The following is a 71061-nucleotide window of genomic DNA, read 5'->3' on the forward strand; positions in this document are numbered from 1 at the left end:
GGCGAATCAGTCTCAACAGTAAAGGAAGCGGGTCTTGGAGCCATTTTAGCAACAAAATCCACCTTATTGCTTTTGATAATAGCAAGTCTCTCCAAAGGTGAATCAAACTTAGCTCTTAACGAACGTCTTGGTACAGACTTCGACACTGGGGGCATAACAAGACCTCTACAATGAGCAATCCCATCAGCAATCGTACTAGTCATTCTCGACATGGCAGGCACCACATGCTCAGATCTAGCAGCCTCATTTTTCTTCCTATTGGAATAAGTCATGTCAATCACAAGCCTCTCGGCAATAGGCTGACCCTCACGAGCAGCAGAGGAAATCTTCAATTTTTCTCAACCGGCATTTCTTAAGTAGGCAAGGAAGATCTCTTCTTTCTACCTTTATACACAATAGGCTCCACGATAGCGATCAAACCTTGATCCTCTTTACCTTCTCTCTCGGGAGTAGCCCACCTTTCTCCTGAAGGAAATTTTGTGAAAACATGTCCATTTAAGCAACATTTATAGCATGCAATTAACAATTAAAAGGCGAAATCATGCTTGTATGCACTTAAAAACAAAACATTAACCATGAAATTCAAAGCCTAGTAGATTGGTGAACCTTGACTCAACTTAAAACAACATTTGTTAGTTGAGAAATTATACCTTTATAGATTCCTCTTTGCATAAGCAAAGACTAATCACCCAAAGAGAGGGCCTTCATTCCTTGTGTGGATGCAAATTTCTTCCTCCTTGATCTTGGACAATTTTGCACCTACAAAACAATTAACACCTTAGGTTAAGGCCAAGAGCCTCACGCGCCCACGATGAATGGGGGGGGGGGGCTTTGGCCGAAGAAACTCCGATGCCAAAGTTAGAATTTAGAGAGAAAGAGTGTTTAGAGAATTTTGGGATTTTTGCCAAAGTGTTGGAATTGGCTTTTTTGGTGAGAATGAGAGTATATTTATAGGGATAGGAGGTGGCTAGGGTTTTTTGGGTTTAATTTAGGTTTAATTAGGAGTTACAAAATTGATTATTTGTATAAATGGGGTAATAAAGTGGAAAACATAAAAAAAGGTGAAGAGCAAAGGGTGTGGCCGGCCATTGACTAGTTTTAGGGTTGAATTGGATGTATTTTGTGGTTATTTGGATATAATGGATGGTTTAATTGACAATTAATGGGTTAATTAGGCAATAAACCCATTAATTAGCCAATTAACATAATTTAAAAGGAATGTGTTTGGGAATTACCTTGTAGAAAGGATTTGATGTGGTTGGAAGATGATTGCCCACTGCTCGCGCGTAGGAATCCCGGTATGCCTCAAGGGTATTTTTGTCCTCTTTTGTCCAAAAGTCCACGTGTCGCCTAGTGAATATTTTTGGCTCCACAAATGCCCCCACACCTGTTGGGCTGCTCGTAGGAAAGGGCAGCAGGTGTAGAGATCTTCTTGTTTCAAGAAACGTAGGATTGCTTCTTATTTTGATGTTGATTCTCTCTTTAATTGGAAATTAGGTCCTTCTAGGAAAGGGAAATAAATTTCTCTCAAAGCCTATTTAAGTCCACCTTAAGTGGGTTATTAAATCAACTTTGGAGAGCGATTTATTCTACCCTACAAGAGAGAGATAGCTTAGAGGATATTTGTTCCCCCTCCTCTAGCAATCTTCTACATCTTGCCCATGCAAATGACCGTCTTTCGTTGCTTTCTTCGTCTTCTTCGTGCCGCACCAATGTAAGAAAAATTTAATTTTTCTTGCCTTATTCTTGGATAGTGCTATTGCGGGGTAGCCGTCGGGGTGGTGCGGCACGTCGGCTGGCAGGGGCCAGGAGCTGGCTCGGCATGAGCTGAGGAGATGTCGAGGCAGGGACCACTGCTTGGGCAGCTTGGCTTGGCTTGAGCCAAGGGCAGCTTGTGCAGCTGGGGTCGAGGATTGTGGTGCTAGGGCACAGTGTTAGGCGAGCCGCATGGCTCATGTCATTTGGGCTCTTAGACCTGACTCGGGGCAGGCTGGCGATTGAGAGACATAAGGAGATTGCGGGTCTCATGGGCTGCTGGAATGTTGGGCATGCAGGCATTCTGCCTGCTGGAATGCTGGGTTGAGCTCCCCTGCTGAGTACCATGAATGTCGTTGGCTGCTTAGTCTTCTTTGCTGAAAGAAATGTGGGCTGCTCCAGAAAGATAAGGTAAAGAGGATCAAGGCGGATGCATTGGCTCGTCTGATCGCTGTCGTGGAGCTTACTATGAATGAAGATGGAAAGAAGAGATCTTCCTCGCCTGCTCATGAGATGCCTAGTTAAGAAAAAACTGAAGACTTATTCTGTTGCTCATGAGGGTCCGCTTGCTACCGAGAGGTATGTGATTGACATGACTTCTTCTAATGGGAAGAAAAATAAGGCTGCTAGATCTGAGCATGTGGCGTCTTCCATGTTGAGAATGGCTAGTACAATTATGGATAAGATTGCTCAGCATAAAGGTTTTATCATGCCTCCAGTGCCGAAGTCTGTACCAGGACGTTCTTTGGGAGCCAAGTCCGGTTCACCTTTGTAGAGACTTGCTATTATGAAGAGTGGTAAGGTGGACTCTGCTGCTAAAGTGGCGCCAAAGCTTGCTCCCTTTGCTGCTGAGATTGATTCACCTCAGATTCAAGATCTTAAGCTTGCAATTTCTGAGCTTCATTTCGCTACTTATGCTAAGAAGAGAGTGGATGAGCTGCAACGCGTCCGTGTTAGTCTGCTTAAGAAGAATGAGCAACTGAAGGGTGAGAATGATGGGCTTGAGGTTTTAAGACCTTCTCTATTTCTCCGGAAGACTTGCTTGCTTTTACTTTTAAGGCTTCCATTGGTGAAGTAGTTGGAGAAGTTAGTGCCCAGACTGGGGCAGCCAGGGGTGAAGCGTCGGATGATGCCGCTGCTAAGAGTGTTACGGCTGTTGAAGGTGTGGCGACCGAGTAGTCGTGGCATGTCCAAGCTGCTGTAGTGTAGTATTTTAGGTAGCCTTTAGGATTTTCTTTGTTTTTCCTTGTAGCTTTTGTTTTGCTTGAACTCCTTCGGCCTTTGCTAGTTGTTTATAAACATGTTTTCCTTCGTTTTTCTTCATCTTCACTTCTTTTGTTCATGCCCTAACCTTTAGACTTGATAGACCAGTGGCAGGCATGCTACTTTTTTATAAGCAGACAAACTCGCGTAGCCTATGCAGCCGTAGGTGTTGGTGTAGAACTTTGCAAAGTTGTTAGCTATAGGGTTGGCAGCCGGATGCCTTACTTACAGAAGCAGACAAGTCCGCGTAACCACTAGGCTGTTAACCTTGACTTTCTTCAATTCCGTAGGTTGCGTAGCAAGTATCACAACACTTTAGGACTTGGGTGAAGCTTATCGACTACGTAGCATGTCGGCAGTGGATAAAACTTCGTATATGCGCGCTAGTTTGTTTAACCTTTCACAAGAATGTGCGGTTGTATAAGTCTAGTGCGGCTTCACTGCTCGAAGGGCAAGCCGTAGGCAGTCTTCCGGAATCCGTAGGCTACCTTAGTGCCTCGGTAGCAGCTTTAGGATTCCAGGGCAGCCGTCCATCGGATGTACTGCGTAATGTGCCATCTCCGTCTCTAGGGCCCGGTTCCCTACGGATTAGGCCAAGAGACCCAAAATCCTTCAGTTAGCTAAGCCTTGAAAAAGACCATTGCGGCTACTTCTAGGAATCCCGGCGCAAGCCATCGTGCATCTAGTTATACTAGGGCAGCCAGGCTCATCCACGTCTGGATATTCGGAGTGTAAAGTTTATCCTCCCGTCTTGGAGAGCTGACCCATATGGGTGTCGGAGAATTGGTTTACCCTCTCGCACTGGAGAGCATGGTTGGTCCCTCGGGGGGCGCAATTCCTGCGATGAGTCCCTAAGAAGGGCGTAGTCTTCTTTTGAAGTGCAGGAGTGATTAGTTGTTGTAAGCATGCAGCCAAGCCAAGTTGTGATTACTTCTAAATTCCTCATTGAAAAACGAGTGAAACGAATGAGAACTTTAGCTGTAAGGTAGGAACTGCATAACAACTGGATAGTCCTCAGCTTGTGAGGTGGTGCCCGTCGAGCTTATTGAGTCTTCGGGTTTTGATGTAGCGGGAGGTCACACATGGTACTTCTTCAGATTGTAGGTCATCCATTTCTTTTCAATCTTTTTACCGCTTCATGGTGGTGAGGGTGTAATTACTCTTGCCCCCTACTCTGTTGATCTTGTACGGACCTTCCCAGATGGGATCCATCTTTTTGGAGCCTTCTCTGCCGGCAGTGATGAAGGTTTTTCTGCGTCGTCGACATGCAAATGCCAGAAGTCTCCATCGGGTGGAGTAGGCGCAGCTAGAGTGTGCTCGGCTACTTCTGAGGCATCGTTGGGCCGCTCTGTTACGTCACCTAGGCTCGGCGTGAAGATGCAGTAGGGAGCTATGGAGATGGGGCCATGTCATTCGCAACAGGAGATGCTCAACTGCCGGTATTGGGCCACTCTAGAGTTGAATCATTGAGCAAGGGTCGGCTAGGGCCGTGTGATGCGCAGCAAGAAATGGTACTCAACTGCCGGTACATGTTGCTCCTATGTAGAATCTTTTAGGGTGACGAGGACAAAACTTGCTTTCGAGTGTGTCCTTCCAGTGTTGCGTTCGTCAGAAAACTTTACATCCGCCAGGGTCTACGCCTTTATCGTCGCGCGTCTGGATTGGGCAGAATAGTACGTCATTAGGATAATTGCATGCGTTTGAAAGTAAAACTTGTGCTTCTGGGTTGCAACAACTATCGCCAAAGTTAGCTTTTGAATTTTTAATAACATCGAGGAGAGCTTTTGAACTGTAGAATACAGGTAACTGTGGAATACAGGTAGTCGGGCCCCCATCTCTTCTCGCATGATGGTAGAGCTTATTGCTACTTTAGATACCGTCAAACATGTGAATAAGTCCTCCGCTGCTTCTAGGGAGGTGATGTCGGGTACTTCTTCAAGTCCTTGAATGTGCATTGGCGAGCCTCATCCCAAAGTGCATACTTCTCTGCCAAAGCAAAAGAGTCTGCCAGAGTTAGATCTTCTTTCATGATCAATTTTCCGAATAGCGGGTGGTCTGCTGGAAGTCCTTTTTGGAAGGCTGCTCTAGCTATCGAGTCGTTGCATCCGACTATTTTTGCCTTCTCTACTTTGAACCTCCTCACATAGTCGCGAAGTGACTCCTTTGGGTTCTTCTTGACGTTGAACAAATGATCAGATTTCTTTTTTATCGAGCGATAGGATGAATATTCTTTGGTGAAAACCAAAGAAAGTTCGTAGAAATTCCGGATGGATTGTGGCGGCAGGGTGTAGAACCAATCTTGCGCCTCGCCTTGTAGAGTGGTGGCGAATATCTTGCACATAAGCTCATCGTTGTTTCGATAAAGGATCATTGCGCTTCGGTAGCGCTTTAAGTGTCTCTCCGAGTCTTCATCCCCTTTGAAAGATGTGAAATGTGGCATGCTGAACTCTCGTGGAGGCTCTGCCTGCTCGATCTCGTCCGTAAAGGGTGACCTGCTTATGTTGGTCATGTTCCATCGTAGTGCCTCGTCGGTGACCTCGTTGCATTGGAAATCATGCAATCGCTTGGTCAAGAGTCTCTCTACTTCTTCCTGAATTTGCCTTTGTTGGGGTAGCGGAGCTTTCGGCTGCCCCCAGCCATGACTTGGTGGTCTATACTGCTCTTCCATGTGTTTAGCTCGTCTACGCCACAGATGCAATGCATGTGGTGCGTTCCTAGCAGGCGAGCGAGTTCTTCGCAGGCTGCTGGTTGAACTTGAGCTGGATTGAGTGACTGCCTCTTTCCGTCCGTCGTGCTGCCTACTCTGATGTGAGGTGGATGATGCTCCTTGTGGGCTTAGCCGCGAATGAACACTTTGTCCGGAAGGTTGCTCATGTTGACTATCGGAGTGTGACCCCAACCGTGAATGTATGCTCATCCGTGGGCCTAGTCGAGAGTACACGCTCCTCCGGGCGCTAAGACGGGAGTATACGCTATCTCGGGGGCCCAATCGGGAATGTAGACTGCCTGAACGTTCGGCTCGTGGCTGGTCGAATGGCTGCTTGCCGGGACGCTGCTGGAAAGGTTCGTCTGCCCTTGTCCTACTTCGGGATACCTCGTCCAGGGCACGTTGGATCCCGATGCGTTGCAAAAGTTGATTCACCAAAGTTGTCTGTTGTGCAAGGGTGCTCGTCAACTCTATGACTTGTCGAGACAAGTGTTGTTCGCCATTTGGATTGGAAGAGCTTGGAAGGAATGCGCCTCCTTGGGCAGTGGAAATGTGGTAGACTCCGGGTGCGAGATTTGAATTGGGAAATGTCAAATCCGCGAAAAAATATGGTGAGAATGCCCCCGGCTCGATGGTAGGTCCGGATGGTTGAGATAGTCTTGGGTCGACTTGGGCTGCTTGGAAAGCCACTGGAGCATGATGGGCTGTGAGAGTGGGCTGCTCGTCGGGAGCAGGCTGGGTCACGAGAGCAGGCTGCTTGGCAGGAGCAGGTTGGGCCGTGAGAGTGGGCTGCTCGACGGAAGCAGGCTGAACCACGAGAGTGAGCTGCTCGTCGGGAGCAGGCTAGGTCACGAGAGCAGGCTGCTTGGCAGGAGCAGGCTGGGCCACAGGAGTGGGCTGCTCGACGGAAGCAGGCTGGACCACAGGAGTGGGTTGCTCGTCGGGAACAGGCTGGGTCACGAGAGCAGGCTGCTTGGCAGGAGCAGGCTGGGCCACGGGAGTGGGCTGCTTGGCAGGAGCAAGCTGGGCCACCGGAGTGGGCTGCTCGACGAAAGCAGGCTGGGCCACGGGAGTGGGCTGCTCGTCGGGAGCAGGCTGGGTCACGAGAGCAAGCTGCTCGGCTGGAGCAAGTTGGGCCGTGAGAGTGGGTTGCTTGACGGGAACAGGCTGGATCACGGGAGCAGGCTGCTCAATGCGCGGTGTATATGAATGCGAGGCTTGGGCTTGGGTCCACGTAAACTTAGATGGCACGGCTTGGATCGTGGTCTTGGTACCGTGAGCCTTGGATGGCACGGCTCGGGTCGTGGTGAAGGCTCCATGGACCTCGCCACGAGTGGCTACCGAAGTAGCCACCGCGGTGGTTCCCATAATGGCCATGGTGAAGGCACCATGGACCTCGCCGCGGGTAGCTACCGAGGTAGCCACCACGGTGGTTCCCATGGTAGAAGCTTGTGGTGATGATGCCGCTCCCCTTATTGTCGCATTTTGCCTCACGGATCTCCGGGCCGTGGTGAAGGCTCCATGGACCTCGCCACGAGTGGCTACCGAAGTAGCCACCGCGGTGGTTCCCATGGCGGCCGTGGTGAAGGCACCATGGACCTCGCCGCAGGTGGCTACCGAGGTAGCCACCACGGTGGTTCCCATGGTGGAAGCTCGTGATGATGATGCCACTCCCCTTATTATCGCATTTAGCCTCACGGATCTCCGCAATCCCATTTCTTGAACATTAGAATTTTCACTTGTGGAATTTTCTAAATTTCTAGCCATTATATTTTGCTTATACGTTTTATCAAAGAACCTTTGCAAGTAAAAAATTCTAATAATAAGAACGTATGAAAAATATTCAAATGGACTAGAAAATAAAGAAAAAACTTTTTTGTGCGAGAGTCTTCTACAAGTATGGATTTCAACTCTCAATGAAAGCACCAATTTGTGGATGCAAATTTCTTCCTCCTTGATCTTGGACAATTTTGCACCTACAAAACAATTAACACCTTAGGTTAAGGCCAAGAGCCTCACGCGCCCACGATGAATGGGGGGGGGTTTGGCCGAAGAACCTCCGATGCCAAAGTTAGAATTTAGAGAGAAAGAGTGTTTAGAGAATTTTGGGATTTTTGCCAAAGTGTTGGAATTGGCTTTTTTGGTGAGAATGAGAGTATATTTATAGGGATAGGAAGTGGCTAGGGTTTTTTGGGTTTAATTTAGGTTTAATTAGGAGTTACAAAATTGATTATTTGTATAAATGGGGTAATAAAGTGGAAAACATAAAAAAAGGTGAAGAGCAAAGGGTGTGGCCGGCCATTGACTAGTTTTAGGGTTGAATTGGATGTATTTTGTGGTTATTTGGATATAATGGATGGTTTAATTGACAATTAATGGGTTAATTAGGCAATAAACCCATTAATTAGCCAATTAACATAATTTAAAAGGAATGTGTTTGGGAATTACCTTGTAGAAAGGATTTGATGTGGTTGGAAGATGATTGCCCACTGCTCGCGCGTAGGAATCCCGGTATGCCTCAAGGGTATTTTTGTCCTCTTTTGTCCAAAAGTCCACGTGTCGCCTAGTGAATATTTTTGGCTCCACACCTTGCATCTTAGATCTATGGATTTGGATGGATGAAATGGTTCTCCAAGTTCCCAAAATTGAGAACCTCTAAGTCTCTTCACCAAGGTTAGATTGGAGAAGAAATGAGTGACCTTGGAGTAGTATGATTACTAGCTAAACTCTCCAAGGAGGCCGGCCACTTTAGAGAGAAAGGAGAGCTTATGTTCTCATCCTTTCCCCAAAAGAAAACCCTAAATGAATTTTGGCTATAAAGTCATATTTATACTTTTATTCATTGGAGTGGCAAACTTGTAATTAAGTCCAAAACCCACTCCTTTAACAAAATGGCCGGCCATAGGGTTTCATTGGGGTTTTAAGGCCTTTGTGAATTATTTGTCATTAAGTAATCATACAACTTAAGTCAATGGGCTTGACGTTCGAAGCTCATTGGGCCTTGAGGCCCAAAACTATCCCGAGGTCTTTAACGAACTTATTCGTTTGATTAATTAACATATTAATTAATCCTTGCCATAAATAATTAAACCATTTAATTATTCTTACTCATCTCCATTGTTTCTTCAATCTCCACCTTACACGGTGTACGATCCATTAGGTTCCTTTTAGCGAGGCAGTGGGCGATTAAAACCATTTCAAATCGATTGTGAATTGAAACTTACTTTCAATTCTCCCTTTAGTGATTATACACGTTTAGGGCTTCCACAAACCATGAGTGACACCTAGCAGCATATCATGGTTACCCAAGCTAATCAGAAGAGGTGAAGAACCTATTCAGTTTGGGATTACAAATGCAATACGGTCTTTCTCTAATACAATACTCTTGACCACATTGTTTGGTTTGATAGTTTATTCATGTCTACTATCCAATGTGATTCGTGTGCTTATATGATTACCTTGAATGTGATTTGGAACGACTTCCTAAATCTCATTCATACTCTGGCCAGAGATTCTTAATCATATCATAGAGTATTCTCCCCTAAATGGTTTGAAGGTTAGAGATCCCTTGTTGCGCATTCACTTGCCTCCATGGCTAAGTGGCTTAACCCCGACGATGCCGTGGACACCCGCGGATGGGGTGACTTTGACATAATCAAAGATCAATGACCTAACCACAAGACAACTATGATGCCTCAGGTCAAAGGACTACTTTGCATTATCCCAACCATGAGTTCTCATGTGACATGAGTATGAGAATTCTTCGTTGATCGTGTTCAGTGAACTCATTCCTTATTGAGCACCTACGTACTTGTCTTGGTGTCAGTCACACCAATGACTCGAGACTAGTCACTCTCCCTGAGAGAAGACATAGCACATACTGATTTTAACGGACTGTCAATGCCCAATTGGCAATCCTATGATCAGGAACGTTTAGGATATGTATACGAAAGAGAATGGTCTCATAAATCTAACTTGTTTAAATTACATTCTCCTAATTACATATTCCTTGGACTTATCATTTAAGCATATAACATTTATATGAGACGGCTTAAAACAATAATCTATGCCCTTGATATTAAACTAGATTAGTTTAACATGTGAAATGTCCGTAAAGTATCATCATATGATTGGTTTTAGGGCACATTTCCAACATCTCCCAACGAAGAGAACTAAGCAACCAACACCATTCACAATACTCAATAGGGGAACTCAACCCATACTGGTTTTTCCCTCATTTTTTCTCTTGGACCAGTAGGCATGAGGCATGCGACCTCTTCATTTCTCTCAATCGCTGACCTGGCCCACGTTAGGTCCAAGAGTTCAAAGGACATGAGCCATGCGGCTCGTCTAACACTGCACCCTAACGCCACTATCCATGGCCCCAGCCGCATAAGCTACCCTTGTCTCTAGCCAAGCCGAACAACCCAATCAGTGGTCCTTGCCACAACACCTCCTCAGCCCATGTGGAGCCAACTTCTGGTCCTTGTCAGCCAACGTGCCGCACCACCCCGATGGCTGCCTCGCAACAGTATTATCCAAGAAGAAGACAAGGAAATTTAAATTCTTCTTACCTCGATGCGGTGCGGAGAAGACGAGGCAAGCAACGAAAGATGATCCTTTGCATGGGCAAGATGTAGAAGATTGCTAGAAGAGGGGGAACAAATATCCTCTAAGCTTTCTCTCTCTCTTTTAGGGTAGCATAAATCGCTCTCCAAAGTTGATTTAATAATCCAGTTAAGGTGGACTTAAATAGGCTTTGAGAGAAATTTATTTCCCTTTCCTAGAAGGATCTAATTTCCAATTAAAGAGGGAATCTACATCAAAACAGGAAACAATCCTAAGTTTCCCAAAGCAATAAGATCTCTACACCTACTGCCCTTTTCTGCGAGCAGCCCAACAGTTGTGGGGGCTGATAGGATTTTTACCACCTACAGAGAAGGGTTAAAAACACCTAAAATACTTGCAAGAGAAACAAGGTTATTGTAGTATAATTGGCTCAAGTAAGGTCGTTCTCCACAAGGATTAATTTAAAAAGATCAAAGAGAAATCAATTCTCAACTAATTAATTAAAACAAAGTTTTTGAAAGAGGTGATTTAATGACCTAAATTAAGAAAAAAATGAATTTAATTAAAAAGATTACTTAAAAACTGCAACTTTAAAGAAGGAGAATGAAACAATTTTTAGAATTCAAAGTGAGAAATTACTAAGGTTCCGTCGTCACCCTAACAATCCTATGTAGCTCTTTTAATTACTTATGAACCATACATGCATATTTTGAAGGTTAGGTTTTCCTAAAGTATATCCTACTTGGAACTTCCAACATATAACGTATATCTAACATACAACCCGTCCGTGGTGTCTAGATCGAATGTGAACATGCAAGACTCATTAAGTTTTATGAAAACCTTTTGAAAAACCATATAACCCTTAAAACATGTCGTCCATCCTAAGAGGTTACACATATTAACCACAAGAAGCCTTAGTCAATTTTAGGGACAGCCCTCTGCCAAAATTGCATCAAATTACTTTTCTAAATATCCTAATGGTCGCGAATCACTAAGACAAATAAATAGTTTAAACCGGTGATTAACAATTCAAAACTTACATGCATGAATTCATAAGCAAATTAAAAAAGGGACTACATATTCTTACTAAGGATCATGGCCTCACCCTAACAAAGAAGATTAGTTACGCATATTCATACTAAAAATCATAAAGTCTTTATTGAAATAGAAAAAGAATGAAAACACCTTGAAAGTATAAGTCCTGAAATCTCTAAGCTTTGCCCCCAAAATATTCTTCCCAAAAATTGCATGCCTTCTAGAGAAACCCTAGGTCTGCCAGAAGGCTTATTTATACTACTCTAATTAAAATCCTCCTAGTCAAGGTCTTAGAATAAGACTATGAAACTAAATCAATTGAAACAAAATAGGAAACATAATTCTGAATTGACTGGGTAAATTCGCCCAAAATTCTGCACAGCCACGGTTTGGACCCATATTATCTGCAAAACTAGCCCAAAATTGCTAGATTTAAAGCTTGGATTATTCTGAACACTTCTCCAGAAGGCCACGAACCCATCTGACATCATCTTGGGCTTCAAAAACTGCTTTTAAGCCCAAAAAACTTTCCAACAACGCGCACTGCTCCTTTATTTAATTGCCAAAAAGTAACCGCTTGATAGAAATTGCTGAAATTTTGATAAGAATATGCCAAGAGACACCCGAACGTCCTCCAATTTTGTTTGTTTGAGTACGTTTTCTCCGAAAGAAGTCGAATGTCCTATGTTAAAAATATGAAACAAAGTATCAAAATTTTACCAAAGTAATTACCAAATTATACTAAGAATAGGATGAAATATATAATATAATATTGACTCATCAGGGTCATTTGTGGAGCCAAAAATAAGCAAGAGGCAATATGTGGATTTTTGTGTTAAAAGGACAAAATTACCATTGAGGCACATCGGAATTCCTACGCACGAGCAGTTGACAATCATCCCTCAATCAAGTCAAAAGTACCCAAATAGGTATTTATTTATAACCTATTTCATCCATCCCTCATCATATATTCTCCACAAGGTAACCCCTAAATCATTCCTTTTTTATTATATTAATTAGCTAATTAATTGATCAATTATTCAATTAATTTGCTAATTAAACACAAATCACGAACTTGACCCATAAATCCATCCAAGTGGCTGGTCCATCTCCTCCCAAGGTGGCTAGCCACACCCCTATATAAACACCCTCATTCTTTCCAAAACTCAATTCCAATTCTCTTGCTAAATTCTCCAAACATTTTTCCCTCAAAATTCTAACTTTGGCATCAGAGGTTCTTCAGCCAAAACGCCCCCCCCCCCCAATTCATCTTGGGCACGTGAGGCGCTTGGCCTTAACCTAAGGTGTTATTTATTTTGTAGTTGCAATTTTGTCCAAGAACAAGGAGGAAGAAATTTGCATCCACAATTGTGTTTTTAGTTTTTAGCAAAGATTAAGATTTGTGTGGGTGGAGATATTTCTTTTTTTTCTTCACATAATTCAAAATTAAAATGGAAGAGGAAGATAGGGTTTGTGTGGGTGTACACATACCCCTCTTTAGTTCTTACCAAAATTACGGTTTGTGCAGGTGTAGATAATTTTAATTAGGATTTTTTTTTGAAATGTCATATGAACTTGTACGCATTTTTTAATTTGTCATATAAGCTAAAATTTTAAGCAATTTGTCATGCCAACATTTTGAAATCATTAATTTGTCATCTCTCTTTAACTCCATTAAGTTTTCCATCTAATATAGGTCATGTGCCTAGCACATGACTTGTGTTTAGGGTTATTTCGATCCTTTTAATACTTTACTTCCTTTTTATTAAGTTATTTCTGAATATTCCAAATATATAGTGATACACAAGTGAGAGTTTGCATTTTAGCATGTCATGAAGACATAATTTCATACGGGCTCTATAAATGAGAAATAAGTTGTGCCATAAATTGAGTTGTAGATGCATATGCGCTAAAGAAAATTAAAAAATTTAAATGTTTGTAGTAAAGAAAAGTAAAAGCCTTGTGAAAAGATGTTAAAATGACCTAAATAACCCCGAACACAAGTCATATGAAAGGATCATGACTTTTATTGGATGGAAAACTTAACGCAGTTAGGGTGAGATGACAAATTAATAATTTTGTAAAGTTGGTGTGACAAATTGCTTAAAATTTTAGTTTATACGACAAATTGAAAAATATGAACAAGTTCATAGGACATTTAAAAAAAAAATCCCTTTTAATTAGTATCGAACTCGTCGTCCACGAGATTCGAATTTAAGACTTTTCACTTATAAAGAAACAATCATTAAACTGTAGTATTAAATGACAAAATTCTTTTTCTTTAGTGCGTTATATATAAACAAACTCAATTCGTGGATTTACTAGGGTAATATTGCTCTTTGCCCCATGAGCTTTCGACAAATAGTCATCAAGTCATTTCATCATATGGATAACTAAAATGAAAAAAACAAAGGAACAACTACCAACATAAAGACCAAACTCACACAACATACGCACAACACTGCATTTGTACACAAAGCCCTCATATTTTCATTACACTCATATTTTAATTAATACTTATTAGGCCATCTCCAACCGAAGGGTCCAGAGGGCCAGAGGGCCGAAAATAGCCCTAAAACCGTCTCCAACCGAGGGCTAGGTCAGAGGGCTCTGGAATCTGGGAGGGTCCCACGGGATCGGAGAGGGCTGGAGGGCTGGAGGGCTGGCTGCTTTCGGCCAGCCAGCCAGCCCCGGGCTGGCTATTTTTTTTTTTAATGTTTCTCATTTCTGTCGGTTATAACCGACAGAAATAACAATTTGAATTTAAACTTCCAACGGCTAGCGCCACTAGCCGTTGTAAACCTTTTTTTTTTTTTTATGAATTTAAACCTTTTTTTTCTTTTTTTTTCTATAACTTCCTATAACTTCTATTTTACAAAATTTGTTTCAATTTTTTTATTTCTATTTTTTTCCTATAACTTCTATTTTACAAAATTTGTTTCATATTTTTTTTTTAAATTCCATTTTTTTCCTATAACTTCTATTCACAAAATTTGTTTCATATTTTTTTTAAATTCTATTTTTTTCCTATAACTTCCTAAGCCATTATACAACATTAAATTAAATTAAGTAACATGAAACAACATTAAACAATATGAAACAACATTAAATAACATTAACCAACATAAAAATTATACAACACTAACCAACATGATTTTTAAATAAAATTAAGTTGTAGTTTTTAAATAATAAATTATGTTTGGCTCTATGGCCCTTTGGCCCTCGGTTTAGACGGTTTTTTGTGACAGGGCTAAAACGAGCCCTCTGGCCCTCGGTTGGAGACGGAGGCAAATATGGTCATGTACTGTTCATTAAAATATTAATATCTTTGAGAATCTTGGAGGGCCAGAGGGCTAAAACGAGCTCTCTGGCCAGCCATCGGTTGGAGATGGCCTTAGGCAATATGCATCGTGGCTTGGTTATCGCTGATGAGAGACAATGGTGAGCTGTTGGAGATTCCCAAATCACATAGAAGTCCTTTGGGCCATATGAGTTCACATGTTGTTGATGTCATGTGGGAGCTAAGCAACACCATTTAATATAATGGTTTTTGGTGTGTTTGTGAATTTTTAATCCTGAGGAGATTCATGTGGTTATATTTTGTTGTACATTGAACTTACACATGGTCACCAAATGACATCATCTCTAAGCCTGTTAATTTCCATCTATGGCAATAGGAGGACCGATATTCCTTCATTCCACTATTTTCCACAAGATAAAGTGAGACATACTTTTCGACTAAATGGTAAAACTTTGAGGGTTGAATTAGAAGAACTTTAATAAAAAACTTCTGGTACTGTTCATTTTAACGAAAAATTACATTTTTACACTAAAAAATTAATCCAAGTATTATTCACTTTACTCTTTATTTTGTCCTTATCTTTAAAACTCAAAGTTTTCAAATCCCTTTATTAGTTTTCCTTTGAATTAAATTGCCCGCACTGATTTGGAAAACCTAAACGTTGACTGACTGAGAGGGCAGAAGACAAGTTCTAAGCACCCGACTTGTACCATCTGTCATTGGTTTTTTGTGCACTTTATATTAGTGATGATAATTAAGGTGCTTATTCCACCACCACAACCAAACAAGGATAGATAATTTCTTTATTCTGTTTTTATTCATTGAAGTAGTTTTTTGTTTCGATTTAATTAATAGGAACAAGGCATAACTAAAATTTTGTCAAATGACATGACCAAGTGAGTTTTCTTAACCAACCGTGTGGAGTCAACAAATTTATGTCAAATTGCGTGTTTTCAAAGTTATCAGTTCAATACAAAAGTTAAGTTATTAGACTGCATGATAGGGTATGCAGATTTTTTTTTTTTTTTTAACAAATAGGGTATACAAATTTAATCTAAACTACAAAAAAAATGATGCAAATAAAAGAAAAACTATGCTCTAACGTACCTGCAGGTAGTCACTTAGAATCGAATGAATGTGTTGAATACGTTGAAACCTAAACTAGATCACTTATGGTTCATTATGAAACCCTAGACTTTCATCGTTTTTCAAACCTCTTTCCAATTGTTACCGAAAAGAAAAGAAAAAACCTCATTCCAACCTTTTCATCTCCTACTTCTTGTTTAAGTTTATGTTTTGCTTTTTTCGCTTAAAAGATTTTTGATACGGCCGGATCCCGATATTTCCCAAATACCAGGATAGGTACGTGCTGGCAGACACTCAAGGATGACGAAAGTCATTTATTGAGTGCAAAAGCTGAAAACAAGGGATAAATAAGACTTATAAATATAAAAGAATAAAGAATATGCATTTAAGGAATGTGTCCAGAGCATACAACTAATTAGAACACTAATAGAATTAATATAAAATTGAATGAATAAAAGAATGGGTCCTACACCGATAGGACTTGAAGACGCCAATGCAGAAGTGCCTTGACGCCGAGATTGTATGTCTTGCTTCTAAGTCCTGAAGGGGGCGCAAAACAAACATGAGTGAACCAAGTTGATATATATATACTAAAACAGTTATCAACGTACTAACCCCAGGTTTTATGAAAACACATATATATCATGATAAACATAGGTTTTCCAAAACCTAGCTTGTCGTGCAATGTCTCAAACTATAACTCGTATATATAATAATCACTAATAAATGTCCAATATCTCTCCAAGCCCCATGCCGGCTCCCCGTCACTGAGCAGACAATCAGAGGAAAATTACCCCCAAGTCCCATGCCGGCTCCCCGTCTCTGTGCTAAATAGCTAGAGGAAACACACTCTAGGCCCTATGCCAACACCAAACCGTCTCCTGGGACGGACCGGGATCTATCCCTATGTCTCGTAGCGGAATAAGGACCATTAGGTAAGTACAAAACCATTGAACATATATATATTGAAAAGCAACTTCATAGTATAAAGTCATCCATCATCTATATTATAAAGAGGTGTTCGAAACATATTCTAAATATCATATTGTCATCTATCGGATATTCTATAAGAACACGGGTTATAGGAAAAATAATAGTAATTCAATCTAGCCTCAGTAAGCATGTTATCTCAAAGCGTTTCATAGAACATAATCATTAAATCATGTTTTTCATGTATGCATTTCTATTATCAAAACATGCATTTTTAGAAGGGGTCCACTCACAGATACTTAGCCGCCGAAGAGCCACGCAAACTAGCGGAGACAGAACGCCACCATAATTGCCCCTAAACACATACAGTGTACATTTGGTCAAAATCTACTCAAACGACTTAATTTGGGAAAACGGACAACCTCGAAATTAGCCTAGGAAGGGTCCTGGACGAAAACCTAAAAAAGTCAACGGTCAAATTCAAAGTCAACGCTGACTGTTGACCCGGTCAACGCAGGTCAAAAGGTCTGGGCTTGGGTTGGATACAGATTGGGCCAAGGGTTAGTGGACCGGATCCATGGCCCAAAGGCCTAAGGTCCAAATAGGGTTAAAGGGTTAAGGGCTTAAAGGGGTTTTCTGGGTTGGGTCCAATTGGGTGTTGGGCTTGAGGCCCGTGTCTTAGATGGCCCAAGGGCCTAGTCAAAAGGGTTTTTGGGTTTAAAACAACGGACCTAAAGCCCTAGGTTTGGCACGGCCCAAAGGGCCTTTAGTTTACTAGACTAAATTAAATAAAACAATTTATATTAAAGGGTTGGGCTGGGTTTTCCAACGGGCCCAAGGCCCGAGTTTTAAAAACGGCCCGAAGGGCCTGGGTTCACTTGCTCTCGCCAGGGAAGGAGGCCGGAGCCTTCTGTGCTCCGGTCGACGACACAACGTCACCTTAGGTTCCGATCTAAGTGCCAAATTGAAGTACAAGATTAGAGGAATGTTTTGTACCTTTAGTTCACCGTGAAAGGACTAGAGGTGGCCGGACTTGGGCTCGTAAACCCACGGCTCGCCGGAAACTGGGTTAAGCACACCCGTGGCGTCTCCGTATGATTTCGTCGTCCTAAAGACATAATCAAGGTTAGAATTTGGCAAAAAGGACAAAGATGAACAGATTTCAAGGGAACCGAGGCTTACCAGTCATCAGAAAGGCGAGGAACTTGGCAGAGTTCTTCTGTGCTCCACAGAGGCGAAGAGAGAGAGAGAGAGAGAGAGAGAGCAAACGTGATGGCGATGGTGGTGATGCCGTCGTGTGTATATGTGTGTGTGTTGTTTCTCGGGGAGGGAATGGTGCAGCGATGAGAAAGGAAAGAGTGAGGTCCGAAAGGGAGAGGGATAGAAATGAGACAGAGGGAGCTGGGGGCGAAAGAGAGAATAGAGAAAGGGAAAGGAAAGGGAACCGGGGGCACAAATAAAGGGGTGGGCCCCTTGGGCTCACCAATTAAGACCAAAAATATTTTTAAAAACAGGGGTGGGGTGTAACAATTTTCTTAACTAACTCTCCACAAATTTCATTGATTCAATAGTTAGGATGATTTTAAAGCTTGTTTGCTTAAGTAATTTTAATTTAGGTTGTCAAAATTCATCTTAAATAAGAATATTAATTTGTCGGAATGACGAATTTGCAAACCACTATACATACTACGAATTGAACTTGCCGATTCTAGCAACAACTAATCAAGTATACACACACTTGCAATTAATAAAAAAGATAGTATACCTAGCTAATAACTGATTCGCTATGCAGATTTGTTCTAGAACGCATGCAGTTTACTCAAAATATAAGATGAATGATGATTGTATACTTGAATTAACATATATAAAAACGAGCTTGAAGATGAACTTAAACGATATTGATTGGAAGGTCATATCCATCATGAATGAAAAACGATGTGATGTTTTAAGTGTTTACTGCGATGACGATCTGGAAGATAAAGATCGTTTATATAAATACATCTGTATTTGTTTTTTTCCAAGATGAATAGTAGGTCAAATCATGACTTGAGATATATATCCTCCTTTGGAGTTTCTCAGTTAGAAAAATTATGTACCTATAGTCGCTTAGATGATTAGCCATTAAACGTCAATTTTTCCACATAACCATATAAAAGGAAAGTATGTAGAAATATAATTAAGAACAATTTTTTATGAAGCTATTGTTGCTTGGATGATTAGTTATTAACCTGTTACGAGTGCTTTTTTGTTACATAATGCGCACCATTACATGTACTGACAAGGCCGTAATTTTTTTAAGCAAAACGATAGCTTTTTTTTTTTTTTTTTTGAAAGAGCAAAACGATAGCTTTTTATTGATGATTAAGCAATACAATATAAAACAGCCCGGATGATATCCGATAGCTAGCCAACCGATGTGCCACGACATTATTGCATCACAAACTTATTGTTCGTATACTTTATTGTAAAAACTAGTAGCGAAGGAAACATAGATATACTTCAATCACGGGCAGAAGACAACCTTGTAGTTAGTTCCAGTAGGGCATGTAAATGTACTGGTTGCGTCATCTTTAGGGTAACTATAAGCATCCGGGCACAGATTCTTAAAAAACCTAGAGAAGTCTGTAGGGTCACAAGTTCCAGAATTGCTACAATATTGATCAGTCTTGAACACGGTGCAAGGGTTGTTGCACCCTCCTGGAGCCTTCAGTTGGTCAGGGCACTGCCCGTTAATATCAGCCGTGCACCTAATCCCCTTAGTGCACCCACCAGACGTGGGACTAAAGTCCATAGGTACATTAAACCCATCAACAAGAGAAATGTCAAAGAAATCCAAGTTGTTATATTGATTAAGGGCATATTCAGCTAGGGTGTTTGGTGGTTGACCATAGCCTTGGCATTCGAGGACACCCCCACAGTCACCTGTTTGGCATTGGCCACGTCCTGCTCCATCGAAGCTGCATCCCGTTCGAGCCCAAATGCGAGCTCATGTGGTACCGGCACTTACATCTATGGCCCAGGATTGGCCTCCGTCGAGTTGGCGACCACCGCCTGGCACAGCAGCTGCCCATACAGTGTAGGCACAGTTGTTTTGGATGTCGAATCGAGCTGCATTAGTTGATGCAAAGAAGAGAATGGCACATAGGATGGAGAAAAGTAAGAGGCTTTTAAGGAGGCTCATTGTGGGAGCTAAGCGATACCAAAATTTGTAGATTGGGTTTTGTGTTGTTGTGTTTTAAATTCTAAGGTGTGTCATGAAGTTATATAGAGCATTGGTAGTACAGTATAACTACGTCACCGAAGTCAACATTTCCGCCTGAATTATAGGCGGCCCAATGCTTCTAGTTTCCACAAGAAAAAAAGGAAGAGAGACTTTCCAAAGAAATGATAAAATATCTCAACTTTTCTCTTCTACGCAACATCTCTTTGAATGAGGATGATCTTCGGATCCATTTTGATTTTGTGAATTCTCAACTTGTATTATTGTGCTGTCATAAATTAATTTAAATATTTTTATTTAAAATTAAATATAAATAGTAATCAACGAAAATTAATCATACGATGTATGATAAACGATTACGATTTGAAGATCTGAAGAGGATTCTCATTCTAACTTTTTTTTATTACTTACTTTTTTATTAAATAAATCAAGGAAGAAGTTCTGTATAAAAATTAGGGTAAATCTCATGTTTACTACACTCAAGTTTCGTTGTCTTCAACATTTGCTACATAAAGTTTTTTTTTGTCTCAGAGTCATACTTAAAGTGTTAATTTTGGAACAATCTCATACATTCTTTAGTCTGACTATTAAATCTTCTATTAATTGATGACGTGACGTCCAAATAGACAATTATTATGCGCCACGTGGCATCTATATAGATAATGACCAGGCATCACGTGGATACACGTAGAAATTAAAAACTAAAAAAAAAAAGAAAAAACAAAAACAGAACCCCTCTTCTTCCACCCGACCCTCCATCTCCAATCTCCATAACCACCAGTGCACCACCCCTCTTCCCCGACACCTTCTCCCTCTCCTCCACTTCCTCTCTCTTAAACCCCAAAATCCCTCTTTCTTCCAATCCCTTCCCAAACCAAAACAAACCCTAATTCCAAAATCCCCAAATCTTGGCGATGACGGTGAAGATGAAGACCCAATTGATTCAATCCCCACCTCGAAACCCTCCTCGGTTTTCTCATCGCTTCCTCCGCCGAAATCCCGAAATCCATTTCAACACATCTCCAATCTCTCGACATCAACGCGGACGACAACGGAGCTGAGAACTCCTCCGGGAAGGAATGAGGGATTTTGGGGTTTGGGTTTGTTTTGGGAAGGGATTCAAGAAAGAGGGATTTTGGGGTTTGGATTTGGGTAGAGAAGAAAAGAGAGAGGAAGTGGAGGAGACTGCGTTTTTTTTATGGGTCTCTGTAGTGTAGCGTTGTGAGAGAGAGAGGGAGAGAAAGAGAAAGCTTTGATTTTTGAGCTTTTTGGGTCTTTGTTTTGCTGGGTTTACCAAATGGAGTTTGTTGGGTGCAGCATAGGGAGCTCTGGGGGAGCTCCGGCGCTGGCCCTTTGCCTATTGGCCTTGATCTCTCTATCTTGTGCTGCCAGATTGAGTGCTTCTTCAAGGCAGAAGCTTGATGTCCACAAGCACCCAAACCGCTTGAACAAACCCACCGTGAAAAGCATCAAGGTTTCCTCTTTTTCTTTAACTTTACATTCTTTCTTCATTAAACTATCTTGGGTTGTGTTTAAATTTTGAAAAAAAATGAAAAAAAAAGGAAGTGGAGGAAAGTTGGGAGCTAGGTTTTGGGGGTACAGCTGTGCATTTTTCTGATGGGAGGGTAGGTGAAGAGAGTGGAGGAGAGGGAGAAGGTGTCGGGGAAGAGGGGTGGTTATGGAGATTGGAGGAGATGGAGGGTCGGGTGGAAGAAGAGGGGTTCTGTTTTATTTTTTTATTTTATTTATTTTTTGGTTTTTTATTAATTTCCACGTGGATCCTTAATAACATGTGGTGTCCAATCATTGTCTACATGGGTGTCACGTCATCAATTAACGGGAGACTTAATAATCAAACTAACGGATGGATGAGACCGTTCCAATATTAACACTTTAGATATGACTCTGGACGAAAAAAATTTAATGTATCAAATGTTGAAAATTACGAAACTTGAGGGTAGTAAACTGATATTTATCCTAAAAATTAAGAAGAATGTGTAGAAAAAGAGTGCATTTTTGCCCACCACTTCTTAAGTAGTGGTAATGGTCTCCATCTTATTTATTAATATTTGATGAGTTTAAATTTTTAAATTTATGTTATTACTATAGATCTTCAAGTTTAAATTCATCTAATAGTAATAAATAGGTTGGTAAATATCACTGTCACTTGATTGTTCTGAGCAAAAATATTTCTTTTGTTTTGGTAAAATAAATCAATGACATACGAGCACTTAGGCCTCGTTTGGCACGTTGTATAAAGCATCGGATAGGATAAATAATACGGGAGCAGTTATTTGGTGCACTCTCGTACTAAATAAGCACCCGCTTAATTATCCGGCCCATCAAATTTTATATGGTTGACACCGTACTATTAAAACAGCTCAAAAGCTCGGGATAATTAGTCAGGGCGCTGTCCTCTCCAACTTCACGAAGCCGCCGTTAACGACTTGTCAAAGTGGGCCTTCAAGCAGTTCCTCGACGAGTTCTCCACCCTGGACGCCACTCCTCTGCAGTCATTCACTGACTAATTTCCCGTCTCGTCCGACGGATAGCACACAGAGGAACAAAGAAGAGAGTGAGAGAGAGACAAAAGGAGACCAGTAGCGAAACAACATATTCCATAGGGATATACAGAAAGGGACGGATGGAAGCTGAGGAATTCGCCAACTGGAGGCGCCACTCAGCTCTTCCCCATCTCCAAATCGAATTTTGTCAATGCTTTTCCCCAACCTAATGCCCAAAATCATAGTCAGCCCCATTTTTCTCTCCGATGAGTGTTCTTGGTTTGTTGAAAAAAAGGTGTCCTCCGTGAATTTCCTTCCAATTGTTTTTTAGGACTAATAGAAAACAAAGTCCTCTGTGTGAATTTTCTTGGTTTATGGTGTGTCTTTTTTGCTGGGTTGATTTGTAGCTAAAAAAAAGAGAAGGATTGGGAAAAAAACAATGAGAATTTGAAAGGTGGGTTTTGCTGGGTTTCTTGTTGCTGCCTTTGTGGTGGGGTTTAGTTCAGGGGAGCAGACGGGGAAGAAGAAGAAGGGATAGAAAGGGAGGGAGTTTGGGGGGGTTGCGGCGGAGAGATCTGGAACAAGAGAGATGATTTCAGTTTTTTTTTTAATTTTATTTTAAGTTTGATTCCTTCTATCCGGTATAATATCAAACACAATATAAATAATACGATCATTAGTCTGATATTGCACCAAACGCTCGACTAATTTAGTCAGTACTATTTGATGGTTATTTATCATATCCGACAGAAATAGTTAGTACAGTCCGAGCTGCCAACCGAGGCATTAATTGTGCAATAGTTTCTTCAATGAAAATGCTATACATTAATGAGTAATGATGAGAAGCAGATATTTTCAAAATTAACGCATAAAATGTAGCCAAACCTATTCAGTTCAGAACAGTTGGAATAGAGTAATACTAAGTAGATAAAAAAATTTAACTAAATTTGCAAACTAAATGATGTGTCATCAATATAATATAAACACGTTAACCAATATTTGATTAATAATTTAATTATTAACAACCACAACATTCAGTTTACTAAGTTTGGTTTAAAAATTTGGTACACCTAGCATTACCTGTTGGAATATATAGGCCTATTATTTACAGATTAAAGAGAATTAGTTAAATTTTAATTATAGGGTTCTAAGTTCACATTATTCTTATTTGATGGTGTTTGGGATCAACTATTGCTAGTTGTGGGAAACTTTTGACGCTCTCACCAAAAGATTGAAATCTTATTAATTTGAATATTTTGATTAAAGGATAAATGTTAAATTTCAGTATTAATTAATAATTTAAAATAATTTCATAGATTGTCACAAAATAACTAATTATTTCATAAATAAATACACAAACAAATTTGTTTTAGAGGGACAAAATTTGTCCACATATTCACATAGGAGACACATCAGCTAAATAAATTCACAAAATTTTGTGGAAACGCACGCGCAGCCCATAACCTCTAGAAGGGAAAAGGATCCTCGCTGGATCCGATCCTTTTCTTGGGAATCTTAGAAATCCCGTAATTTCACTCATTCATCGTATATTGTACGGTTAGAAATTATTTCAAAATTTAAAATTTAAAATTAAATATGAATAGTATCTAATGAAAATTGATCGCACGATATACGATGAACGGATGAGATCACGGGATCCTTAGGATTCCCAAGAAAATGATCTGGCGAGGATCCTTTTCCCTCTAGAAGGACCACATGCAAGCCCATAAATATTTTAAAAATAAAATAAAATGCAGTGTACAATAAGAAGAAATTTCAGAAGTGAGAGATCTAATGTAACAACCCAAAATTATAGAAAAATTATTTGGAAGCAAAATTCAGTGGTAGACCAAAAACAATGCCATGGTTAATTAGTACTCTATAAATCAAAATAAATTTATTTTGGTCATTTTATGGCTGCATCTAACATTCTTGTTAGACTACCTACGTACCCACAAACGGTATCAAGTCATTCGTAGTTCACTATCTATTAAACATTTTTCTAAAATATTCAAATTGCGATCATTTACGATATTAAACTCAAACAATTGAATCACATCAAATGAATATCAAATATAATTTTAGAATGTTGAAATTAACTTTAAAAGGCAACGTTGGCCCACTGGCCACGTGCCGTCATAGGCTGCGAATTCCGACCAACTTCAAAAATTACCAAATTTTACAGACATGTAGAGCTCAATGAGGGAAACATTTTTCATACCTTGGCCGAAGTCCAAATTGGCCTAAAAACACCTCAAATGGCCCTCGATCTGTCAGAACCCTCAAATTGGGTGAGCTTCGATTCATCTAACCCGTCGCTCCATCACCCCTAAACTGGTTTGGGGTTTGTTCTTGGGCCCAAGAAGAGCCTTTTGGTGGTGGTGGTTGAAGGGAACACTTTAGAAATGGTGGATCGCCAGCGAGGGACCATAGCACCCATAGGTGCGGTTCTTCATGAAACCATTTCACACTTGATGTCAGAGTATAAGTAAAGTACAGTAAAATTAGAATAAGAATTATCCCATCGGGATTGGTCTTCTATACCAACATTTTGCCAAAGATCCTCGTCGACATAAAAGCTCTACCATTAAAACCTAGAGGGGCGAAAAACAAGGGTGAGTAGACATAAAAATAAAGTTTTGAAAAACCTTTTTGAAAATGTAATAATCTCTAGCCGTAAAACAAATATAGTTTCTAAATATATATCTACATATAGCATGAAAACACTTACCATAAACAGTAATACCTCAAAAATACGGTAAGTCATAACATTTCACATATGAAACATATAACATCCAATAATCACACTATCTCGCGTAAACGAATATATAATATCGGGTGCTTATCGACATATATGTTGAGACACGAGTTCGTGCAGAGATATTCTGACATGAACATGACTGGGTGTATTAGTGATTTACACTCTAGTACTACAAACACGTGAAGATCGGCACTATGCGCATTACTTACGAGTCCTAATTGCCTATAGCAATCTAGGACATGAATGGCACCTATAATTGATCCAAAGTGAGTGTATGGTCTGATGTGAACATACAAGTGAAGCCTGGCCTTGGTCCAGGTGTGTACAAACACCAGTGTAACATACGATGAGCAGATAACGTAAACATGATCATATAATCGTAAATCAATAATTCTAACCGACATAATACTATTCAATAAAATATTAATCATGGTTGTAAATAAAATCCCATAGTAATATGCATACATGTGCATCCCGTAGGATTTAGCATAATTTCGTAAATTTCGTCATTCCACTGATTCTTATAAACGTTAGTCTAATTTAGGCATACGTAGAAAATTCTTTATAAAAAATATATGTGGAAACTAAATAAATATATAATATTTAAAAGTAAAGACCTACTCATAAATCATGTCGTCAGGTGGAACCCGCCTCGCATGCTTTGAAGATCTTTGCAATGTGTTTCACCTAGAAACAAACCATTCTCGTAAATATATAACGTACTAACATAAATACGCAATTTCGAAAAGTATGGCTAATAAAGAATCTATTTTAAAACAATGGAATTTCGAAAAACGAAATGCGGGTTTGGATTCGGCAGATTGAGACACCTAAGGCAAGACCTCGGGTTCCCTCATGTGCCGCCACAAGGTGGTTGCATAGGCAACCACGCACTGCACACACCGAGGATAGGGGAGCCCATACGCTTCCTTACGTGTGCACAAGTACCAGTGTACTCACCTGCCTCGTAAAAGCCCTTTTTGGTCTGACTTTCAGGGCACATTTCAAGCTCGATACTCAACAAAAATCAATGATTCAAAGACCTAAATGAAGTAGGAAATGCAGGGAATAGATGTATACCAAAGGGGGACTGAGTTATGGTTGGCGTTAGCTGGAAAAAATGATCTAAAAATGGCTTGACAACCACAATTTCCTTCCTAAAAAAATCTGGAGATATTTTCCCCGAGGTGTTTTTCTACATCAAACTCTACCAAATCACATTTTACAAGCTAAAGGCATTATCAGGAGTTCAAAAATAATAAAGATTTGAGGTTAAGGGGGGTCTCGAGGCTCACCCTTGGTCGAAAAACTAAGAACTCGCCATAGTTCTCTTCCTTGACAGAGCTTCACGATGTGAGAGTTTTTCCCTTCATGCTTCTGGTTCTGAGTTACGAGGGTGGTTCAAATGGGGCTCGCCGAAGAAGGTGAGTGGTGGCAGCAACGTTGTTGTCATTGTTTGTTTGTTTATGCCTTCCCAGATAGGGAAGGTTATAGAGAGAAAGGTGAGAAAGAAGAGAGAATAGAGAGTTAAAGAGAAGAGAAAGGTGAGAGAGTTAGAGAGTGATCCCGAGAGATTGGGAAACACGGCGGAGAAGGAAGAGAATGGGGGTGTGGGCGCCACTAGCGCACAAAACAAGGTTACAAAAAGTCAAAATAGAGAATGCATCCCGTAATGTGAATTTACTAAAATGCCCTCGGTCTTCGGTGTTTCGTAAAATCTTTGTCGTAACTTCAAATTCAGTTTCGCTTACGCCCACACGTTTGTGACGTCGAGTATTATAAGGATATGCTAAAAGAATGTTCCGTACGTCCCACTATATGCTGGTCAATGAAAGTCAATAACCTCGCCACTAGGGGCATTTTGGTTAATTCACTCATTTAAAATTAATAAAATCGTAAAATTAGGTACTGGTTGCTACACTTGGAGTAAAAGGCTAGATGATAGACAACAAAGTTTAAGTGGTTCACCTTAAAAATTAGGCTACGTCATCTACAGTGATCTGATGTGGGTTACAAAAGTGCTCTACAATAGTGTAATGTTCCTTTTTTTGTGTGTCTGACCACCTATAAGAGGTACTTGTCCTTCTTATATAGACTCTTCATGATCCCTAAAAGTCCCGTGCTTTCAAGTACTTCACCGCCCTAGCATTAAATGAACTAAATGTGTAGACATGACTTACTGGCTACTCGTCCATTATTCAATTAACACCTAAAGATGAAATAACATTCGTTTAGGGCTAATTGCAAGGTTTCCTAGGCCAACACTTACTGAGCACTTTGCTCGACCCTAAATGGCCGAGAAAACACTTTCCCAATTGCTAGTTCTAACAAGCTTTACGTCCTTTCATAGATCTTTTTTTTTTTTTTTAATAGTCAATACATGGTTTGGAGTTGATGTATAGGTAAGCCTGTCTCGGTGGCTTCGTGTCATAAAGTTGTTAGTTTTGCCAACTTGCTTGAGTGGGTCAAAAAGTATGATCTGATTAAGCACTCGTTTTCTTTGTCAATAGTCAATCCAAACCAATAAGTGGTCATTTAGAGCAGTCATCATTATGATCTTGTGATAGTGTTTAGTCATCTATTTCCATTGTGCTGGCTCATAGGCCTCACCTATAATAATATTAGAAAGTGTGTCAATTTTGTGTTTACAAAATAATATTATCGATACTTTCTAATTGAGATGTACCTCATTATTGTACATATCACCAACTTCTTTTAGAATATGTGACATCAGTATAGTATAGTACCTGTAGCATAATTTGGATGGTCTCACATAATTCGAATAATTTGACAAATCATTTCAACATGTCATATGGTGGTCAGATACACGATAATTTGAAAAGTCATAAATGAGGAACATTATCCTACGGCAGATTTTTTTTCTTAGGGATCCCGTGATCATGACTGTTCATCATACAACATGCAGTCAGAAATCATTTCAAAATTTTAAAATTAAATATAAATAGTACCTAACAAAAATTGACCGCACGATGTATGTTGAACAGTCACGATCATGGGATTCCCAGGATTCCCATGAAAATGATCCAACGAGGATCCTTTTCCTTATCCTACATAATAAACATAACTCCCTCCAACTAAGCAAAATTTAACAAGAAAAGAGTGATTTCTGTACACCTTTTTCTTTTAGGAAAACTAACGAAAAGTTAAAAAAAAAAAAAAATTTAATGAAAAATGACAAATAAATGTGTAGTGAATAGTATAAAAAAAAGGTAAAAATGTAGTTGTTCGTTAAAAATGAACAATACTGGAATGATTCGTTAAAACCCACTTTTCTTTTTCTCTACAAGCCCATATATAGCCCATAACTGTATAACGACCCATATCCAAATCAAGCGCCGATAGCCCATCCCAAAACTTCCAACGCAATCTAACTTGCTCAAAACGCTACAATTTCAAACACAAAACGCTTACCGCTCGATTGATCCTCTTCTTAAAGCTTCCAACGTAACCTTCTTCTTCTCCAAAACGCTTAAATAAATACAAACCAACGCACTCCCACAGCCTCTGTCACTCAAAATCTCACTTCTCACTTTTTCTCCCACTGAGTGAGAACAACCGACTCCGTTCCGCTGACTCACTGAGTCGCTCACTCGGAATCGAAAGCTCTCGGCTTTCGGCTTTCCCGCCAAATTCCTGCGCTGCATTCCCACCGACGCTTACTCAGACGAGGTCAGTGATCTTTCTTGTTTCTGTTGTTTTTACAATTCGTGGAATTGAATCGGTGCTCTGTTTGGTTGGTGAGAAAATGCGGGAAAATTACGAGAAATGTTGTAGATTTCATACCCACTGTTAGTACTGAATTTGTGGAAATTGTGAAATCAATTTGGTGCTTTCGATTTTCCTTCAGTTATTTGTTTTTCTCAGGAACCAAACAGAATGTTCAATTGTATCGGATAATCAAAATTCCCACTTTACCTGATTTAGTGCTTGCTTTCTGCTTGCACTATGTTGAGTTTTCTCAGGAAAATTGATTTTTTCGAGAGATTATGACGAAAATCAATGGGGAGCATCCAGAGGATGCCGGTGTCGGTTCACACGAGAAAATGGGATTCCTTTTTCAAGCATTATATGAAGCTGAATATTGTTCAGATTCCCCTTTTCCGAAGCCAAGCTCGATTCACTGGTATATGGTTTCACATTTCATTTCAATTAACGTTTTTATTTGAAGGGGGAATATGTATGATAGATAGTACATGATTCATCATATTGGAAAATTAGGGTCCATTACTTGGCTACGCATTATCGCAATTGAGTTCATTTTTTCTCTGGTACTCAAATTTTTCGGTCTGTGGTTTGACATTGCTCAATTTGCTGTATTAGGAGAACCACTGTTCCAACAAGACGGTCAGCGAAAAGCTGGACAGCGGAAGAGGTCAGTGATAGATATCTTAGTTTGCTAATTGATAGTAATTGTATGGTGGCTTAGTCTCAGTGCAGGTTTTCTTTATGTATCTTCTGCTAGAATTCGCAGCTTCTCAAAAGCTTATCTCTTCATTAATCAGTTGAACCTTGGTTGACAGGATAATCTTCTAGGAGAGTTAGTCACAAAGTTCAACAGGAGCAGTTGGAAGAAAATAGGTGGGCATGCCAATTTCTCCTGTTTGCTTTCCAAAATCAGCTTTTAGTTTCGTGTGTGTTGATAACAAATGTGGTAATTAGTATAACTTTATGTCTGCACATGAATGTTTTGAGAGCTTAGGCATGGGATTCGTACTGATATAGGCTTCGGAGCATTGGTGGTGATGGATTCTAGACTTGTTTTGTGTACCTTGCATTGTTAGAATTTAAACATCACTTTCCATTTGATGGTTAATTATAGAGGCAGGTTCTTTGTTTGTTCATGAAGATTATTTTCTTATTTCTGCAGCTGCATGTCTCCCCGGGCGTACAGATATTCAGTGCCTGCAACGCTGGAAAAAGGTTTTAAATCCAGAAGTCGTCAAGGGAGCCTGGACAAAGGAGGTGCAAAAAGTTGTTCTTGCATGATTTTTTATCAATACAGAACAATGTTTTGCTGCAGGGTAAACTGATATGTGACTGGTCCTTTCCCTTTTCTTATTTTTCTTTTTCTTTGGATTTCAGGAAGATGATTGCATTATCAAGCAAGTCGAAAAACATGGTGCCAAAAGATGGTCTGTTATAGCTAAGTTCCTACCAGGTCGAATAGGCAAACAATGCCGAGAAAGGTACATGACCATGATTTTTATTCGGTGTGTCAAACTTTTGGCATCAAATGGTTGACATCCTCTGTCTTCTGTAATTGTTAGCTTTCAATTATACTGTAACCTCTTCCCCTTTAGTGTAGATAATATCGTTTGTTTAAAAAATCAAAAAAATTGTACTTTAACCGTTCAGCTTTGCACTTGGTGGTTTACAGAATAATAAAGATGATAACTATTTTCAGGTGGCACAATCACTTATGCCCGGCAATTAATAGAGATGCATGGACAAAAGACGAGGAGCAGATTATTGCTTACTACCATCAGTTGTACGGTAACAAGTGGGCAGAAATAGCAAGATTTCTACCCGGGAGGTATGCAATTGATAGTTGATAGAATTGAAGTTTTGTTCTTGATTTCTTATATATATTTAGTTAAACTATGGCTGGTTTGGAACATGAATATATCTGTGGTTTTTCGCCTGTCAGTTATGGTGTATGATGTAAATGGGGGAAAGTCTGGATTGCTCATCTCTTTGATGGCGATTATTATACGACAAACTAGATTTGCGTCTTCTACTTCATTAATTGTTCAAATTCAGATTTCTGATATGCATGTGTACTTTTTTGCTGCTGAAACAAAGCTCAGGAAAATACGCTATACAATGTTTATAGATATTGGTTCCTTCTGTTGAATGCTTCTCATATCCATTGAAATTGGCAGGACCGACAATGCAATTAAAAATTTCTGGAATTGCACGTTGAAGAGGAAATTCGATTCATACTCACCTAATGGATGTGAAGTGGATATGCAATCTGATGTCTCAAGTGGTGAGGTAAGAACAGATCGTCTTGAGGTTGAAGAAGATGGACAGATTTCTGACAGTGTGGTCTCACTCAATCAGCTAACGGAAACGGAGATTAGTGACAATGCTTGTTCTACTGAGTTGACTCTTGGATTTTCTTACAGTCATGACATTTGTTCAGAATGGAAATCTGTCAAAGTGCAGAAGCGCAGGTCTACGGAGAGACGAGCAAGCAGTTTAATAAATCCACAAATTGCCACTCCATTTGCTTTCATGGACGCATCCCCTTGTACCAAATCGAACTGCATTCCTCCTACTAGGCCACCTTGCTATTCGACTCCCCGAAGCCTTGCGCAGAACACCTCTGTTAGCAGTGGCAGTCCGGGGTCTAGATTGAAGAACTTAGCATTGAGTTTCAAAAACACTCCTTCCATCATAAGAAAGAAAAGCTCCAGAAGGAGTGATCCTAATAACTTCCCTGATGTCAACAGCTCAAAGGCATGCTCCACGTTGAGTAGTACTAGTGAAGGAGGAGGTACCAACAGCAGAGACTTTGCAAACGGGAAGTTTGGTTCATTTTCTTTCCGTCATAGGCCGCAAAATTCAGCTGCTGTTAAATCTCTAGGACGGCGCCTAGAACACGAATTCGATGCCGAAAAGGATTCGGGTAGTGATCAATGTGGCCATGCATTCTCTGCATATGCGTCTCCAGATGTCGGTTTTGGTGCATAACCTGTTTTCTATTCTATTCATATGTAAAGGGAATTGGTCAAAGTGTAGTCATTGCAGACCTTTTAACAGGTTATCTGCAATTTCCATTGCCCAAAATGAAGGAATCAAATCCTTTTCTTTCACCTTATCTTGGATCTTAATAATTCTCATCACATTGAAGCTGTAGCGTTTTTGCAAATTAATAGGCTCTTGTAAATCTTTCATTAGACCACAAGGTGGAGTCTGGGAGGATTCTCTCACCTTCAAATTTCTCTCATGTCCAGTCTTTCTCTATTTAAATGATCACGATTAAACCACGCCAAAAATGAAAATTAATGAATCCAACTCACTGTGGTCCTAATAATGAAAAAACTTCGACTTACAGCGTTTGAACCATGATAGGAAATGGATTCAATAAAACAAGCAAAACATAAATAGAATTTCTAAAAGGGAATTGTTATTGGTACTTCAAAAATCTTATTTTACACTCCAAATTTTCTATATTTGGAAAGAAAAATATACTTGTGAATGGTGTAGAATGAGATGTTTGGAACACCAATAACACTTCCCCTTCTAAAATAGTAAAACTAAAACAAGGGGCTCAATATGTGACTCGCCCTAGACAATATTTCAGGATGTGCAAAACCTCATTGGACAACTATTATGTTGTAATCCTCACCCATTATTATCTTCTGAGCAGTAACAAGGGATCAATTGAGATCAATTAATAAAATTGGACATACATAATTAAATAAATATTTAATTTTTTTTATATAGTATATATATATATATATGCAAGATAAATTAGGGTTACAAAATATTTATTGTGATAATAAAGCGATTTCAGTTAAGTCTTCAAAATCCGATCCCAACTATTATTTAGTTATTTAGAATTATCCTCATCCAATTGGAAAATATTTAATCATTTAGGATTATCATCATCCAATTCGAAAGGATTAAATATTATTTAATTATTTAGAATTATCCTCATCCAATTCGAAAATATTTAATCATTTAGGATTATCATCATCCAATTCGAACAGATTAAGATACCGATATCGTATTGGACAAGTCAAGCACGTCAATTATTTTATTCGTTACAATCTCCACAAAAAAATCGCTTTCAAAACAAAAAATAAAACAAAAATAGAAAATAAAAAATAAAAACCTCAACAAAAAGAAAATTACGGAACCGAACGTCAAATAGGGACCCGCACGAGTTGACGAAGTCCGACGCGTCCACCGCAATCCGGTCGCTCAGTCTCCCTAGTCCCCAATAGAAAGAGACCCTGTAGGCCACGCTCTCCACTGCGCGTGCAACGTCCAATGACTCGCCTTAACAGAAAAGGGAAAATCGCGCCAAAGGTAACAAAGAAACAAACTTCCCTCTACTGCTGAAGAACTTCCCCTTTCGGTTTTTCTGCAAATCATCGAAATCCGCGATTTCAATTATTTGATGCTTATCCGGATTTATCCTAATCCCCAAACAGCCGAATTCTCTTTTTTACTATAAATAATTCAAATTCTCCACCCAGCAATCCAATTCGATTCGCACTTCACTATCTTATCCGGGTTCCCAAACAACCTCCTTGATTCGCTCTCAATCCGTTCCCATTTTTCAACTCTCTTTCTCTTTGCTTTCTTTCTCTGAGCCGCAGAAAGCAGAAGCAGCATGGGGTCTATGGAGCAGACAATTCTGGTGACCGGCGGCGCGGGGTTCATAGGGAGCCACACGGTGATTCAGCTGCTCGAGGCGGGGTTTAGGGTTTCCGTCATTGATAATCTCGATAACTCCGTTGCTGAAGCTGTTGATCGCGTCAGGGACTTGGTCGGCCCCAAGCTCTCTCAGAAACTCCACTTTCAGCTGGTAATTCTAGCATTGGATTACTCTGTTTGGTTGCCGAGAAAATTAGGGAAATGAAACGGAAAATAATTTTGAACTTCTTTGCTCTTCTGTTCTTGTTAGTGTGTTAGTGTCGGTTGGATGACGAGATCTCTTTTATGCTTAGTAGACTAGCGGCTTTAGCTTCGCATCGCTCTGTTTGGTTCCCAAGAAAATTAGGGAAATCAGGACTGGAGAAAGAAAATTTTGACTTGTTAATTCTCTTTTTCTGATTTAGTCAACTATCTAGGTTCGGTTGGATTATGACTGATCACTTTAGATATTTAAATGACAGAGCTAGAGAAATATCCGCTTTTCTATTAGTTTTCTGTGAACTTTTTGCCCTGTTTGGTTCCTGAGAAAGCCTGTGAAACTGATTTCTTGGTTTCTTGATCCTTCCAATTAATTAATAAATATTGGCAATAAAATTCCTCTGTTTTTGTATTTTATTAAATTCCAACGGTTTCTTAGAAGGCCAAAACTGCGTTTTGTGTTTTGGCTTTGGTGTTATTCTCACTAATCAAATTGGTAATATCTGTGTGCAGGGCGATCTCAGAAATAAGGACGATTTGGAGAAGCTGTTTTCTCAAACTAAGTCAGTAATTTTTTTTATTAGCATCTAAGTATGTCATTATAATGTTTAGGTATTGACATTTCTGCTGGATAACGTGACAGGTTTGATGCTGTAATCCACTTTGCTGGCCTAAAAGCTGTAGGAGAAAGCGTTGCACACCCGCACCGTTATTATGATAACAATTTGGTTGGAACTATTAATCTTTACGCGGTCATGGCGAAATACAATTGTAAAAAGGTTTGCTTCTGTTTTCTCAGTTCTGCAGTGGAGCCTCAAATTAGGTTGCGATATTTTGTTTCCCGTATGTTAGGATCAGTGTATAACCAACCACAAGAAGTGCATGGTTTACTAACCGAATGAATATGATGTTTTCTGAGTGTAGATGGTTTTTTCATCATCTGCAACTGTGTATGGGCAACCTGAAAAAATTCCATGTGTTGAGGATTTCAACCTTGTAGCTTTGAATCCATATGGCCGTACCAAGGTATACACCATGTCTTTCTCCCGCAATCGTTGAATTCTCGTTTTGGGTTAAAACTGGGATAAAAGGGATGCATCCTTTGTCTTCTCTAACATCAAATTTACTCTTACTAGCTTTTCCTTGAAGAAATTGCTCGAGATATGCAAAATGCAGACCCAGATTGGCAAATTATTCTGCTGAGGTACTTCAATCCTGTCGGGGCTCATGAGAGTGGGAAAATTGGTGAAGATCCCAAAGGCATCCCAAACAACCTAATGCCGTACATACAGCAAGTAGCTGTTGGAAGATTGCCTGAGCTTAATGTCTATGGTCATGATTATCCCACCAAGGATGGTACTGCGGTATGTAAAATCCATTAAGATTTTCTTTTGTTTAAGACAATTGGGCAAGAGTGGTAAGAATTCACTTAGTTGTTTATTGACCTCCATCTACTACGAGTCCTCTGTTGAATCTAGTTAGCTTGGTCTGCATATGTTCCACTCATAGCATCGTCTTTAATCATGCCACTGATACTCAAATTTCTTGTTCACCAAATGTAATCAGGTAAATCCTAATTACCAGTTTCATTTTACTTTTCATTTTTTAACAGATCCGAGACTACATCCATGTTATGGACTTAGCAGATGGTCATATTGCTGCTCTTCAGAAGCTTTTTACTACAGAGAATATAGGTGATTGATCTAATTTGGACATTGATTTATACGAAATATATTTGCTGTCCCCTGCTGGTCATTTTTCATCAGCATCTATATATAGAGTTGCCAAGTTTCTAAATCACCCTATCGTGTAAGTTTCTTTGGAATTGGGGTGTTTTAAAGAGAATTTCATGTCTTAGGTTGTGCTGCCTACAATCTGGGAACCGGACAAGGTACATCGGTGCTTGAAATGGTTGCTGGCTTCGAGAAGGCTTCTGGCAAGGTGATTGTTCGTCTCCTTCAAGTCTCTCTCCTCTCGCTCGCGCACACACATTAAATTTGCGATACTGAAGTAGTTCTTGATTGTATGTGCCAGAAAATTCCTATCAAACTATGTCCCAGGAGGCCAGGTGATGCTACTGCTGTTTATGCTTCAACAGAGAAAGCTGAAAGGGAACTCGGGTGGAAGTATGTACTTTACAATCGATTCGTTTATGCACTGCAAAGCAATACACAAGATTAACACGTATTCTTCAAGATTTTATGTTGCCCGTACGATGCATCCCATTTGTATACATATAACTCGTATTAAACTAGGTTTACTATCTATTATTGTGGAACTGCATAATTCTCTCCGCTAATCTGATGTCGGTTTCAGGGCAAAATACGGAATAGAGGAGATGTGCAGGGACCAATGGAAGTGGGCAGTAAACAATCCGCACGGTTACAAGTCGAAGTATTGAAGGCGTTGGCATGTATATACGCGCGGCAGCACGCCGAAGTTCAGTCCGAAATTGGACGGAAGAAGATCCTGCCGTTTGATATGAATAATTTCCACACACTGCCTAAAAGAAGTGTAGTTGGGAAACATCAACATATGTTGCTAAATCAATGTGTTCTTCCTTGTTTTTCTTTTTATTAGAGAGAAAAAAAAAAGGTAGTGGGAATAAATTCCTCTGGCAAAATATAGATATTATTATAAACATCGAAAAAGAAAAGGTTTAAATGGTAGGATTGTGATGGGTCAAAATGTCCTAGGAGAATTGGAGAAACGTACGGGTTTGGTAAAGTTTGGACAATTATTAAACGTTAGACTGAAGACCTTTATGTTTTTGTCATGGATTGAACACGTATTTTGTGTTGCAGAATTACGATAGGTCAAAAATTCGATCATTTTAATTAAAAAATGTAGTTATGATTTGGAGTCGTCGTCATTCGAGAAAATCACTAGCGTAGACAAATGGAATGGAGATTAGTATTGTGCAGCGAGGTTGACATACGATTGAAGAACATACTCATCATAAAAGTAGAGAAAAGTGCTAATTAGTTTCTGAACTATCACCCAATGAAAATTCGATCCTTAAATTATTTTTCAGTAAAATAAGTTCTTAAATTCATTAAAAATTGCTAATTTCATTCCTATAGTTATATTCAAAGCTATTTTATCTAATTTTTTTGTCAACTCACTTGACACACTTTAGATAGTAATACTATCATTTTCTTGTCTATAAGCTCTTAACATTTCATATAAGTTGCGAATTTAACTTTTAATTTACCCTCTAAAGTTAACTCTGTATATTATTTCGTTATAATAAAATTACTCATCTACCCTCCAATGTGTATGTGTATCACATGCAAATAACATAACTTAAATGGACGGAAAATTGAATATAATAGTTTCGAATCTAATATTAGGAATGTAATTGACATATTTTTATAATTCAATGACTAATTTTTCTAAGACAAAAAAAAAGTTTAAGAATTTAATTTTCACTCAAGTAATCATTCATGGACTAAATTGGCAATTCACCGTAAAAGTAGATGTGTTTTGCTCGCGCAATAGTGACTTTTGAGTTTTTTTGTCTCAGTCTCAATAGTTGAATGTCTTTTTTTTTCTTTTCTTATTCTGAACAAACGATATTATCTACCCAAAGGAATGTGGGAGTGGGCTAGCTTCACAATGAACAAGTTATAATAATGAAGTTTAAATTCGTCTTTGGCGAGAATCGAACCTAAGACCTTTCACTTACAAGTTAAGAAAAATATTATTAGACCGTAGTACTAAGTAGCTGGAATGCCGTTTTAATATGAAGAAAATATAAAACAAAAAGTTGCAGAATAATTCCATGTTTAATCGGAGGGACCTCTGGCCTCTTAATCAGTGGCTAATATAATTTAAGTGGAGGTTGAATGTGAATTAGATGTTGTAGGGACCCAGAAAACATCATAAAAAAAATTAAAAATAAAATTTAAGAAATAAGGATGAATTTAGAGGTGGCTACGTGTTACACTGTCTGTCCATTCTTCTTAAACAAGTATGATTAATTAGGATTAAGGATCCCGTCTCTTGCGTCCTCTGCTATTCCAAGCAATACGTAGAGGTAGCGATAAGATTGAGTTTTAGGGATAAAATTGAACAGACGGGAATAGGTTACATAATCTATGTGTGTGGTTGGGCCACATAATCCATTATAGTTTCTTTATTTCATATTTGTAGCTTATTTATTATGTGTTAAATTTTTCTCACCAAATATTGACTGGGTTACAAATCCAATTTAATTGGAAATCACGCATCTCATCCTGCCCTTAAGAGTATAGGCCTCATACTTTATATATTTCCAATCTTTTTTTATGATATTTGACCTGTTAGGAAGAATTGTCATCGTGCAATCATGTAACACAATTGGTCCACCTGTTATATCACAGGTGGATGACAATTTTATGCTTTAGAATATAGTACTAATAACAAATTCATGTGTGTATGATTATGAATAGATTAATTATATTACATGAACATATTTCACTAAACAAACAATAATTTTTATCTTCTTATTTATAGGGACATTTTTATTTGGGCATCTATGTTTGGTAGTGAGTAGTCTCTAATAATTATTGTGTTTTCAAATGCTCACCTAATAAAACCCATAAAAATTGATTTTAGGTGTTTTTTTTTTTTGTTTCTTTTTTTTGGGAAATTAGGCTGTAAGTTTTATTAACAACAATACACAGTTACAAGAGAGGCCACATACAACACAAACACAACAACAAAAGTATGGACCAAAGTACAATAAAATGAAGCCCAATAGAAAACAGAAAAAAAAAAAAAAAAAAAAAAACCGAACAACTTGCATCCTCTGCCACAGCTTCTTCCACCTCTACCACTACTGCCATCCGAAAGACCTCCAGAGTTGAACCAGTTGCTAGAAAGCAAGCCAAATCGAGCCCTCAAAGTGGCTAAAAAAGGCTTCAACAACCACCAAAGAGCACATCGAAGATCGGCACCAGAAATTGAAGGAAGCTTGCAGGAAACAACCCACAAGCAACTGAGGCAACAAGGCCAAGTCGAGGCAAGAAGGTGGTGAGAACACCCGAGCATCAAAAAAATCTGAAGCTCTACACATCTCCCTCCTAAACGGGAATCGCGAAGATTCGCGTTCATGGTGTGGATTAGTGGGAGTCAATCTAGAGGATGAGAGTATTGGAGGAGTGAGCCAAATGGAAAGGGTAGGGTGTGGAGTGATGAAAACAAAGTAGGTGGAGGGAAAAGGAAAGGAAGAAAGGGGAGTTGAGGAAGGGGAACCAGAAGCAGCAGTTGAGGAAAAAACTAGTAAGGACAAAAGGAAAGAAACGGAAAACAAGAGAAGCAAGGGGCTACCACCAACCCTAGTCATAGCCACTGTTCTAAAAATCTCAACCTAGCGCCGCCTAAGCCCCGTCTAGGCACTAGGCGGCTAGTCACCGCCCCGATTAACGTCTAGACGTTTGAAAATTAAGAAATGACGTATAAACCTGCTGAGGCGCCCACCTAGACCCACCTAGGTTGCAACTCACTTAGACAGAAAATAGATAACTTTCATTTTGAATTTTATTTTTTTCAATAAATTGTAAGAGATTTGTTGAATACTTAAATGAACACACATTATAGGCTTGTTCCCCATGTTTTCATTATGTTCCAACACTTCATAATATATATGTCATGCTTTCATTTTGAATTTATTTTTTTCAATAAGTTATAAGAAACTTGTTGAATACTTAAATGAACACACATTAAAGGCTCGTTCCCCATGTTTTCATTACGTTTGAATACTTCATAATATGTATGTCATTTTATTGTGTAGTTTATGATGAAATTATATATATTTTAAGTATAAACAAACATTTATTTATATGAAATATAATAGATTTACTTAAATCTGCCTAGTACGCCTAGGCGCCCGCCTAGCCGCTTAGGCACTATGCCCCGCTTAGCCGCTTAATCACTATGCCCCAACTTGCCGTCCGATTAGCGCCTAGCGTTTTTTAGAATTTTAATCATAGCTAGGATCAATGTCAACGAGAAAGAGAACAGAAGTTGGAAATGCATTCACACGTAGACGTTGAGAAGAACTTTCACAAAGGAAAGAAGAACTCTCACGAATGAGAGAACGTGGTGTTTTAGTCTTATTTGATACCATGTCAAATCATTGAGTCCAATGACAACTTCTACATCTCTCTATTTTGGACTGGCTCTTTATTTTTATATTTTATATATATAACTACATACATATATTAAATGAATCATTTCCACCTATAATATTTGTCCACAAAGTCATTGTTCACTACCTTATAATAAGATCCTTTCCGAATTCTCTTGGTAGGTATTCAGATTATCGATCAATTGTGTTCATTTATCGTACATCATGCAATTAGAAATTATTTTTAATTTTTAATTTAAAATTGAATATATATAGTATCTACCCAAAATTGACCACACGATGTACGATGAACGGACATAATTGATTGATCCCCGAATCCTTACAAAGAGGATTTGAAGATGATCCTTGTCCTTGCAACAAAGCTTTGGAAAGGCACTGTGTAAAAAAAAAAAGTCAAACAAACAACGTAAGAATGTCTTACACTTCTTAGAATGATTAAGAATGTATATCAGACAGATTTGTAAAACGAAAGTTTCTAATCCAATTGTGTTGAACAAAATTATATGGAAATTTTTAGAATAAGAATGTGAGGTCACCCATCATAAAAAGCAAGGTTCTAAAATACGCTAGGCGTTAGTCAAGCAGCATGTTGAGGCCTAGCCCTAGGCGGACTAGGTGGATTTAAGTAAATCTATTATATTTCGTGTATATAAGTGTCTGCTTATGCTTACAATATATATAATTTCATCATAAACTACAAGTAGAATGATGAGATATTGGAACATAATGAAAAAATGGGGAACAAACATATAATGTGTGTTCATTTAAGTATACAACAAGTCTCTAATAATTTATTGTAAAAAATAAAATGCAAAATAAAAATTATCTATTTTCTGTCTCAGTGAGTCGCAACCTAGGCGGGTCTGGGTGGACTAGGCAGTTTAGGGGGGCGCGTCAGCAAGTCTAAACGCCCTTTCTTAATTTTCAAACGCCTGAACATTAATCGGGACGGTGACCAGCCGCCTAATGCTTAAACGGAAATTTTTAAAACATTGATAAAAAGCATCACAATTCCATAATTACAAACTCAGCAAAAAAATATGATATAAACCTATCTTTTGAAATCTATATTTTCTCTTTCAACCTTTTCAAATCTCTCTAATTCTTTTCTTTTTTTTTTTTGAGAACAATCTCTCTAATTCTTTCTCATATTTTTTATATATGTCTTTTCAACTCCTCTCTTTCAGCATATTATTATTTAAAAGATATTATCTTCATAGTTTAACTTTAAGTGACAATTAAATGCAAAAAAGATAATATCAATATACTTGATTTTTTAGGAGATTTGTTTTTTCTCTCCCTTTCACTTAATGAAAGAGAAACTTTTTAAAAGGGACAAGCACGTTGTGGTAAAGCAAACAATACCACATAGCAAAGTAATACACGTGAACTAAGAGAGCCCATACGGAAAAAATGCTTTTGAACTACACGCGAAAAGTAATTCTACACTCAGATGCGCATTAAATGAGGCAAATGTGATCTTAATAAATTTGTACTTCAGAAGAGGCGTTTCTATTAAAATGAGATGTGATATCCATATACTCTATTTTACTTTTCATATATTTTTTTAGTTTTCGACCGTCGAATCGGATGAATTGAAGAAGATCAACGGAGAGAAATTATTAAAAGGTGTGTGAGAAGTAAAATGGAATGTATGGATAGCACACCCCCTATTAAAATTACATAGCAAACAACTTCATGTAATTCACGGGCCATAAAAAAGCATCAGATAAACAAATTAGTCTAGAAATATTTGATAGGTAATTTGAATTTAAGACATCTTGTGGAAAAATAAAAACAAATTATTATTTCGGCTCTGGATAATTTTGAAAATAAAATAAAATAAACTGGATAATATTATTCATAATATATTTTTGTACCACATCATTTGAATTAATTAAATTTTTTAATTTAGTTCATTATTTAATAAACTAATAATTAAGAACAACTAGTTAATTAAATAATGATTGTGATGTACGAGGAGTCTTTTTTTTTTTTTTTTTTTTGGGTTTTGCAAATTTTTCAAATGATGTGACTGTCCATATCAGATGTCTCTAAGATGGTATAAAAAAATAGTATAAAAATATGGTATAAAAAATATTACTCAAATTAACCATGCTTATTCCTCTTCATTCTTGGCCAATAACCATGCGTGTTGGACTCAAAAGAATTCTTATCTATAGCAGACGATTAGGGTTACCGACACGTATGAGACATCTCTGTATTTGGAAAAAAATTAAATAAATAAAAAATAATAATAAGAAAATAAAAGAAAAGAAAAAGAAAAAGAAAAACGAAGGAATGGGAGAAGCTTCTGGAAAAGACGTTAGAAGAAGAACCTACCACTCACACCCTCTCACAGCCTCCCTACTTCTTCTCGCTCCTTCCTTCCTATCCGCTCTTAATCACTTTCCCTCCCTTTCTCTCTCTTCTCCGTGGGCCCCACAGTTCTTTTTCCCATAAAACAATAAAAAGAGTTATTGTTTATTATTTTCCTTCCCTTTCCTTCTCGAACCCGCGAATACACCCTTTTCCCGTCTTCCTCCTACCATTTACTCCACCTCCGGAACCTTCTAGAAACAACAAAAGCGAAATCCTCTCCTTCTCTCCCCCACCCCCCTCCCCTCGCCTTCTCCTCCCTCCCTCTCCCTCTCCCTCTCCCTCTTTCTGAGCTGCTGCTTCCGGTACTGCCTGCTGCAACAAGATCGATCGAGTTGGCTGTCGTGTCCAATCCAACTTTTCTGTTTGGTTGGTGGGAAAATCCCTACTCTCTGTTCATCCCAAACCTTTAAATCCACGCTTTCAAGGTAATACACGCCGGCTCCTTGATTTAATTCCATTTTTTTTATTGAATTTTCCATTTCCAATACCTAGAAATCTAATTACACAAAAAATAATAGCAAGTAAAATTTCGTATCTCCAGAAATTTTTGTTTTCTAATCCTCCGCGGTTTCTCGGCAACCAAACGGAGCGTTAAATCATTTTAATTAAATAAAATAACGTTATTTATTTATTTATTTGTTTGTTGAACGGATTTTTGATTATCAGTTGCTATTAGAGCTCAGATCTGAGAAGCCGAAGGCCAACAAACCATGTCCTCGTTGCCGGCCGAGCAGAACGGCGACTCGGCGCCTGCTGGAAGCGGTGGCGGCGGAGGAGATTCGCAGAGATCGCTTCCGACGCCGTTTTTGACCAAAACGTATCAGCTGGTTGACGATCCATCCGTCGATGATTTAATATCGTGGAGCGAGGATGGATCGGCGTTCATCGTCTGGCGACCTGCCGAATTCGCCAGAGATTTGCTTCCCAAGTACTTCAAACACAACAATTTCTCCAGCTTCGTTCGCCAGCTCAACACTTACGTAAGCCTCCCTCACTTTCCCTCCTTTTCTTGTCAGCCAAACAGGGATTCTTTTCTCGGCAACCGAACAGGATTGAGTCACTTCAGATTTACGGTTTCCTAATCTATTTTGCGATTGGATTTTGTAGGGATTCCGGAAAGTCGTGCCGGATCGATGGGAGTTCGCGAACGATTTCTTCAAGAAAGGCGAGAAAGGACTTCTCCGGGAGATTCAGCGCCGGAAAATCTCTCCATCCGTGTCGGCGGCAGCTACGGTTGTTCCGCCAGCGATGGCGGCGATATCCGCGTTGGCTCCCCGGGTGTCTCCGTCTAACTCCGGCGACGAGCAAGTGATCTCGTCCAATTCGTCTCCGGTGGCGGCTCCGGCAATGTTGGCTTGCCGAATCAGGAGCTCCACCTCCACGTCGGACGTTCTTGAAGAAAACGAGAGGTTGAGGAAAGAGAACATGCAGCTGAGTCACGAGTTGACTCAGCTCCGCGGGTTATGTAATAACATATTGGCGTTGATGACGAACTACGCGTCTGGTCAGTTAGACAGCGGTGGCGGTGGCGGAGGAGGAGGAGGAGGAGGAGGAGGAGGAGTGGATGACGGTAGGACTCTAGAGCTGTCGCCGGTGAAAGAGGCTGAGCCGGCTGCAGAAGACGCCGGTTGCAACGGAGCAAACGCGGAGGCTTCCGGGGCGGAAGAGGAGGAGGAGGAGGAAGAAGAGGAGGAGATGAGGCCGAGGTTGTTCGGGGTTTCGATCGGGGTGAAGCGCGTGAGGAGAGACGAAGACGAAGAGGAACAACATCGGGAAGGCTCCGAGGGGGCGAAGCAAGAGCCGTCGGATGGGAGCTTGAAGCGCGATTGTGACGCCACGTGGCTGGAGCTCGGAAAGTGATTGAAAATGATCAGATGACGTAGGCGATTGTTGTTTATGGAAGCCGATAATGGAAGCGTGGACAGCAACGCACGGGGAGGAATGTGCGCACGTGCGAGATAATAACTGGGATGGCGCCACGTGGATGGAAAAGATAAGAACCGAAACCCGGGACGGTGTCCTATGGGCGCGAATGAGATAGTACCATATGAAGCGCGCCAGAGGACGGAAAGAAGACGGTCCCAAATGCTGAGGTTTTTATAGGTGGTGCCCCGTACATATTTATTTTTTTAACTTTTTGTACTCTTTTTCCAATTTACTACCGTTGTATGAAATGAATTGAAAATGATTGAGAAACAAAAATTAACAGGAGTGCTTTTGAGGTAAAAAGAATGTGTGGATAAAGTCGCTCTTCTTTGTTTAGCTTAGTATTAGTTAATTAGTATGTTTACAATTATATGATTAAATGCAGAAGCGTTCTTGTGTTAGTTTTGACTGGTGTGGTAAATGGCAACGTATGCTTAACTAGTGAGAATTTATGTAGCGTTTGAGGAAAATATGCTTAACTAGTGAGAATTTATGTAGCGTTTGAGGAAAATGAAGAAAAAAGTGGTTGAAGATTTGCGTCATTTGATTTGCTTTGCTTGCAATTTGTAGTCAAAGATATTTACCAAACAAAAATGCCTAGAGCACGTGGATAAGGAGGGGGAAGGAATTGACTCCTTCAACGTATAAGAAATCTGAGCTTTTATACGTTCATTTGAAATGCCTCCTGTAACTCAATTTTAATATTGTTTATTTTTCTCCTCAAACGAAAATGTCGTCATTTGCAGTGTGGAATTCAATTTTATTTTTTTTATTTTTTTTATTTTTTTCCAATTGTGGAATTCAGGATTCGTGATGCTTTAGCAAGATTTCGACAATTTCATCATGGATGTGATATCCACACTTCATTTTACTTCTCACACACTTTTCTAATTTTTGGCCGTCGGATCAGATGAAAGGAAGAAGATCAACGGATAGAAATTAACAAGGGTGTGTGAGAAGGCAAAAGTTGCAGGAGCGCCTCTAGCAATGGGGATGAGGTCTTGAAGGCAAATGTTGCTGCCAAGGTTTTTAAAAACGCTAAGCGTTAGTCTGGCGGCGGACTAGGGTCTAGCACCTAGACGGGTGCCTAGGCGGATTTAAGGTTCAAAAAGTTTACTAAATGGGCTCTAAAATATATAGGCTTTCATTCTTGTTCCCTAGGCAATAAGGATAGAGTTAACAACAACTAATCGGTTGAGATCCAACTCCAGTTATCAGCATTTAAGGCATTCATTGATTTTGCTGGTAACCAGCTTTTCGGGAAGGGGTGAGCTAGTGCAAAGAGCTATTGGCTGTTCTAGTTTTTTCATAGTGAAAAACATGAGGAAGTTCATAACTTTTCACTCATTAGGGGTATATTACTACTTTCATATCAAATTTTGGTTATAATTATCATACACTTAAAATGGTGGCTATAATTTCATATGGGGTTCATTTTTTAGTTTCCAAATTTCTCCAAAATTATTTGTGGTCATTTGGGGAAAAAATTGGGGTTCTTGGGAGTGAATTTCTGGTGGAAAAATCGAGGGATCGAGTATTTAGTGTGTAGGAATTGGTCAGTGGGGCTTTACGAACTGGGCCAAAAGCAATAAAATCTTCTATGAAAGTTAGCCGTTTGGCGATAGAGATAATAAGATGTCGAGGAAGAACGGACAAGTTAGCCATCAAGTCGTCTGTGACTCAATCGAGCACGATTATTCTAATAAAAACGAAATTCAAAGAATAAAAACACGAATAAATTATTAGAAATGGACTTTGATAGGGCAAGGCCATATGTATGGAATTCGAAAACTATGACCCTCCACGTTTTCATATTTCATGTAGAAAATGATTATTTTTCTTCATTATCGACCTAGCATTACCTTTTTATGAAGTATATGTAATTAGGCTTGAATTTCGGAGTGGTTTGATGCCTCAACAAGGAGGGTTATCCAACATATTTTTATACATAGGTTACAAGTTTGTCTTACAAGTTCATGCCTATCCAATCTTATCCCTAAGCTCAATCCTATTCAGCCGACCAAACGGGCGAGGCCTATAGCTCGGAATTCGACCAATTCTCATCACTAAATGGCACCTCAAAAACTCTAATCCAACAAGTTGTTGCGCCAAAAAATCATTTACGTTGTTAATATTGCAGAACCACCAGTAAGGCCCCTGCTGATTCCACTAGATAAAAGAACGTAAATATAGTCTGATCGTCGACAACTTGTGCGTAATTTGTCTGGCATCTTTGGATCCAAAACAAGAAGGGCTTCCAAAACCACAAGATACAACAACTGCGTAATTCGGTGTTCAAGAAGGGCTTGATAGTAAGGCGCAGTTGAACATCATGGAGCTTATCAAGTATTTTCGCAATATCAGGCAACTCAATTAGTGTCTTCTTAAACGGATGCAACATCCACAAGAAGAATGAGAAGACTTCCATTGCGCTTCTGGCAGATTAATCTTGCACATCTTATCATTTCCGGTCGAATCACTTGTCTTCTAGTAATAAATTCTTTCATGGTGGTCAATCTCCACGACTTACCACACCAAAACCAATAACACCTTCCGTGGAAACTATCCATCGGTGATCGACCCTATGAGATCTTGGAGAAGATTCGACCAGTTATTCATGATGCATCAGAGATCTACTTAAAGGTGTCGAAAACTTAACTAAAAGTTAAGGTACAACTGTACAAGGAACGGTGCAGCAGCAGAGAGTGCAGATAGCAACACTACCAATAGTCTAGTAGTAGCCATCTGACTCAGCAGCTTTGTATCTCTGTTGATATCCATGATTCACAAAACAGCACCAAAAGTGAAGAATTTATTCTCCAAAGGTTTGAAAATAACACAACGAAATTCTCTTGATCTGATCCGTCGGCCATGATCCAACGCTCAATAACTCAGTGTGTGACTTGTTCTTGATCAAATATGTTTATGTTTTGTAATGTTGCATTGAAAACATGAAATTACTGTTGAGAAAAAGGCTATAGACCTACAACTATAATTAGCACTGACTTGGACTCCTTAGGTTATCGGACCTATATCTTCTATGAATTGGGGCAAGGGGTGTGCTATGTCCCTACACTCCTTTTTATTTCTCACATACCTCTTGTTAATTTATGTCCCTTGATCTTCTTTAATTCATCCGATTCAACAGCCGAAAATTAAAAGAGTGTGTGAGAAGTAAAAAGGGGTGTGTCAATATCACACCCCTTGGGGCAATATTTACATGTAATAAAAGGCCACCTTTTAGTCATCGTCCTAATGAGTTCCGGTCAAATCTATATTATGACATGTTTACTTACATGTGTTGGGGCCCAAAAATGTCGCACACCAATTTAACCAAATCTCAAGGCTCAATTGTCATGCAAAGCCTACATCTAAGCCCAAATACATGCTAAGGCACGGGAATGAGGAATATATTTACAAACATGCTATGCCACGGTGATTAAGTTGGATATTCATGCCATGCTCATGCCTATTCATCACGCCATGCTTCCTCATGCTAATCACTGCCATGCTAAGCCCAAGTCACAAATTTGGGGCTTGTTAAGTGGATTGTAGTATGGATGATTACGGAAGGTTATTGGGCATACGTGGAATCGGGGTCATGGAAGACTTTGGGCTGCTTGGGTGCCCAAAGATCCAAGCACATACCCTTTGTATTTCATGCATGCATTATTAAGAGAGAATTAGACTGGTTTACCCTTTTTCCTAGCAAGCCAACTCCTTTAGTTAGGATTAAATTAGATTCTTGCATTAAATGCATGTTAAGCTTAGCATGTTAGGCATTTAATGTTGATTTTCCATTCCCAGCCTACACAGATAACCAACGCGCGAAAGCCATGAGGTGCGCTACCAGAAGTAGCGCTTGTGGAAGGCCGTCCTGGGAAAGCCGCGTCTCAGAAAGAAGCAAACTGCAGGCCTCAACAGTGCTTCTATCTTACACCAAAAGGGGAATAATAGGAGGGCTAGGGAAAGGAGGGGAAGACCAAGCCACAAACAGAGATTCCTTTGAAGCCTAGAGAAGAACCCTTCATCTAGAAAATGAGAGAGAGAAGCCATTAGAGAGGATGAACATGCAGAGTAACACAGGGAGAGAGTAACGTAGTGAGAGAGAACCACCCAGGAAGAATCCCAGAGAGTTACGTTTAGCCCAGAAGCACACTCCAAGCCTCAGGAATCACCATTCATATAACCTTAGTAATTCCCACAACTATCCATCAAACATCTCAACCATTAGAAACCTTACTATCACCCTGGAAAAGCTTAAATCATGCAACTAAGAATGCCATGCAACCATGCAAATCTCTTCTCTCTCATGTTAAACCAATAATCTTCTAGCTTCCACACCATGCTTCACTTGAGCAAGTCATTATCTTGATCATTCATGCTATCTTCGAGCCCTTGATGTTACCGGGGTATTTCCTAAGACAAGAAACTCTTTCGAGATATCCTTGAGACTTGTTACAAATCCGTACCAAGAGGACTTTCTCAAAATCCAAGACTTAAAAGTCTCTCAACAGCATGCAATAAATATTTTACACCCGGAACATCTAAATCCTGGTTGCAATTGCTTACTGAACTCCTCTATCCTCGGATCGTGGTATCAAATGGCTAAACCTGGATGAAATTGCTTACTTAAAGCTGGATGCAATAACATCCCGATGCATAGGTTGATCAACATACAATTCTGATCCCATCACCAAAATTAATTAATAAATTAAAACCTTATTTTAAATCCAATAAAGCTTTAGCTAATCCGATTGATTACTTATATCACACTTCATATAAGGGACTACGTAGCACCATAGGATGTACAATTACACCGTGAACCCTAGCACCACCAGGCCTTTTCACCACCTGAATAACCTTGATTTACAACTAAAAAAAACCTAATAGCACCATGAAATTCCTCGCTGGCTTGCTTCCTCGAAAACTACATTGTAGTCCAACCCATCTGGAGTTATGTAGAGACCTCCTTAGACGTCAAGTCAGTGGCGGAATCAGGATTCTGGGTTAGGAGGGTTCTCACAAGTAACTAAACTTCAATGGTTTTTTGTTGAAAAAATAGTATTAAGGCTCGTTTGAAAGTGCTTTTAAAATGACTGAAAGCGCTTTTGATGATGATATTTTTGGGGCTAATTCTTAGTAAAAATGTAAGTGAAACTTGGAAAAGCACTTGAAGTGTTTCCTATAAGAAGCACATAACTGGTGCTCCTTGCATGAAGCACTTCAAGTGCTTTTGGAACCCAAAAACATTTTTTTTCTAAAAGTGTTTTCAGTCATCTTTAAAGCACTTCCAAACCTGCAAAAAAAAAAAAAAAGATATTACTTTTTTAATTAATTTACAAATGAAGATGACAACATATATGAAATTGGCAAGTTGTAAAAAGTTGAGAAACAGAGCCCTATTCTTGGGTGACAATTCTTCGTTCTCCATTCAAGTCCCGACCTATCATTTGGATGCAAAGCGAATTGCACATACTTCACAGATGATGTTCCCAACTGTCTAGTTGTGATGATCATATTATTATTCAGATTGTTAAACTTAATATGATGATTAAATTGTTGTTTATTAAGATTCATTAGTTATTTCTTACAGTGATGATATCTTCCGCCAGCTTGTACTGCTCAATCCAAACAAAATTTGAAAGTCAGTTTGTTGCATCCATTTAAGAATGCTCATATTGAGCTGCCAGATATTTTGAAATCTGTTGACGGATTTTGTTACTATGGTTATCAATTAACTACACTAGTGGACACAATATATTTTACATTGCAGAATCATAGATTTTACAATGCGCTTAACTACATTTATGGACATAATATCAACGATATCTTGACAATCATATCAACTACATGTTGACTATTTTAAATTTGCAGTATCACAATATCAAAAATGTTGACGTCATATTTATGACACATCAATGGGATCCCTCTCCATGCTTCAATTTTGAAAAACATCACTTGTCACGTCAAAAATAAACAATTTCAAACATGCACTTAATAAGTCAATCGAGACGTGACAATAATATTAAAACATTGGGTGCAAATTTAGTCCACTACTCGGAATGTGCCTTAGCTTTAAGGCCCTCCACAAGAATCGTAAATATGTTCCTTACCATACAAAAAACTGGAAGATTAGAGGTAAACGAATCCGGATTTCTGCTGGATTTGTTCTTTAAAGTCGGCACATTCTGTCGAGCACATCTTGTGTGAAACGTTCCTACAAATGCTGCAACTAGGACCAACCTAGAACTTTTGCTAGTGAACTTCTGCTTTTATTTATTATTATTTTATTTGGAACCAGGAAAAATGTAGTAAAATTTATTTTTTTATTTTTTTATTAATCCAAAAATAGTGAGTGCATGAGTGTATACCTTGTGAGAGACTCACTTGTTTGCATATTACGATTTAAATGAATTTAGGATCACATTGTTATGGCTGTTTCACATATTAATTCCAAGGATATTTGAAAAGTTATTGCTAATTTTATAATATTGTGGATTCGCTTGCTTTATACTTATTAAAGTTCTTGATTATTATGTGCTCTTGAATGAAATTCTTTGAGGGTTATTTAGGGAGAAGCTGATTTTTTCATGTTAGTTTTTGTTCTTGAGTTAGTGCCGGTGTTTGATTTTTAGTCGCTTGAATTGCTAGAGACTAGGAATTAATTAATTGGGGGTGTGATAATTGCTCAAAAGTGCATGTCTAATACATTTTGATTATACTCGTTAGGTATTTTTATATAATAACCTATTCGATGAGAATTGTTATTAACATTCCAAAAATCTCATTTGGCACTCCAAACATTCTATAATTAGAAAGAAAAATACACTTGTAAGGAGTGTAGAATGAGATTTTTATAGTGCTAATAACAGTTCCCTATTGGATTTATGCTTTATTATGTATAACTGGTCAAATAGATTTTATATCTAATTTGTTTAATTTTAACTTATATTAATTTTAATGTACCGGACCATGAGAATGATGCAGGTCAATTAAAGGATGAGGAAAATAACTGTTGGGAGGCCTCGGCTGAGACAAGACAGAGATTTGGGTTTTTGAACTTATTGGCCCAGCCCATGAGATGTTGTCGCTGGCTGGGGCAGGATGGCATGAGGAATATAAAAAAGATGAGGTTGCCGGCTGCTGCTTTTTTTTTTTTTTTTTTTTTAAGGGACCAACGGGTAGTTTTAACATGGCAGTCTACCTTTTTGAGGGTCGGAAAGATTTCTATAGGCATTGTAGCTTATCCTAGACACCATCCTGTGATTTTCTAGCTGCAGAAATCGAACCCAGGATATACTGCGTGGAATAAAGGCCTAAAATTCGTCCCAAACCACTGAGCCACGACTGCTGCTTCTCTCCCCCATTTTTTTCATTAGTTTTACTCTTTATTTTAGGGGTTTTGTTCTCTTCATTTATGGAGAACTAATGTTCCTAGCTATGGATGGGAGGGACATTTATATTGCGATTATGTAGTTTTATTATTTTGATTCTATTCTAGAGTTTCAAGGTAAATTTTACGTTGTGGGTGTTCAATGGAATTTTTTATTTATTCCATTTTCGGATTAATGAATGTCGGTTATGGTTCATAGGTTCAATCATGTTTTTCCTATAGTTTTGTTTTAATATTCATGCTTTTCATGAATTAAATAAATTAGTAGATTGGTATGATTCCGATGGAGTAATTTCTTAATATTTTGTTGCCGTATGTAAAAATTATATTTGGGATTATTTCTATAAGGAATTGAATGGGTGTTTAGTTTTGAATATCTAGAATGAAAATCACTTTTTAAGTAGATACGAAAAAAACTTAATTGCCCCTCATTGTTTGTATCTCAGTTGAGTTTAAAAAGCAATCAAAATAGTGAAACTGCATAGTTGTATGTAGGTGGAACCATGATGCATTAGTGTTTCTTCTAATTGTTGAATGTTTCTTCTATAAGCCACATTTCATTCAGTATTGTTTTTTGTTTCAGTTTCTACAAATTTTACATTCTTTTTCAACGTTCTTTAAAGAATTCGACACTCAGACTTCGAGTTTATACAACTATGCGACACTTGCACTTGCCACTTGGGTTAGCAAGTCCAACTAAAACAAACGAATCGATTAATCAAGTCTGTTGGTACAACCAACAGTGACACACCTGAAATGCCATACACTCATTTGAGATAGCCTCGGCCTTCGAAGGCCGCTTTAAACTGACACCGAGTCTACCACGATCGCGGGAAAATTATGACTCCAACAAGATTAGTTCTTTAAAGTCAGCACATTCTATCGAGCACATCATGTGTGAACGTTTCCTACAAATGCTGCAATTGGGACCAATCTAGTACTTTTCCTAGTGAACTTCTGTTTTTATTTATTTTATTTTTATTTGGAACCAAGAAAAATATAGTAAAATTTTGATTTGGGTCCCATCCAGAATCTTTTTTTTTTTGAGAATCTTAAGAAACTTCACATTTTATCTGTTCATTGTATATCATGAGGCTATAAATCATTTTGATATTTTTTATTTAAAATTAAATACAAATAATACATAACGAAAACTTGTTGCACAATATACAATGAACAAATATAATGTGTGAATCCGAAAAGAATCCTCATATGTAAAATTTATCAGAGTTGCTTTTTGACGTGTCTTGTTATTTGTATATTTGTGCCGACCACTAACTTCTACAATTTGGCATGTAATTTTCGTGCACGACCTAATTTACGAAGCTAAGTGGATTCGTTAAAAGATTTGGATCAAATAAGTAACACTTGGACCAAATCCAACAATTATTATAACTTCTGAATCGACAACAAATTCTGTATTGATTTTTCTGCAGACTGATATGTTAGGAATGTCGGTACTACAAGATAGAGAATGCACAAAGTAAAGTAGAAAATGGACACTCTAAACTTCACTCATACAATGTGTAGTGGAACACTCTCACTCTCACTCTCACTCTCACTCTCACTCTCATTCTTGGAGTGGAACTCTAGCTTTGGACTTGATCATTTGTTACTCACTACTTTCTTAATTGGTTACATCACTACAACATCACATCCATATTTATAGGTGAGGACTTGGCACTCTACTAGTTTCTAGTTCCTTCTACAAACTAGAATTAGTTTATAGTTTCTAGTGTATTCTACAAACCTCTAGCTTAATTCTAGACTAGCCATAAAATTGCAGCTTCTAGATCTTTCCATTTGCAACCAAGGAAGCTAGTACTTTCTAGCTTCTTCCACCAACTTAATAACTTGCTAGAATTGTCTTGCATGCTCCAACCACCTCACTTGCTTACTAGAATAATCTAGAACATTCATCATGGGCTGGACCATATACCAACAATCTCCCCCTCCAGTCCATGAGGGAGGAATTCCGATCATGACTCCAAGTTACTTGGAGTCCATCCCAGCAGCCTTAATGCAATATTCCAACTTTGATTTTGTGACTACCTTTGTCAACATGTCTGAAGAATTATTATCGGTATGAATCTTCTTCAGCTGTAGCAATAACATCTCTAATCCAGTGATAACAAATATCAATGTGCTTGGTGTGTGAATGATATGTAGTGTTCTTGCTCAAATCCAAATCACTCTGACTATCACAATAAATGCCATAATCACTCTGCTTCAAACCCAACTCTTGGAGAAACCGCTTCAGCCACAACACCTCCTTGCATGCTTCTGTAACGGCTATGTATTCAGCCTCGGTTATGGACAAAGCAACACACTTTTGCAACTTGGATTGCCAAGACACGGCTCCCCTTGCAAAATTAAACAAGTACCCAGACGTAGATTTTCTACCATCTAGGTCACCTCCCATGTCAGCATCTGTAAATCATTCCAAGATTAGTTTGGAACCGCCAAAGCACAAGCACATCTTAGAAGTCCCCTTCAAATATCTGAGAATCCACTTAACAACTTCCCAGTGGTCCTTCCCTGGATTAGAGAGAAACCTGCTCACCACACCTAATGCATAAGCAGTATCTGGCCATGTGCACACCATTGCATACATGATACTTCCTACTGCTAAAGAGTAGGGAACAACTGCCATTTTCTCCTTTTCTTCATATGTTTTTGGACACGACTCTTTGCTCAACTTGATATGATTGGCTAAAGGTGAGCTTACCGGTATGGCTGTTTTCATGTTAAACCTTTCAAGCACCCGTTCAACATACTTGTGACAGCCACAACTTCTTGGATTTTCTGTCACGAATTATCTCCATGTCCAAAATCTGCTTGGCTGGCCCTAAGTCCTCAATGTCAAGGGACTTAGATAAATCTTCTTTGAGCTTTTTAATCATAAAAGCATCTTGACTGACAATCAACATGTCATCAACATAAAGCAAAAAATGATGAATTTACCTCTAGAAAATTGTTTGATATAGACACAAGAGTCAGCATGAGTTCTCTTGTACCTATTACTCACCATGAATGAGTTGAACTTCTTATTCCACTGTCTCGGAGCCTGCTTAAGACCATATAAGCTTTTCTTGAGCTTGCGCACCAAATTTTTTTTACCTTTGACTTCAAAGCCTATGGGTTGCTCCATATATATATATATCTCATATTCTAAATTTCTGTAGAGAAATGCAGTTTTGATGTCTAACTGCTTGAACTCAAGATCCATGCTTGTTGCCATACCAAAGATAACTCGAATGGAAGTCATCTTCACCACCGATGAGAAAATCTCATCAAAGTCAACCCCTTTCTTTTGACCAAAACCTTTGACAACCAAACGAGCCATGTACCTTGTCATGTTGTCGTCTCTTTTCAATTTGAACACCTATTTGTTTTTTCAATGCTTTTCTGCCTTTTGGAAGCTCCACCAGCTCATAAGTATCATTATTTAATAAGGAATCCATCTCTGACTCCATTACCTTCATCCATCTGTCACTGTCGTTATAAGCTCTGGCCTCCTCATAAGTTTCGGGCTCTCCATAATTAGTCAGTATGATATACTCTGATGAATAATACTTGGTAGATGGTCTTCGACTCCTACTCGATCTTCTGACCTGGTCTTCATTCTCTTGCGGGGCTGGAGGCTCCCCCTGATATAGTTCTCCTTGATTATGCTTTTCTTGACTAGGCTCCCCCTGATCAGCAATTTCATGGTCTGGCATATCTTGATCAGGCTCCCCCTGATCAACATTATCTGGTTCTGCAGGCACTTCATTGGCAGCTGCTTCAAGGATGTCACCATGACTTTTTTCATCTGAAGCTAATGGATCAACTTCTCTGACTGCGCCATCTGGTTGTGTCTCTTTATCCGAATCCCCAATTGTTTGATCTTTATAAAAGACCAAATCTCTACTTCTGATAAACTTCTTCTGGTATAAGTCTCATAATCTATAACCAAAATCTTCACCGCCATAACCAAGAAAGATACACGGTGTAGCTTTGAAGTCTAACTTCGATCTCTGTTCTTTGGGCACATGCACTAAAGCTTTGCAACCAAACACCTTCAAACGAGAGTAAGACACATCATTACTAGTCCATACTTTCTTTGGAATATCAAGACATAATAGTGTTGATAGAGATCGGTTGATCAAATAGCAGGCTGTTCTTATAGCTTCACCCCAGAACTGCTTAGATAACTTTGCAGTCATCAGCATACACCTGACTTTCTCCATGATGGTTCGGTTCATTCTTTCAGCAACACCGTTATGTTGTGGAATTCCAAGAACTGTCTTCTCATGATGTATGCCATGTTTCACACAATACTCTCTAAACTGGTGAGATGTGTACTTGCCGTTGTTGTCGCTACGAAGGCACTTAAGAGGTTTCCCAGTTTCCCTCTCCACCATGGCATGGAACTCCTGGAATGTCTAAAACACCTGGTATTTTGATTTCAACAAAAACACCCAGACCCTTCGTGAAGCATCATCAATATAAGTAGCAAAATATTTATTTCTTCCAAGTGACTCGACTTCCATAGGACCACACACATCTGAATAAACAAGATCTAACAAATTTCCTTTCTTTGTAGATGGAACATAAAAACTAACTCTTCTTTGTTTACCAAATAAACAGTGCTCACAAGAGTTTAATGACGTACATTTGGCAAAGGGAATGTGAGGCTTCTTTGCCATAACTTGTAGGCCTTTCTCGTTCATGTGGCCTAGCGTTTTATGCCACAAGTCTAGAGATGAGTCCTCCACAGCATTCAACTCACCTTTCAAAACCTTGGCATTTGACCGGTACAACGTACAACAAAGTTGTGCTCTTTCTACCACCATTAAGCCTTTAATAAGTTCAATTTTCCTTCGCCAATATGGTGATAATAACCTTGTCGATCAATGGTACCGATGAATATCAGATTGAGACGTATATCAGGAATATGTCTCGCATCTTTCAACATCAACTGGCAGCCGAGGTTAGTTCTTAGGCAAATATCACCAATTCCAATAATTTTGGAATAGCTTTCATTCCCCATCTTCACTATGCCAAAGTCACCTTCTTTGTATGTACTGAAGAATTCCCATTTGGATGTATCATGGAAGGAAGCTTCATTGTCAAAGATCCATTCAATGTCTCTGTTTGAATCACCCATATGCAGACATTCACCAACAGACAATATTTCTGGTACATCACCACATATGACAACGGTGGTATTACCAGTATCATCTTTCTTTTGATTGTTTCCTTCCCTTTGCCCTTTCTTCCAAACTCGACAATTTTTTTTCATATGGCCTTCTTTACCACAATGGTGGCATGCACCTCTGAATCTTGACTTGGATCAGTTAGGACTCCTGCCATGACCTCTAGGCCCTCTACTCTTGCTTCTTCTACGGTTCTCTGTGACAGATACTTGGAAGCTATCTGTGCCAGAAGTCTTTCTCCTTGTTTCTTCATTGAGCATGCTATTTTTAACATTCTAAAGAGTAAGAACACCATTAGGACCAAAGTTACTTACACTCACCACAAATGTCTCCCAACTATCTGGCAAGGATCCAAGTAACAAGAGCGATTGCAACTCGTCCTCAATTGTCATGCTCATAGTAGCCAACTAGTTGATGATATTATGGAAATTGTTTAAGTGTTCTGCTACACTTAAACCATCTTTGTACTTCACATTGATGAGTTCTTTGATCAAGAAGGCTTTCTTGGCTGGGGTCTTCTTCTCGAACAAGGACTCAAGCTTCGTCCAAAACTCACGGGCATTGGTTTCATTAGACACATGGTGAAAAACACAATCGTCCACCCATTGTCTAATTGTGCCAATTGCCTTGTGATTCATCTTCTTCCACTCGGCATCGGACATGCTCTCGGGCTTAACGGCATCTCCTTCAATTGGCTCATGCAAATCCTTGGAATAGAGAATATCCTTCATCATTGGCTTCCATGTTACCCAATTGGAGTTGGTGAGTTTGATCATAGTGCCACTTCCTTCCATCTCGTAGTACGAGCCAACCGGGCTCTGATACTTTTTCATAGTACGAGCCCGGTTGGCTCTGATACCACTTGTTAGGAATGTCGGTACTACAAGATAGATAATACACAAAGTAAAGTACAAAATGGACACTCTAAACTTCACTCACACAATGTGTAGTGAAACACTCTCACTTTCACTCTTGGAGTGGAACTCTAGCGTTGGACTTGATCCTTTGCTACTCACTACTTTCTTGATTGGTTACATCACTACAACATCACACCCATATTTATAGGTGAGGACTTGGCACTCTACTAGTTTCTAGTTTCTAGTATATTCTACAAACCTCTAGCTTAATTCTAGACTAGCCACAAAATTGTAGCTTCTAGATCTTTCCATTTGCAACCAAGGAAGCTAATACTTTCTAGCTTCTTCCACCAACTTAATAACTTGCTAGAATTGTCTAGCATGCTCCAACCACCTCACTTACTTACTAGAATAATCTAGAACATTCATCATGAGCTGGATCATATACCAACATGATATACTTTCCGAGTTCCCACCATGCAATTGCGTTGCAAATTAATTTGCATGGAAAAATGCTCATCTCTGCAGACCAAAGACGGCCAGATATCTGTGATCACTAATTAATTAAAACAACAAGAATAATGTGTATGACAAAACGACTTTCACACCCCGCCGTATGCTGCTCGACAACTTTGTGGAAAAACAAATCAAAAGAAAAGAAAAAGATTATTCTTAATTAATATTCATATATGTATCTAAGTCTGTGAGTCACGAGTCTTGGAGTATTGACTAAGCCCTTAGACTTATTTTTCTTGATCGTGCGTGAATGCACTAACTGCTGCCAGAGACGTCTGTGCTATGCTTGTAGTGATATCGTGTGTTTGGGATGTTAATTAGACTATCTCCAATCAAAGGACATCTAGTCAATATTAACCCTGAAATTGAACAAAATAATCTTCAACCAAAGAGCATTTACAAATGGGTATATTCGGGGCTCAAATCAGCCCCCCCCCCAGAAGGCCTAAAAAGTGCCACCCCCAAGCACGTAGGCATTTTTTTTTCCGCTTGTTAGTTAATGACATGGTGAAAAGGTACTTGGGCATACTAAAAAGTAATAAAAATATATAGAGAGTAATATTTAGCCAATATGGTTGAAGATGGAAAAAAATAGTTTGTTACTATTCTTTAAAAAATAATATTTTTGAGGCCTATGTAGCCCTCCATAATTGGAGATTGCCTTAGTAGTGTATCCGATTCAAGTTTTTGTTATTAGAGTGATAGTGTTTGGTGCTTGGAGTGGAATGTCAGGAGGTTTGTGAAGACCGGCCAAACAAAGGCATGAAATAAGAACCTCTTGAGGGATGAAATAGAGGAGCGGTCAAGATTTGAGATGAATCTACTTGAAAGAGCATTGTATCATTTCGACGAAGTGAAAAAGTTTCAACTGGTCCTCTACAAAAGTCGAACTTAATACATCTTACTTACAAAAAGAAAGAAATACCACTAGATTGTATTATTAAGTGACGTCTTATTTAATATATTTATTAAAATTGGAAATGTACTCTTATGTTATGACTTAGAGACGTAAAAACAACGATTAGGACACTTTTGCTATTGACTTCGCTTGTGTATAGGATGAAAACATCAAAACAAGCAAAAAAACCTCTCATTCAAGTTGACTTGACAAGCGGGAAAATTCCTTGTTTTGCTTTCTTGAGTGTCAGCAAGTCTGAGTCATACATAGCTGCACATATACCCCTTAAATTTCCATATCTATTTCCCCCACAAGGAAACTGCACTGTAAGAAGCCTTCAAGCTCCCAATAATTCTCTCCTCTTGAATATTTCTCCACCTCCCTTTATCAAATAAATATATACAGCTTCCTACACACACCCATATATTATATATAGACACCCTCCAAGTCCAATATATATAAGATCTTAATATATATAACATACATATATATATATATATATATTGTATATGTATATGTCACCATGTTGAAGCAGCACAGCCACCAGCCACTGATGAAGATGGAGATCACAGTGCTATCAGCCCAAGGTCTGAAGACCTCATCTCCCTCTCTCTTCTCCAACAAAATCAGACCCTTCGTCACCATCACCACTCTCCCGTCCACTATTGCTCAGCCATGCACACCCAAAACCAACGGTGATCGCACCCTCCACGTGTACAAAACAAGGGTGGATGATCAAGGAGGCGTCAGCCCTACATGGGGTGACAAATTTCATGTCCCTATTGATACAACTTTCTTCAACAACAGGTATTCTTGCATATATCTCCAGCTCTTCACCAAGAGGCTCATAATGGGCCGGGTTGAGCTGGGTTGGTGCCAAATCCCGGTCAATGATATTGGGTTCCCGCCGGCCAGTTCGGCACGGTTCTTGAGTTACCGGCTACGGGCTAGGGACGGTTCCAGGACTAATGGGATTGTGAACCTTTCTGTGAAGTTGGAGAATTTGGGTCCGGTCACCGATCACCGGCCTTTAAACTCAACGACTGTACCGGATTTTGGTATGTGTGGCAGTCATTGGTACGCCGGTCACAACCCTACTGCCACCATTGGGTGAGTGCTCTGTGAGTCGTCAAGGTCGGAGAGGTCACATGGGTTTTGGTTGTAAAGAGGCAGATGGCTGGGACCATGTCAATAATTTGCACTAAAACCACACACTTGGATGAACCCAACACGTCTTTACTTTGGTCCCGTTTAGTCGCGGATTAAGTTTTTTGGGAATGTAACTTTTATGTCTACTTTCTCTGGAGATGAGATGAGAAATTATTATTACCTTGTTTGGAAACAACGAAAAATATGATGAGCTTAATTTATTTATAAGTTTATGTAAGATCTTTATTTATTTTTTACTAACAACGAGAAATGAAGATTTGAACTTGGATTACGAGCTAGTTGATAAAACAATGTTGTTTATTTCATATGTTTCGAAAAAATACACTCCTATGTTTAGCGAGTGTAAATTGATTTGGTATAAATTTAGTTTCACTTGAAATGAACTTTTGGAAAAATCAAAAGGAGCATGCAATAAAAATATTAGAGTAATAAATATATTTTGAGAGCTCTATATAAAATTTATATTTCAACGGTATTTCTTAGGTTATAGCTTAAGGATTCCCTTCCTTGAGCTAGCTTATCATTCTAGAATGTTACGCTACACTGAGATTCTATATTTGATTTCTCGTTTTCCCAATATTTTTATATTAAAAAGAATCTCACTTTCGTGAAACAAATATATTGTTGTGTTTTTTCCTGGTGGAGAAGCTAGGGGTACACATCAAAATGCCCAATGTCGTGAAAAGATTGATACTTGAATCAAATCAATGACGAGAGTGAGGAGAACTTTCTTGCAATTTTCTTTCTAATAAGTAGTAGTGGTTGAGACGCTAGAAAAACAAAAACAACCACCAGTTGTCTAGTATTTCCAAATGTAAAGATTAAAAGCTCATCAAATCCAATCCAATCAATTGACTTTCACTACATTGGCAATTCGTGGTGCAATCCACACTCATTTTTACTTCTCACATACGCCTTTTAATTTTGTTCATCGTATTGAACGAACTGAAAAAAAAAAAAGACAATAATTAACAAAAGTGTTTAGAAGATAAAAAAAAAAAAAAGATAAAAAAAAGTGTAAAAATAGCACCACCCTTTATCTTTCCACGTTGGGTAAGTGTAGATCCATGACAAATTCAGAGGTTGGTGGGTTTAACTTGCTATCATTTAAATCCCCCAATCCTATCATTTTGTTTAATTGATTTGATTGTGAAAGGCCATCCAACTTGCAACCATATTTAGGGGTGGACAAACGGGCTGGGTCCAGAAATTCTTTAAAAAAAGCGATGGGGCAAGTTCCGAAAATATCCGCATGTTATTTTACCACTCATCAATTTCTGTCTGCTCTCACGTGATGAGAGGCAAAAGAATAAGGGGATACATCTTTGTTCAGGTCAAGTTTATCCAATAAACAATTGACTCGTGATCATTTTCTTCGTTTCGTTACTCAACAAAAACTTGGTTTATACGAACGTGTGTTGCGTGTTACGTGTTACGTGTTACAGTATAAACAAACTGAGATAGCAGCCCTTTTAAGTGCCATACAAAAGTAGACATTGGGATTTATGCCTTGTTACGAGCTTGATGTGCACGACTGTAATTTGCAAGCACATCGAATACTAACAAGGGTCCGGTCAGTAAATAATCTTATTAACTTGTGATAACGCATTTCTACACAATCAAGTGAACCTTCTTTCGAAGCAGTTTGTTTATATATATAATTTACCGTGGAAATGCCCTGGCAACACCCATGTACAGAAAGCACCTAAAGAACGCCAGGGCAACAACGAAAACGATGTGCCGTTGTCATAGTCACTACTACGCCGACAAGATCAATGACAACTGCTATGCCTACTCTACAACAGCAAACAACATTAACAATGACAATATAGAAGACCTGCAGTGTGTCGAGGGCGAAGCTTTTGCATTTGGTTACTCTCCAGCAAGCCTGCTTTTGAGTCCAGTGCCAAGTTTGCATATGATTACACTCAAGTCTCGAGCACAAATTTGTATGTAATTCTGCAGCGTGCCCAAGCATAAGTCTATGATGAGAGGAATTTTAAACTTCCCCTTGATCCTGGCTGCTACTCTTCAAGATATTGTACTTGCAGAGAGGACAGGTAGCGTTGATAAAAAGCCACTTGTCAATGCAGGAACAGTGAAAATGGTGGCCACAAGGAAGTTGCCTCAGTTCCACTCCGTCATCATAAGAAGAAAGGCAGATGCAGCACTCCTGTAAATCGCAATGATCATCTAACTGATGTAAGAAGAATTTTGTGAACAGTCCATTTGTGACACGAATACAAAACAAAACCAACTTTATGACAGCTCATGTAGACAAAATCCTCGTTACTAAAAGAACTCAAGAGAGTAAACAAGACTGTAAGTCAAAAATCAAGAGCAGCTTACCGCATCCTCCTGAGAAAGAACATGTTCAATGGGTGAATCTGTACCACATTCAGTCATTACTCCCCCACCTTGTACATCGCCGGCAACTTTCTCATTACCAACTTTTCTGAATTTGAATTTTGGAAGCTGTTCGATGTCTTCCTTAGATGCTCCATCCTGCTTCAATAGCAGGTCACACAAACATAATACGGGGACATGAAGAATGCCATTGATATTAATGCTAAGAGCTAACAGCTACACTTCAGTAAATTAATAATTCAAATTACTTCCAAGTTTTAGTTACGACAACAAAAATCAAGCACATTCCCATCAAATTTTTGTCAGGCCCAATAAATTTGATGCAACTAAAAGAGAGCCAGAAAATTTAATAAATGAAACAAATTAGTATAATATTAATAAATCTTTCATCCCCAAAGTGCTCCAAGAGAAACTACTATGCAACAAGTTTGGTAAACCTCATATATCAATAGAAAGAAGAGATCTATGAATCATAATAGTTACATAAGGTGCTCTACGGAGACACCATGAAATTCAACTATCTATGATTAGTATCAAATTCTAAGAAGGAGATACCCGTAATTTCTAAGGTGACGAAAGTTAACAGTTAATGAAAGAAAGGAATGGTTTAATTTATTGTTTTACCAACATGGGAACTTGCCTGTTATTTTGAGCTCATAAAGGCTATCCACAAACTTTCTTCTATACAAAACATCAGAACTGAACTTTCCAACCCACCCCACATAAAGTTATGCTAAACTGGAAGCAAGCCCATACAATTGGGTCCCATTTTAGAGTCCAAATTCTCCCACTGAGGATCTTAATACATCAAAATTTCTGTTCAAATTAACAAGATTCGACTAATTTGTGTTATTATCAAATATTTGGTAAATAAAGTTTGCTATCGCAGAATTATATAGAACGTGTCAGGTTCTGCTTTCATTTGTCAACCCTCTAGTCTAGTACTTATAAACCAGTACTACAGCAATATTCACCTAACTTATGGAGTGGTAATGACAGAAAACACTGATAGTTATGAACATGAAAACCAACACAGCCCCACACACAGAAAAGAGAGATAACTGGGCATGAGAACTACCTGATCTGCGACAGCATATAAAAGTGCAATAATGCACGGAAGACAGCAACAAACCGCGATACCAATGATACATGCCAGCGCAACACAGAAAACGACAAAAAACACATCAAAACCCAGGAAAATTATACATAGCCTGCAGACAAAGCCACATTGCCATGGTTAAGAGTTTATCCTTGATTTCAAATGAATGGATGAGCGTGAGAGAGTGAGAGAGAGAGAGAGAGAGAGCCCAAACCAGTAAAGTTGCGGGGAGGCGTTTGCTAAAGATTGACCACCTGCCGATACCCAATAGAACCCAATGATCCACCAGATAAACGAAAACATTGTATTTGCAGATTCCAGGTGTTTAGCAACGCTGCTGAAAGATACAAGCAAAAACAATGAGCAGATATGAAATTACGATAAACGTAACAAATAACAGCATATGTCATTAACTTTTTGCACAGTACTGGCTCCAAATATAACAGCATCCTACAATCCCAATACAAAACCAGCTCAATCGTCAATAACCGATTCTAACAGACAGGTAGCAAACAAAACTTCAGATTTATAGAGCTTCAAACGAGAGAAAACCAGTGCCATCAGCAATCCGTAAACGCAAAAAGACTCATTTATCTAATCCTCTACTCTACATCATAATTTCGCATAAATACCGATCCCTCTATTGGTTTCAAAGAGATTGGGGCCAAGCTACAAGTAAAAGTAAATTTTACTAAGAATCAAATGGCATGAACAACAATGCCAAAGACAGCAAAAACATTATAAAAAAAAATAAAAATCACCATTATTCCAGCAACATTTACGCATTCGAATCATAAATTGCAGCAACTAACAGCAACCCACCAACAAACACCACATAAAAAAACAAACATTACAATTGCGAAGCACAGCTAACGTTGTTACCTGGTACCCTCCTCAGTCATATGATCAGCCAACGACACGTACTGCGATGACAAATCCCCCTCTCTCGACCCAGAACCCAAATTCCCAACACTCCCCACCCCTTCCTCCGCGGAATTCACCCCCGCAAACCGGCTTCTCTGCCGGGACTGCCGCCTCCGAAACTCCACGCAAACACAAACCATATGCACCACGCACTGCACAGCGTAACCCACGATCCACAGTCTCAGGGGCACATTCGGCAATTCGTACCGGCTCAGAACCAGGACCGTCAGCGCCACGACGACGAAGGCGAAGTTCCAGATGATGTCGAGAACCACCACTGGCTTGGAGTACGCCCAATCACTCTGCCTCTCCTCCAATTGCTCCGCCGCGGTCTCGCGGACCAGCATCGACGGCTCGCGCATGAGGCGGCGGCTGCTGGCCTGGCGAAGAAACCGCGCGGCCTGCTGCAGGCTCTGTCGGCGCACCAATCGCTGGCGCCCCGAGTTCGAATCGTCGGACGACCCGCCCGAGTTGGTCAACAGCGGCGTCGCGTCGACGATGTTCTCCGCAGATCGGTTTGGCGAGGCCATTTCGGTTTCGAATCAGAATTTGGGGATGTTTAGTTTCTTGCGAGGTCGTTGAATGGAATGCCCTGACTCGGTGAGTTGAATCGGCTCAACCCATGCAGATCTCCGAAACGTTGCGTTTTGAGCGGGAGCTCTGATCGTTCTATGGCGGTGAGAACGATGATGGAGACAAGACAAACGCCGACGATGACGATAATGTCGTTCGAATACGGACACGGCTTTGGAATTTTATCTCTGTTTTCTTGGTTTATTTGACCGGTGCTTGGTAAAATTGATTTGACCATACCGTACACGTTTCGTTTGGTATTTACAGGTTAACTCGGATTTTTTTTTTTTTTTTTTTTTTTTTGGTTTTTTGTAATGGTTCTTTGTAGGATCAACTTTTTTATTTTGTAATGGTTCTTTGTAGAATAACACAATATTTTGATGAAGAAAATAAATTGAGAATTTAGACAAAATTCATAATTTATGTATTGAGTGGCTGCCGCCATCACTATCATGGATGCCACCATCACCATATATTGTTGTCTTTCCGTCGCTATTGTCACAATCCACCATCATAACAACCGTCTCCATCACTAGTGCTAGCACATTTTTTTTACTATTATCTCTCATTTTGTATTTAAATTATTTTTTTTAGTTAACTAAACAAGAAAATTAACAAATTTTAAAAAATAAAATTTCATCATTTTAATTCCATTATCTTATTATTGTACGTAATTTTAAATTTCTTCATCAGTTATTTTATAATTCCAAGTCATTTCAAATTTTCTCATAGAAACATAATGTAAAAGCATAGGAAGTTACAAAATGGTTTTACTTCCACCCACATGTAAATTCATGGGTACATAAGCACATTCTTAACGAAAAAATGCTAAGTAGACTTTCTCAAAACAGAACTACTTTCTCAAAACAGAACTCTCTGCAACCTCATGTTTTGGGCACAAGCTTTGTTTAATGTTGGTATGAAAATTGTGCCAAAAATATAAAATGATAGAGAGTTCATGAATAATTTTATTTTTGAGAGCCTTTTGAGCATTTCAACAAATAGGAAAAAATGTAAACAAACTACAAATAAAACCCCATCCAAATATTTTTGAGAGCATTTTCTTGTTCAGCAGATGCAAAAGTTGATACAACTAAAAAAAACAAGACCTCCAACATAATCTTCATCATATTTGGTCGGAATGTGTTGATGTCCACTCGTAAATATAACGGTGCTAAAAATCATGTGTCACCTAACTCCCTGCCGCACAAACAAGCGCGGGAAGCATGGGACACGGTTGGGATGCTCTTGAATGCCTGTACTAACAAACAAGATTTAATAAGTATAAATAAAGGAGTTCAAATCTTCTGCATTCAAAATGGACTATAGCCTTTTTAGTTGATTGCCACATGTCTATACATTTAATTCCCCATTCAGAGAAGATAGGGTATTTTGAAGATAGCTCATGTAATAAAAAAAAATTCAAATTTAAACTCTTGTGGTGAACGCCGTTAGGAATTAAGCCCAAAGAAAATTTCTGTTAGTTTCTCCGTTAATCTTCCTTTTCTTTAAGGGGTTAGGGATCTCGACTCTCTACATTTAGGCTTCATGCATTTTCCTGCATTTCGCTACATTTAAGTCATTATGTGCCATTAGGTTTTGTTCCCCTTCATCAGTTGTTACTTTCGTGCATTTTACATTGTGTTCCTCCTCCATTGGTGTTCCCTCTCCTGTTTGTGGCTCACTAGACATTCTCTCATGGTTGAAAGAATCTTCAAATTCAATCAAGTAATCATTGCGCCCACTAACGGATCCATTAAGGGGCAAGGGGGGGTCTGACCCCCCGAACTTCGATGAACGTCCATAGATACCTTATGTGCTGACCCACTGAACTTCGGTGAATGTCCATGGATACCTTGAGTGTTGCCCTTTTGAAGATTAGAGTTGGCATCATACTTGCCCTCCAACTGACTTCAGGCCTACCAAAACCCGATGAATGTCCATAATACCTTGGGTGCTGCCCCTTGCATACATTAACATGTCTGTAGTATGCATTTTCAAATGATTTCAGGCCTACCAAGACTCGATGAAATGGCAATATGCATGCTATTTCTGATATAAAAAAATTTGCTCTCTGCGCATGCTATTCTTACTGACCCCCCTAATATTATTTCATGGATCTGCCACTGATTGCGCCTATTTTTCCGCATGTGTTTTGTATAGAAAGAGGGCCTTACTGGTTCTTCAATGTCATCTCACATCATGTGAAAGAAACAGAAATGAGATCATAGAGAGAAGGAGATGGATGGGCTGGCCATTACAAACAGATGCAGAGCCTCCTTCCTCTCCGAAACATGCACGAAAACAATTTAGGAGTAAAGAAAACATAAGGAAACAATATAGAATTTACATTTTTACTTGATTGGATTAATCATGGGAGCATTTATATTGAGTCACAATGGAGGGTGTGCAAAAATTCACATAAATACGAAGTTTTGTTTTTGGGGTTAATAGAGAGATAACGAGAAAAAAAAAATTTGGACTTAAAGTCTAACGGACTTTACCACAAGGGTTTAAACCTAAATTTTTTACCATGGAGCTATCTTTCAAATACTTCATCACCACGAAAATCATTTATCCAATTAGGCCTATAAATAATTATAATAAAAATAACAATCGTAAAATAATGACAAGACATTAAACATTGATAATTTTCCGATAGCCTTTTTTTACTGTTCTTAGGTTGATAATCTTTTTAGAGACTGAATGGTGCATCAGACTTTCAGATCAAAGGGCCATGTCCCTATTCCAATAGCAATCGTGTAAATTAAATATGAAAATGAAAATAGAGAAATACTAAGGAGACTCTCTCAAAGTAGGTTTCTCTATGGACTCTCCAACACCTTATTTGTTTGGCACAATGTTTTATAATATTGGTATGGAGAATTGTGCCAACAACATGAGGTGACAGAGAGTTCATAAAGAGTCTAACTTTTGAAAAAATCTTCTTAACATTTCCCATGGAAATAAGCTAACATGGTGAAATTCTATGAAAATTATAATTAATTCACTCAAATCCCTTAGAATTCTTTTTTCTCAAACTCTCGCAAATTCCATGAATTTAAATTCCCTAAAATTCTATAAAAATCATTATTAAACACACTCCCTAAGACCAACTCCAACATTTGAAGTAGGTCCTAAAATTTACGCTCCCCCCAACCCTCCCCCCACCCAAAATATGAGAGTGGAAAACAGGATGTGAAGCCCAGTCGCCCAGGCCTCACTCTCGGACGCATGTGTGACGACCCGTCTAGAATTTATAATGTATTTTATTCCCAAAGGCATGAAAATGATGGTTTTACCCTTGAGCGTTGGGTTGTGAATGCGTTTATGGGCTAAGAAAAATGTACCAATTACATAATTTCCTAATTTTGACCCAATTAAGATAGTAGAATTATTAGGACTTTTTAGTGGGCCAATTGAAACTCAAGGGTTTAATTTTGTAGCCCAATTAGAGCTTAGGGATTTTTAAATGGTGCCCAATCCGAATCACCACACACACACACACTCACATGTGCAACCTTTCCCGTTTTCTCTCTCCCGTTCTCGAACCCTCTAGGTTTCCGTACACTTGAAACCGGTCCAAACCTCTTTAAACCGTTGCAGATCGAGCTAGTGGAAGTTACCTTCGAGTTCCTTGCAAGCTCAGGAGTGTAACCATACCATTAGTTTGATTTGAGGACTTCGGGAACTCGAGAACCTGTGAGCTTCGACAAGGTGTCCTATTGCTTGAGCTTGATCACTAGTGTTTTGCGGGGTTTTAAGGTACAAGAGAATCTTAAAACGACTTTACAAAGTTGTTAGAGGAATTTTGGAAGGTTTTAGACGTCGGGATACTCGAGTTCATCGAGTTGCGGACTTAGCTGGTTTTCACGAAATTTTTCTGGCCAATTTTCGTTGGTTTTAGGACTCCAAAGTGGTAAAATCATGTTCTCCTTGTTGAGAGCTTCATTTTGGTACAAGTTTCATGAAATTTGGTGTTGAAATGAGTGAGATATTAAGGTTTGAAGTTTTTCCAGAAACCGGCGAGTGCAGCGGTGACCGGCGCGGGACTCTGATGAACCAAGGAATGAGAAGGAGAATATTCTATCAACTTTGACGGAATATGCTACAGGTAAGACGTTTCCTGAAGATTAGCGCAGTCAGGTGAGGCTTGAGGGTTACGACCCTGCCATATACCATTGAGTGGGTTTTTGGTTTTCATTATATATATATATGCTTGGTATTTTTCCCAGAAAACTTATTTAAATGGTTTTATGGTTTGAATGCCATGCCAAATGTTTTATACTTAGAATATGCATTTAGTAGTTGCATATATTATTGTTGGTGCTGCAAACGCTCAGGTAAGTTCCAGGTGAGTTTATAGATTGTGGATGTGAGTTACATGACTATGGTTACATATAGAGGCATTTAGAGCTCATAAACCTGCACCTCGATGTTAGTGCTCCCGCCAGTGGCCAGGGCACATCCCTTCACGTGATGTTCACCTCCCGCACCGTACGCTTACCTTGAATCCAAGTTTGGTGCACAGTCCTGTCGTACAGACCACTATAGGTGGTTCCAACTCGTAGGTGACCTGCGATTATTCGCACAGTGTTCATGTGATCGTAGCACTTGAGCATATATATTTATACCTAGTCATGTCATACATACCACTTTAGGTGGTTCCTACTTATGTGCAGGCATATCTGATGAGATATAGATTCAGTCGTATAGGCCACCATAGGTGGATCCGGCTAACATATTACTTTTCATTGATTTACTTCACCTAATTTACTTATTTCATTATGTTGAGATATTTGGCATGGTATACATGTGGATTTGGCTATTTCAAGTGTGGTTTCAAGATAGATATGTAGTCTATTTTCTGGGAAATTATACAGGTTTTACGGCAAGGGGTTATTACTTTTGTTAAGTGAAATAGTTTTGAAAAGCTCTGTTTTTGCCCACTCACACTTTCTGTTTTGCGCCCCTCCAGGTTCTAGGTATAAGCGTTCTTATTGGTGGCTTACGAGGAGACTATGGCGGTTCTGACAGACAATGTTTAATGTAGGACCATATCTTTGGTATTGTATAATTAGTATTTGTCCTACTGGACTACACTTAGGCTACCTATGCTCTGATTATTTGTGTTTACACTTAAATCTCGTCACTCGCACCTATTTATTCATCTAGTGTAAATTAGTTAGCTTGGTTTTTATTTACTCACATTTTTATATCATTATCACTTCCGCACTGTGCACATGGCTACGTCACCCTTACGTAACGGCCAGCACGTTTTGATTTAGGTCGGGGTGTGGCAATTTGGTATCAAAGCCTAGTTTTAGCAGTCCTGCATATTCTAATTATTTTGATGTCTTTTATCAGAACCATGCCGCTTCGTAGAGAGCCACGTTCTTCAGCTGAGTCTAGTTTCCCCGAAGACACATCTGGAGACTGTGTATAATCTGAAGTTAAAAAATTTTATGGGTAATGAAGGGCATGAAGGAGCCGAGCGGTGGCTTAATCATCTTAAGAAAACTTTTCGATTGATGCAGAGACAGGGAAATCTTCCTGAGGATAGGTGGGTTGAGACGACCACTTGGTTTTTAGGTGAGGAGCCTGCATCCTGGTGGAGGCAGGAATCTTATCAATTATCACCAGAGGAAACTGCTGATTGGGAGGTTTTTAAGGGGTTATTTCAGAAGAGATTCATTCCTCCTGAATATATAGATCATAAGAAGCAAAAGTTCACCCATTTAAAGCAGGGAAAAATGTCAGCTAATGAGTACTATAGGAAGTTTACTGATTTATCTCACTATTGCCCTGAGATTGCTTATAATCCTATAGAGATGCTCCATCGTTTTAGGTTGGGTACTCGAAAGAAGTGGCGTTCTAT

At 39.0% G+C, this 71061-nt stretch overlaps 6 protein-coding genes and 1 long non-coding RNA gene across 14 annotated transcripts; 4 read left to right on the forward strand and 3 right to left on the reverse strand.

Moving 5' to 3' along the window:
• Positions 1-16077: 16077 nt before the first annotated feature.
• Positions 16078-18226, reverse strand: LOC108173184 (uncharacterized). 2 transcript variants are annotated; one of them, XR_011579942.1, is made up of 3 exons: positions 17643-18226; positions 16940-17001; positions 16078-16256 (listed from the first exon to the last, which is right to left on the reverse strand). It is a non-coding gene; the product is annotated as an uncharacterized lncRNA (long non-coding RNA). The 2 variants fall into 2 exon arrangements; XR_003772603.2 differs by lacking the exon at positions 16078-16256 and having other exon boundaries at positions 16263-17001; positions 17643-17754; positions 17829-18211.
• Positions 18227-19073: 847 nt separating this feature from the next.
• On the reverse strand, positions 19074-19890 carry LOC103433014 (protein P21). Its single transcript, XM_008371238.4, is given in 1 exon segment — positions 19074-19890. A coding segment is annotated over 1 exon segment (678 nt). The 5' UTR covers positions 19828-19890; the 3' UTR covers positions 19074-19149.
• An 8768-nt stretch (positions 19891-28658) lies between these two features.
• LOC103433015 (transcription factor MYB3R-3-like) lies at positions 28659-31975 on the forward strand. Its single transcript, XM_008371239.4, has 8 exons — positions 28659-28821; positions 29115-29275; positions 29473-29524; positions 29673-29730; positions 30020-30114; positions 30235-30338; positions 30557-30685; positions 31035-31975. The coding sequence occupies exons 2-8, from the start codon at positions 29139-29141 to the stop codon at positions 31846-31848; spliced, it is 1389 nt and encodes a 462-aa protein (XP_008369461.2). The 5' UTR covers positions 28659-28821; positions 29115-29138; the 3' UTR covers positions 31849-31975.
• Positions 31976-33183: 1208 nt separating this feature from the next.
• UGE (bifunctional UDP-glucose 4-epimerase and UDP-xylose 4-epimerase 1) lies at positions 33184-36498 on the forward strand. Of its 2 annotated transcripts, none has more exons than XM_029100712.2 (9): positions 33184-33694; positions 34255-34304; positions 34385-34520; positions 34666-34767; positions 34878-35105; positions 35354-35435; positions 35600-35682; positions 35776-35951; positions 36058-36498. In XM_029100712.2, exons 1-8 carry the CDS (start codon positions 33500-33502, stop codon positions 35920-35922), a joined length of 1023 nt encoding a protein of 340 aa, XP_028956545.1. In that variant the 5' UTR covers positions 33184-33499; the 3' UTR covers positions 35923-35951; positions 36058-36498.
• A 5736-nt stretch (positions 36499-42234) lies between these two features.
• On the forward strand, positions 42235-44467 carry LOC103433016 (heat stress transcription factor B-2b). 3 transcript variants are annotated; one of them, XM_008371241.4, is made up of 3 exons: positions 42235-42681; positions 42933-43236; positions 43364-44467. In XM_008371241.4, exons 2-3 carry the CDS (start codon positions 42967-42969, stop codon positions 44114-44116), a joined length of 1023 nt encoding a protein of 340 aa, XP_008369463.2. In that variant the 5' UTR covers positions 42235-42681; positions 42933-42966; the 3' UTR covers positions 44117-44467. The 3 variants fall into 3 exon arrangements, with proteins under 3 accessions (XP_008369463.2, XP_008369462.2, XP_008369464.2); XM_008371240.4 differs by having other exon boundaries at positions 42236-42681; positions 42923-43236; XM_008371242.4 differs by having other exon boundaries at positions 42364-42681; positions 42940-43236.
• Positions 44468-59573: 15106 nt separating this feature from the next.
• On the forward strand, positions 59574-60164 carry LOC103419267 (BON1-associated protein 2-like). The gene has a single exon (XM_008357384.3). It carries the CDS (start codon positions 59574-59576, stop codon positions 60162-60164), a length of 591 nt encoding a protein of 196 aa, XP_008355606.2.
• Positions 60165-61789: 1625 nt separating this feature from the next.
• LOC103419243 (E3 ubiquitin-protein ligase At1g12760-like) lies at positions 61790-65586 on the reverse strand. Of its 4 annotated transcripts, none has more exons than XM_008357362.4 (5): positions 64569-65586; positions 63901-64020; positions 63666-63798; positions 62570-62725; positions 61790-62393 (listed from the first exon to the last, which is right to left on the reverse strand). In XM_008357362.4, the coding sequence occupies exons 1-5, from the start codon at positions 65138-65140 to the stop codon at positions 62220-62222; spliced, it is 1155 nt and encodes a 384-aa protein (XP_008355584.2). In that variant the 5' UTR covers positions 65141-65586; the 3' UTR covers positions 61790-62219. The 4 variants fall into 4 exon arrangements, with proteins under 4 accessions (XP_008355584.2, XP_008355582.2, XP_008355581.2 ...); XM_008357360.4 differs by having other exon boundaries at positions 62570-62728; XM_008357359.4 differs by having other exon boundaries at positions 63901-64023.
• Between the last annotated feature and the right edge of the window lie 5475 nt (positions 65587-71061).

Source organism: Malus domestica, chromosome 04, assembly GCF_042453785.1.
Source record: "Malus domestica chromosome 04, GDT2T_hap1".
Lineage (NCBI taxonomy): Eukaryota > Viridiplantae > Streptophyta > Magnoliopsida > Rosales > Rosaceae > Malus > Malus domestica.

Coding starts and splice junctions, on each gene's coding strand:
- LOC103419243 (XM_008357358.4), bottom strand. CDS start 65,140: ATGGCCTCGCCAAACCGATCTGCGGAGAACATCGTCGACGCGACGCCG. Junction 64,024..64,568: donor ATGACTGAGGAGGGTACCAG/GTAACAACGTTA, acceptor TGTATCTTTCAG/CAGCGTTGCTAAACACCTGG. Junction 63,799..63,900: donor GCCTCCCCGCAACTTTACTG/GTTTGGGCTCTC, acceptor CTTTGTCTGCAG/GCTATGTATAATTTTCCTGG.
- LOC103419267 (XM_008357384.3), top strand. CDS start 59,574: ATGTTGAAGCAGCACAGCCACCAGCCACTGATGAAGATGGAGATCACA.
- LOC103433016 (XM_008371241.4), top strand. CDS start 42,967: ATGTCCTCGTTGCCGGCCGAGCAGAACGGCGACTCGGCGCCTGCTGGA. Junction 43,237..43,363: donor TTCGCCAGCTCAACACTTAC/GTAAGCCTCCCT, acceptor TGGATTTTGTAG/GGATTCCGGAAAGTCGTGCC.
- UGE (XM_029100712.2), top strand. CDS start 33,500: ATGGGGTCTATGGAGCAGACAATTCTGGTGACCGGCGGCGCGGGGTTC. Junction 34,305..34,384: donor AAGCTGTTTTCTCAAACTAA/GTCAGTAATTTT, acceptor ATAACGTGACAG/GTTTGATGCTGTAATCCACT. Junction 35,683..35,775: donor TCGAGAAGGCTTCTGGCAAG/GTGATTGTTCGT, acceptor TGTATGTGCCAG/AAAATTCCTATCAAACTATG.
- LOC103433015 (XM_008371239.4), top strand. CDS start 29,139: ATGACGAAAATCAATGGGGAGCATCCAGAGGATGCCGGTGTCGGTTCA. Junction 29,276..29,472: donor AAGCCAAGCTCGATTCACTG/GTATATGGTTTC, acceptor TTGCTGTATTAG/GAGAACCACTGTTCCAACAA. Junction 30,115..30,234: donor AGGGAGCCTGGACAAAGGAG/GTGCAAAAAGTT, acceptor TTTGGATTTCAG/GAAGATGATTGCATTATCAA.